This window comes from Equus caballus, chromosome 31 (genome assembly GCF_041296265.1).
Source record: "Equus caballus isolate H_3958 breed thoroughbred chromosome 31, TB-T2T, whole genome shotgun sequence".
Lineage (NCBI taxonomy): Eukaryota > Metazoa > Chordata > Mammalia > Perissodactyla > Equidae > Equus > Equus caballus.
The window spans coordinates 20,517,101-20,585,902 of NC_091714.1; the positions used below are offsets into that span (position 1 = coordinate 20,517,101).

Here is a 68,802-nt window from a genome sequence, read left to right on the forward strand (position 1 = left end):
CTCTCTCCCTGACAATTAGAATTACAATCAATAACCCAGCCTGAATTGCCTGCCCCTCCCTGAACTGATGGCAGTGTACAGAGCAGTGAAGGACCCTTGACTGATCTGGCCTAGGTACACACCACCTTGGACTTGGATAGACAGGGAGTGGGAAATGGGTTGGTTCTCCAGAAGGGAAAAGTACAGAGTGAGAAAAAAATAAATGCAAATGTCCTCTACACAGGCAACCCAAACTGAAAAAAACTTTCTTTATTGACAGCTAAAATATATAAGTATCTTTAGAAAATGATCTTCCTGGGCCAGCCCGTTGGCGCAGTGGTTAAGTTCCCACGTTCTGCTTTTTGGCAACCCGGTGTTCGCAGGTTTGGATCCTAGGTGCGGACATGGCAACGCTTGGCAAACGCCATGCTGTGGTAGGCGTCCCACATATAAAGTAGAGGAAGATGGGCATGGATGTTAGCTCAGGGCCAGTCTTCCTCAGCAAAAAGAGGAGGATTGGCAGTAGTTAGCTCAGGGCTAATCTTCCTCAAAAAAAAAAAGAAAATAATCTTCCATAATACTTGCCATATATTTGAAGAATATGTTATAATGCTGTTAGAAGGAAAAAGATTATTTTTGTCTCCCTTTTACCCACAAAGACTGTTTAAATGACACAAGAGAATTTCCCAGGACACTATAAGTATTAAAACATTTTAAAATTGACTTAGTTAATTTAAATTTAAAATATCAGTTGACATTTTATTTGCAGTGAAAACAAAAACAAAACTTTGCTCAGAATATATCTTAATGGAAGTTAATTGGCTGACATAGCACGCAAAGAAAACAAAGCAAGGAAGAATCAGAATGACATTTGGGGAACCGACTAGTCTCTGTTTCTGAAACTTACACATTGTGCTGTATGACCAAAATCCCCTAGCTTACTGCTGAAAATTCTTAGGATCATTCAGAACTTTCTTTACATAAAATACTTTTAATAAAATATTGACAAATATATCTTTATACCTAACTTAGGAAAGAAAGCTTTTATTCCCTTACTGTTAAAAAATAAATAAGTGCTGGCCCAGTAGCATAATGGTTAAGTTTGAACACTCTGCTTTAGTGGCCCGGGGTTCGCCTGTTCAGATCCCAGATGCGGACCTACACACTGCTCATCAAGCCATGCTGTGGCAGTGTCCCACATACAAAATAGAGGAAGATTGGCATAGATGTTAGTTCAGGGACAATCGTCCTCAAGCAAAAAGAGGAAGATTGGCAACGGATGTTAGCTCAAGGCCAATCTTCCTCACCAAAAAAGAAAAGAAAGAGATGTTAACTTAATCGATTGTTCTTGTAGTCAACTCTGAGAATGGAGGCAGGGGAGAAGCAGGGGTGGTGGGAGGAGGGAGAAAAGACTGCAAAGATGGAGAGCAGTCAGTATTTCATGTTAGACCAGCAAAAGAAAGAAAAAGAAATGGCATTTGTAAAAGCTGGCTCAGTATCAGACTGTAAACGAAATACCTTCCAGAGCTGATTGTATACAAGGCTTTTCATAAGTTAAACATTCTCCCGACCGTCAAGGTTGCGAAAGAGACAGAGACTAAAAAGGAAAGCGGTCTTTCTTCTTTGAGTATCGGATAAGGCAGAGATTCCCATATCTTTGAAGCTGGATCTCAATCTCATCATGAGTTTGATCCTGTGGCATCCTCTCCAACCCCCATTCCTTCAAGCACTGTGATTAAAATTTATTTCTTATGAAATTAAAGGGAATTTTATTCTTAACACATTTTCTTCCATTGTTTGATTAAATTGGGCTACACTGTGGACTCTCCCCAAACAGACAGTGAGTTTCCTCCAGCTGGGAGACGAGAGCAGGCAGGGAGGAGCCCACTCGGGCAAGGTGGCTTTCCCGTCTGCCAGCAGCATCTCCGCTGGGGAGACCTCAGCAAGTTCCAGTGCTGTTTCCCTCCACCTGAGCTTCTCTCGTCAGAAACATGGCCTGTGTGGACCACTCGTCCTCTGGGTGATGTTTGGCACATACAGGCTTTGATGATGACATTTTGTCTTTTATTTGAACAGTTCTGAGCAAAAGGCAGTTGGCTGCTTAGATATAAAAGAACCATAATACCTTCTCAATCACAGAGCAGCTAATGGTATTACCAACAGAAATTTGGCCAACTGTGGAGAAAGCAGGCAAATTAAGAATCTAATAACTGGATGTCTGCATGTGCTGGTTTGCCTTAAATAATTATCAATAGTGCCCCTTTTAACTCTCAAAGGAGTTCCAGTGTGGGTGATAAAATAGATAGTCACCCTATAAAGAGCCTATACTTCTAAAGGCACTGTTGCAGTATGCAGACATGGTTAGATACCATGACATAGCAAAAGCTCCTTGATGATACGAGTAGCGGACTTGCAATGAATCGGGAGTATGAAAACTTAATATGAAATAATTAGACCCATTATCTTGTCCAGTTCTAGATTTTCCACTTAACCTGCATGTTTGCTCCCTGGAGCCCCTACAAGGGACCTCGGGCATGCCAGTTCTGCTTGGGAACCAGGGGGAAAGCTTGCACCAACCAGAGGAACAGGGAGAATATCAGCCCCCGGAAGGAGCTCACATGTTCTGGAACACGGAGGTCATTAGAAAAGTAATAAGTGGGGAGGGGCGGGGAAGGGGTGATAAGAAATCAAAAGTCGCCTTTGCCCGGCTGTGCTCCTGCCCTTTTGTCATGCCCTGTGGTGAGGGGCTTGCATTGCCTCAGCCAGGCTCGGAATAGAAGCTGCCCACCATCACACCAACTGCTTAGGACAAACCTCCCCTCACGTCCCCCAGCTTGCTCCCTCCATTTGTTTACTTCCAAGAGTAGAGGGACCTGGAGTGCAGTGTGTAGGTGAGAATGCTGGGACACAGTCCTGCTAGAATGATGGCTACGTCAGCGCATCTGGTCTGTTGTCTAAATTGCACTTGGACACGAATAGTCACACTCAAACCTGAGAACTTTTAAAACCATAATCATCACTTGAATTGCAGTGCGGAAAGAAAAGCATGCAATTAATAAACACTTGTGAACCTAAAAGAAAGAACAGTGGTCAGTATACATGCAGTTACCGGCTCCGTAGCAGAAATGTGCAATTTTTTGAATAAGTAGATTAAAAATTATTCCTGGCTTTAAATAAACTACTTCCCCTGGTGTTTAATACACTGTAACTCATTGTGAAAGCAGATAAATAAAACAAAGAGGCCCACCTGGCATCACCCCTTGAGGTTGTTCAGATTCCATCGACCAAATAGAATAAAAGGCCACTGTATTACTCAGGCTTCTCCAGGGAAGCAGAACCAACAGGAGATAGATAGATAGATAGATAACTTTTATTATAAATATATGTAATATATAAAGTTTTATGTATATATAAAATCTCTTCTGATATATATATATATATATCTCAGAGAGAGAGAGAGATTTATTTTAAGGAATGGCTCACGTAACTGTGGAGGCTGGCAAGTCCAAAACCTGAACAGTAGGCCAGCAGGCTGGAGACTCAGGAAGGAGCTGAAGTTCAGGTCCAAAGGCTATTTGCTGGCAGAATTCCCTTTTCTTCCAGAGAAGTCAGTCTTTTTCTACCAAGGCCTTCCACTGATTGGGTGAGGCCCACCCACACTAAGGAGAGTTAATCTGCTTTCCTCAAAGTTTACAGATTTAAATGTCAATCTCATCTAAAAAAAATGCCTGCACAGAAACATCTAGAATAATGTTTGGCTGATTCTCTGGGTACCGTGGCCCAGCCCAGTGGACACATGGTATTGTCTCTCACGATCGCTGTCCCTTTGTAATGCTACTTTGGTCTTGTTTGTGCCTTTAAAGCCCAATTAACAACAGTCAGAGGCCGGAAAGCATCTGTACCTGAGAGAGTATATTGTAATGTAAAGAAAAAGAAAACACCCATGGAGCATTATTTGAAATTAGTTACACAGAGCAGAATTCTTTCCTAAAATAGTAAAAAAGATAGAGAAATTAATTCTCTCAAGCTTTTGCCCAGGTGTCCTGACCTACATTTTGGATGATGCCACTTCTAGGAAAATAATCACACCAATTCATTCCTTGGACCAGAGATGTAGATAAATACGGTAGGTAAAGGTTACATTGACTCATTCAGACCTGCTGCTTCTGACCTAAATAAGAGAGTGTGTGGTTGATTTATGGTCAGGAAATCAGAAAATTGTCAGGAAACAGTTTTTGGAACTTGGAAATGTGAAGTATTTTTTGTAAACCTTACTTGAAAGGATATGGCAATATGTTTCACCACTAGAACGTACTTTCTCTTTTTGATCAAGGATAGATCCTTAGTGCTCAGTAGCCACTACTGTGCGCAGCCCAGGGGCAATCTTGCAGCAGAATGGAGCCCAGACACTGACTGTCCCAAGGGGCTCTCTAGGGGCCAGAAAATCTGAACCCCAAACAGAGCCTCCTGGGCTGGCACATGGGCTGACAATGACACAAGACACTTGAAGAAGAAACTTGAAACCTACCATCCCAGAAAACTTTCCTGGCTTTTATTTTTCTTTCAGAGAAAAATAGGTAGAAAAAGGATTTAAAAAAAAAAAAAAAAGAGATATAGCCAGACATTTACAAAGTGAACTTAATTCTTGTGTAAGCTATTTCCCTCTAAATGCAAGACATCCCCCTGAGACTAAGTGCTCTTGACAAACGAAGTAAACCTGCTTCTTGGAAATGAAAACAAAATACCATTTGTGGTGAATAATTTCTATTTACATTTTATTCCTGGTAGTAAATAATTATTTCTATGTTTTTACCTCTTGAATTTTAGATCAATGAAATACGTGAAATAGTCACTCAATGATCTTTTCTTCTTGCTATGCTGAGGATATGCTTAATAACCATTATTGCTCATTCATTTATTCCTTCAACATACTTTGAAAACCATGTACTAGTATGGTGAGATGTGCTGGGGATTGGGAGAGGAGTACGACACAGCTTCTAACCTCAAGGAGCTCTCATTCTAGTAGGGGGAGCAGGCAGGCAAACAGGTGTGGGTGTCATGAAAATGGACGAACAAATACACAAAGGAACGTCAAGCCTTCTTCAGAGAGAAGAGGTTAACGGCGATCTCAGTCAATAAGGAAGGTGTAAGTTTTCTCAATGTCTACTATGTGTCTATCTGCCTTCCTTTGTCTGCTCTTGCCTTCATCAGTGGACACCCTGAATCAAGTTGAAGGATTGACCCCGTGTTTCTTCCTCATGGATGGCAGGTGATGGGTTGCATGGAATACAGGGACTGCAAGACAGGGGCGCCTTTCATGAAGCTTTTCCAGAAGTGAGAACAGAAGCTCCAATGCAGAGTCACGGCCTAAAGGGTGACCTTCAGGGAGCCAGGAGCACAGCGTCCAACAACCGTCAAACGTGAGGACTACTACCCGCGTACTCCTGGCTCGGCCATTCTCCATTTGAGGGTTGCCAAAATAGCATGGGCCTTTACTGCGTTTATTGTTCATACCCTGCTGCCCACTTCCAGAAAGAACTTGAGAATGCTTACTTAAGTCAAAGATACTCGTACAATATGATCCTTGAAATTATAAAATAACAAATGTTAAGTAATTCAGGAGGTAGTGAATAGTTTAACCTAGTTTTATGCAATTGAGCATTAAATTTAGCTCTATTCTCACAAGTTAAGGGGAGAAAAAAGATAAGAAAGAAGGAAGATGAGTGATGGTGAACAAGATGAGTTCACATAGCTTTTATCATTGAATAAAAAAGAAAAGCAGCAATTCAGAAGTGTCTTTATTCTTCCTTTAGGGTAAAATCTTAAGAGGGATATATTATAAGGATATTTCTACAAAGGGAATTATGTAAGTAATAGTTGTACAAAGGATGTAGACACATACTTACAGCTTTGTGTGTGTGTGTGCTTGTGTGTGTTAAGATAGCTGAAGGCAAATTACTAAAGCTCTTTACAGGTCTTTCTTTTTAAAAAGATTTTATTTTTCCTTTTTCTCCCCATAGCTCCCCGGTACATAGTTGTACGTTTTCAGTTGTGGGTCCTTCCAGTTGTGGTATGTGGGATGCCGCCTCAGCATGGCCTGATGAGCGGTGCCATGTCCGCGCCCAGGATCCGAACCAGTGAAATCCCGGGCCACCAAAGCAGAGCGCACGTACTTAACCACTCGGCCATGGAGCCGGCCCCTCTGAAGGTCTTCCTATAGGAGCCAACACGGTGATAACAGCTCCTACTTGTTACGTGTTGACACTGTACACGGGCTTTACGCATCTTTTCTCACAGTGTCACAGGTGTATGCTACTATTCTTCCACAAGTTAGCTAGGAAGGAACCGAGAGAGACTGAGGCACTTGGCCAAGATGGAGAGCTAAGACATAGCTCCAGGTCTGCCTGATCTAAAGTCTGTGTTCTTTCCACTGTACCCACCTATGCATGTAGAATTTTGCTGATTTGATACAGAGATAGGAGAACAATCTGGAAAATGCTAATTATCATGCCCCCATATCTCCAATTACTATTGTATGAGTCCAACTTTTTTTTTTTTCAGGGAAAGATTCACCCTGAGCTAACATCTGTTGCCAATCTTCTTCTTCTTTATCTTTTTTTTCTTCCCCAAAGCCCCAGTACATGGTCGTATATCCTAGTTGTAAGTCCTTCTAATTCTTCGATGTGAGCCATGGCCACAGCATGGCTACTGACAGACAGGTAGTATGGTTCCATGACTGGGAAATGAACCCAGGCCACTGAAGCAGTGACAGTGCCAAACATTAACCACTAGGCCATCAGGGCTCGTATGAGTCCAACTTTTGATGCCATCAGGAGGGCAAATAATCTGAGTTTGAGGTTGTTGACAAAAACCTGCCATACTGGTATTTTGCAAAATAAAATTCAAATGTTTTATGCACCAGATTCATAACAGGTGTAACTGAATGTCTTTTCAATGAAAATTAGAGTCAGATATATACTTTCCAAGATGAGGGGTAAATCGTATCTTTGTGCAAAGGTAGGCTGTGGGACTGACTAGGATTAGGGCCAAAGCTTTTCTTTGTAAGCAGGTTGATGCTCCAGATTTTACACAACAAAGCTGGAAAGCAAAAAACACCAGTAAGCACTCTTGCTTGAAAGTGACAGAAACCCAATTCAAACCAACATGGAAAAAAGGAAAAGAATTAGCTGTCCTACAAAATCTAAAGAAGGAGTGAATAACCAAACTACATGAAAGGCAAAGACTCAGTCGGGGCCCACCAGCCAAGAGAACTGGGAACTTGAATGCTGCCAAGTCTCTCTTCTCTCTCCCTTGCTGTCTCTTTGCTCTGTGCCAACTTTTTCTCACACTAGGCTAGGCTTTCTCGATGTGGCAGGACATATGATCACTCACGGTTTCCAAGTTTTATATGTCAGTTCCATCATAGGATAGGACTCTCTCACATGTACCACACCCCCCTCCCCAATAAACAACCCAAGAAATGAGTAGAAGAGCTTGGTTTGGTGCCCATCCCTGGAACTCTCAACACTTTCTAGGAAGGAGAGTTGGTCAGAGAACCGCATGATTGCAGTGGAAAGAAGAGCAGTTTCCAGAAGAAAGAGCTGTTTTTTCCAGAACAAGGCAGGAGGTGGTTGGTAGAACAAACAGTAAATATGTTCCATAAGATTCTCTGGTCTCAGTGGCTTTGAAAAGCAGAGATCACCAACTATCAATTTCTTCTATATAATCATATTATACTTAATTGAAGGATTAAATTTTTTACTTGTTAATACTCTTATTGCAAAAGAGATTTAAGATCACTTAAAGGGACACATAAAATATACTAATAAACTACCAATAAAATAGACCAATAAATCATAAACTACAAATTATATGAGAGTGAAAAAGAAAAAAACAAATATGGGGGCAAAAATAAAAGTAGAAATGAATTAATTGTAAAATGCAATTATACTGTCATTTTGAGCTACAAATTTTGCTCTCTGATAGGGAATGGGAAAAGGGAAATCTGATTGATAACACAATTCCTGGTATCCATAAAATAACACAAATCAATGTCTCGAGATGAGCAAGACTATTTCTCATACTTGGACCAAAAAGGAAACATTATTGAGGTGCTTCATAAAGGAAAGAGTGTATATTCTAATAACACAAGTTTTATAGTAGGATTAATAAAGAAATTCTCAATACAATCCTAGGGTTTCATATCAAATACAATTCAGAGGCAACAATTCTGTAGGGGATAAAACAATATTCTGGAAATACATCTCTTAGCATTTGAAAGACTTAATCCAGTGATAAATTTCATGCATTCATTCAAGTAACAAATATTGTGGATTACCTACAACTTGCCAGACAGAGATGCTGGGAATACAGTGGGAACAAAATAGGAAGGAATGATCTTTCCTAAATCATCCACGGACATTGTTTCTCTTAGCTGAGCTTTTAATAGATTCTTGAGTAACAAAGAATTCAAGAATGTACTCCTTAACAAGTAGCTAGTGACTCTTCTACGTTGCCAATTAAGGACACAATCATACGGCTCCTGCAGGGAAGAGGTGGGATTAGAACAGATAACTTGTGAAAAATACAGAATTTAGCAACGACATTTTCCTGAAGCCATTCCACTTCGTCTTGGAGGTGAGTGAGGGAGTTTCCACAGGCAGAACCAAGATCATCCCTAGAAAATAAGGAATGTCAAAGGGCCCCAAGTTTTTCTTCCAGGTAATTTGACAATGATTTTAATTGACAAAACATTATAAGGCAGTATATCTGAACGCCAGTCTCAACATAGTAAACGTTCCCTCATAAAATCTCAACATAAAACGCTCAAGAACACCAAGTTTTGAACTACTCTCTGATAGCCTCCAAAAGGGGCTATTTGTCAAATGTACAATCTAGGTCAGTGGACAAGATGTCATGCTACATTGATTCCTAATAATAGTTTAAAGACTGAGAGTTAATAACTAAAAAACAATTTTGAAGTAGTTGTTCTTTTCTTTTGGAGGGAGGCAATAGTTAACAAAATCAATTGTCTGTTAAAGGTCCTACATTAAGATTACAAAATTGTATCAGGTATATCTATCAAAGCACTTTCCAGGAATCCATAGTGCGGCCTGTGGACCAGTTCCTTTCTGAGCAGAGTGTATCCAGATGGGCCTGCCTGGATTAGGAGGCACAAAGGAAGTATCCCAGAGAACTCACCGGGTGGCTAATGTTCATTCATCAGAATGAGGTTATATAGCATTGGGTGTACACCAAAATTACAATTTGGTTTTGGGTATCATTGATATTGATCAGGGGATATTATTATTATTTTTATTTTACTGTCACCAGTCAATAGGTTAAACAATCTATGAAACCACTCCTGTATTTTCTATAAGGATGCATCCCTTATTATTCGCTTTGTCAAGAAAGCATGTATTGGGCCAGCCCCATGGCCAAGTGCTTAAGTTCGCATGCTCCACTTCTGCAGCTCAGGGCTTCGCTGGTTCGGATCCTGGGCGTGGACATGGCACCACTCATCAAGCCATGCTGAGGCGGCGTCCCACATAGCACAACCCTAGGCACTCACAACTAGAATATACAACTATGTACTGGGGGGCTTTGGGGAGAAGAAAAGAAAAAAGATTGGCAACAGATGTTAGCTTAGGTGCCAATCTTTAAAAAAAAAAACAAAGAACATGCATCTAATTAATACAACCATTGTGCCAATTTACTAACTCCATTTAGGAATGAAGTTAACCTATCAGTTCCTATCTACTCTTATTTTTACAGGTAGTTTTGTGATAAATTATATAAATCCACATTGAAAGCCTGTTATTTATATTAAAATTATAAAGTTTGGTTCACGTAGCCTTATTAAATCAAAAGACAATAAATCAGAAATGACGCAAAAATTCTGAACTTGTTTCTAATCTTTTTCTTGGTCAGATATGTGAAAGAGAACACAGGAGTGGCTCAGTCACAGCCCAGTTCTACCTAACGCTTGTCTGTTCCTCTTAAAGGAACAGTCCTAGCGCGGCAAATGGAGGCACTGGGTACAGGAGGCAACAGTGAATGTCCGTTAAATGAACTCCACTGAGCAGGTGACTATAATTTAGGAAGACGGAAAGTTTCCCTCTTGTAAATACATAGACTATTTTTGAGCCCTTGCTGCAGAAATAGAGGTGAATTTGACTTCAAATTGAGAGTGCTCCTGGGGATCTGTGTCAACTTAATTGATTAATCAAATGCTCTAAGAAGTATGGCTGATTCTGTTTAGGGATAATTCTACTATAAATTTCCAAAGAAAACTTGACTATCCAGAAACCTCTGGGAATTAAATATTCTAAAAAGCCAAACAATACAGGTAACTAAGGGTTACTCTTTTTAGCTTGAAAATGATTTGGCTGCACTTTTTGTTTTGTTTTAACTATGTCAAACAGAACTTTTGATAAATACGCATGCTTCTATTTTCTTAAACAGAATTTACTGAACACACCCACTTGTTCTTACATGCTACAGAATGTTATTATAAACATCAGGTACAGCACTGCTCTCAGCACCAATCAAATGTGTAGTCACAGAGCAGATATGTGTTTTCAGTGTTTCTGTCTGAATTTTTCTCCTTTCTCTCCTTTCAGCAGAATCGCAGGCAATTATTTCTTGCTGCTTTTCGTGTATGTGCTTATTCCAATCTTATTACCATACTTCAATTTGTGGCCTCTATTCTGTTGTAGGTTAAGATATGAAAAGCCACATTCAAAAGTACTGTATGGAAAATAAGAGAATTTAGGTTTTAAATGGTTCAAATGGTATCCTCTATGAACAAAATGTGTGCATTTTTGTTCCTGAGCATTTGGACATATTTGCTCTCTGAACATCTATTTTAGTCTTTTTTGGCTTCTGGGATATTGGCTGTTTTCCTGATAGGTGAGTTTTAAAGACAGGTTCAGCAGAAATGTAGTATGGATGTATACATAAGACAAGTCATTAGTTGACTAACAAGTACATATGTTTCATCCATTCTGCTATTTCCTCACTGTTGAAGAGAGGTTACATGTGTGTTGAGGAAGATACTTCCTTCCAATTTCAAAGGACAGGAAATATATTCACTTCGTTGCTAGTCTAAGTTCCATGGGGTATGGTGGCAGCAAGATGGAGAATTAGGCTAAATAATAATTTGAGTAATTTTTTTAAAAACTGTTATAAAACACTTACAAAAAAAATCTGAGAGCATTTAATCACAGGAGGTACTAATTATGTATTTATTGATCTTATTACTTAACGTCCATCTCTCTCACTAGACTGTAAACTCGAAGGCAGCAGAGACAATGTCAGTTTTACTAGCCACTTTATCTTTAGTGTTTGAACAGAATCTGACACTTAATAGGTGCTCAACAGAAATTTTCAAATGACTCAATCAAGGAGTCGTTTTATATACAATTGAGAGGGAGGCCATATTTTCTGATGTGAAGGACATGGGATCCAGATTCAGAAGGCTCCCTCACCTCTCTACTGCACATGATTTTAGACAAATCACCTAACATCTCAGAACTCCAGTTACCTCGTGTGAAAAGTGGAGGTAAGAATAAAGCCTGCCAAATAAGTTGCCAGGAAGGTCAATGAAATGCTATATTGAGAGTGTTTCTTAAACAATAGGGTATTGTGGTAATATTTTTTTGTCAAATTATAGTAACAGATGAATAAAATTCTTGAGAACAAACTTGATATTTTCTTACAGGTTCTGTTGCTTGATAAAAAATATTAACAGCTATAATTCTCAGTGGCAGCTAATATTCCCAAAAGTCAGCTCATCAGACATTGTGATTCTGCTGGCTGCAGTGTACCTGTGAAGTATTCTTGCTAAAAAATTGAACTTGATTCTCATCAAACCAGATCTAATTACCAGTTTACAGGAAATATGGGGGTAGCTGGCAATCAATAAGTTCCAGACTAAGAAAAACCCTCTTGGACAAATGACCTGGTTTCTTTAATGAATAAATTTCAAAGAATAAAACCAAAGTGAGAAAAAAAGATGAAGGAGCCGCCTGGAAATTTAAGGTGATTAAGAGACTCATCAACCAACTGCAATGTGTGGTACACAACCTAGTTTATTCAATAAATAATTTTAGGAATTAAAAAAGTGAAAGTGAAAAGAGAACCCAGAGATTAAGATGAACTTCATCAAAATTTAAAAAATTACTTGCTCAAAAGACATTTTAAGGGAATAAAAAGACAAGCCATAGACTGGAAGTAAATATTTGCAAAACACATCTAAAAAAGGACTTTTATTCAGAATATAAAAAGAATTCTTGGCACTCAATATTAAGAAAACAAACTATTTTAAAATGACAGTTAAAAAATGGGCAAATGAACAGATACTTCATCAAAGAACAGATATGGATGGCCAATAAGCCTATGAAAAGATGCTTAACATCGTTACTCACTAGGGAAATGTGAAATAAAACCGTGATGAGTTGCTGCTATGTATCTACTAGAATGGCTAAAGTTAAAAGGAAAAAACCCTGACCATATCAAATACTGGTGAAGACGCAGAGCAGCTGGAACTCTCATACACTGCTGCTGAGAACGCAGACGATACCTTGGAAGACAGTTCAGCGATTTCTTACAAACTTAAACATGCACTTAACATGTGACTTACCAATCCGACTTTTAGGTATTTACCTAAATGAATTAAAAATTTATGTTCACACCAAAAACCTATATGTGAAGTTTATAGAGGGTTTAGTCATAATTGCCAAAAACTGAAAACAACCCAAAAGATTTTCAACAGGTGGATGGTTAAACAAACTGTGGTACATCCACACAATGGAATGCTGCTCAGCAATAAAAAGGAAGAAATTACTAATACATACAGCAATATGGGTGAATCTCGAATGCATTCTACTAAGTGGAAGGATCCAGACTCAAAAGGCTACACAGTATGATTCTATTTGTGTGTCATTTGGGAAAAGGCAAACCTATAGGGACAGAGAACAGTTGAGTCATTGCCACGGACTGAGGATGGGGGAGGAGTTGACAACAAAAGGGCACAAGGAAAGTTTTTGAGGTAATGGAAATATTTATATCTTGATTGTGATAGTGATTACAAGACTGTATGTGTTTGTTGAAACCCATAGAACTATACATTTAAAAGTGTAAATTGTGCTATAGGAAAATTACAGCACCGTTTCAAAAAGGAGAAATTTAGAGACATATCAACCAATGGCAATGTATGGATTTAATTTTGCCTCTAATTAAAAAAAACTTTAAATATTTTTATAAGACAATATTTTTATAAGACAATTGGGAGTAATTTGAACACTGACCTGATGTTTCATGATAATATTGAGTTATTATTTCGAAGGTGTTGTGATAGTGATATTGTGGATGTATTTAAAGAAATAGTACATATCTTTTAGAGAAACATAAGGAAATGATACGATGCCTGGAGTTGGCTTCTAAATAATCTAGATGCACAGAGCAGGGGTACTGATAATACAAGGTTGTCCACGAAGTTATAGTCATTGAAGCTGGGTGATGGGTATACGAGGGTTTACATTCTAGTCTCTATACTTTTAAATGTGTTTGAGATTTTCCCTAACGTAACATTTATTTTTTTTTAAATTTTAAATCTTGGGTTTTTTTAATACTAATTAACCTAACAGTTTGTAATTCTTACAAACGCAGAAGTATATTATATACTGTTTACGTAAGTAAATACACTAATTTAAAGAAATTTAAGTTGCGTTACTTTTCTTATTAAAGACTTTTACTAAATATTGAGTAACAATGCAATCTACCATTTTTGTAATACTCACTATGATCTTTCTGCCCAGGCTCTGAATACTGCTCTCCACAGTGAGGAGATTTAAAACTTGTGGACTGACTCCTTTGCATAGATGTAACTTGCAAAAACCTTTAAAAAAAAATAAAGATGGTTTTTTAAAATTGCGATAAGAACATTTAACATGAGCTCTACCTTTTAAACAAAATTTTAAGCACACAATACAGTACTGTTAACTATAGGTACAACATTGTACAGCAGATCTCTAGAATTTATTCACCTATATAACTGGAACTTCATATCAATTAAACTGCAGCTCCCGTTTCCCCCTCCCACAGCCCCTGGCAACAACTTTGGGTATATAGCCAAAAGAATTGCAATCAAGATCTTAAAGAGATATCTACATTCCCATGTTCATCACAGTGGTATTCGTAATAGCCAAGATATGGAAACAACCTAAATGTCCATTGATGGATGACTGAATAAAGAAAATGTGAGGGAAATCCTACCATTTGCAACAACATGGATGAACCGGAGGACATTCTGCTCAGTGAAATAAGCCAGTTGCAGGACAAATACTCATGATTCTACTTATGTGAGGTATCTAAAACAGTGAAAGCTTTTTTTTAAATGCACAAAGATTTTTTAAAACTAGAACTCCTTCATCCTATGGAAAAATTTTTTTTAAAAAATCTTTGCCAGAGAAGCCAAGGTCAATATGGAAACTCATAGCATGAGTTGAGTTGCTTTTTAAATTCCCAGAAGGTTTTGATGGCACCTACTGACATCTTAATTGGAAATCCATCCTGTCTGGCATCAGTTCGCATTTCCAGACACTTGCTCCACCACTAAACTAGTTCTAGCTTGATATTAAAGCATGAAGTCCTGAGCTCCCAAGCCGTTATTAACGTGGATTCACCACACAGTCCTACATTAACCTAAAAAATTTAAGGTGTTCAGTACCAACCATGGACTTCTGTAAATTTCTGTCACTTCGACTATTAGAAATGCTCATTGCCTTCTGGTTTTAGATCTCTCTCTTCTATTTAGTATGACTATACTGACTGCATGAATTTCATTTCATGTAATCTTGCTTCAAACTCTTGAAAATGCAAATGTATTCATGGGGAAGAAAATAGACACATACATAGGATCTTATTACACAGTACTTAATGATTTCATGCTACAGGGTACTATTATAAAGGGGTTTCTTTTATTAGTTAACACAAAAAATCCTCCCAGTGTACATAGTCTTCAGGCTTTTAGTATGCCTCTGTTCTTCATTCCCAAGAGAGTTGGGGAGGACAAGAGGCTGAGCAAGAAAGCCAGGGCCCCAGGCCGAGTCACCAGCAAACCAGTGGACCAGGGCCAGCCTGGCTCAGGCCACAGCAGGAGGCAGCTGGCAATAGCCATGCCAGAAAGAGCTGGCATGCGAGTGCTGGCCACGCAGCCAGAGGCCAGGAGGTTGGGGAGGTCAAAGCAGAATGCGGCCTCCCAGAGTTCACGGCACAGAAGGCTCAGCCCAGGCGTTCTTAAAGTGGTTGTATTTCAGGTGCCGACTCCAACTGCACTGCTTTTCCCTCCCGGCCTCCCGCGCTTCTGAATGACAGTAAATTCCTTAGTTTTTGCCCTTTCGGTAACTCATTCTGAGTCTAAAGTTAATATTAATACTAACCAAATGTTTAACTAATATTACTTGGGGTAAATTGCAGAAGCACTATTGGTAAACCATTTGGACTGACTGACTTCTATGAGAGATGTTGGATTTTGTTCTTAAAGCTTAAATGCCTTATTTCCAAATATGATCTCAAAGATTTTTTTTCTTGTATTAAAAAATAGTAAGTAATGCTTCCTTCCTGTGTGATTTATAGTGGAACTCTTTTATGGCATTCTTCATTATTTAAATGGATTTGTGAATGAAATCAGATACATGACGCCACTGTTCTCTAAATCACGAATACAGCAAAATATTATTATAATATAGATGATTTTTTGCAGTGCCATTCAATCTAACATTAGAAACTATATTATCTTTTTACCCACCTTGATCTGAGCACCACTGTAAAAATATGAAGAAGCATTTTGTTTGTTTCCCCTTCTAGAATGTCCTTATCCCCACAATCAACATGGTACCTCTCTCCTTTCACCAAACCTCTTGTCCCTGACCCATGAATCCTTGAGGCCTGCATGGGTTCAGGCTCTAGTTCCAAATCTTTTCATCCCGCAAATCCTCTATAATTCTCTCTCCCCTTTCCTCTTCTCTCCATGCACAAGGAAACTCAAAGTTTTTAACGATTTCCACCCATTGCCATCCTGAGAAGTTATCATTTCACTTCCAGGCAAGGAAACTGGATCTTTTATTAGCCTTACAGCATGTATAGCAACTATGCAGAAGTAGGCCGTACTGGGCCACCTCATTCAGAATTGCTGGCTGGGAGCCGTACAGCTCCAGAAAGAAAGCATCCCAAACGCTCTGAAAGCAGGAGGTATCAGCTCTGCAGGGTATGTTGCTCTTTTTAATGTAAGGTGCTGCATTGAAGTCGTGTGCGTACCAGACAGTAGGCTTGCTGAGTCCTGGCTGTTCTGACCCTGCAATGATTAACACCGGGCCTTGGGCAGGCATTTGGTGTCTGCATTTGTAAAATGATGGGTTAATCATCTCTGTGGTGCAACTTGTTTGCTCATATTCTTCCTGAAAGTGAGCCAAGGCAGAATCAGGAGATCCCAGCTCTAGTTCCCGTTCTTGGTTGTGCGGCCCAGAGTAGGGCTCACTTAAATGCTCTTTGTGGGGCCGGCCCCATGGTCTAGAGGTTAAGTTTGCACACTCTGCTTTGGCGGCCCAGGGTTCACTGGTTCAGATCCTGGGCACTGACGTATGCAGCGCTCATCAAGCCATGCTGTGCTGGCATCCCACATACAAGAACCAGAATGACCAGGATATGCAACTATGTGCTGGGGCTTTAGGGAGAAAACAAAAAAGGAAGATTGGCAACAGATGTTAGCTCAGGGCCAATCTTCTTCTCCAAAAAGCATAACTTAAAAAAAATATATACTAGAAGATTTTTTTTAAAAAGTTCATTAAAAAAAAAATGCTCTTTGTCCCTATTTCCTCAAATGCTAAGTAACTTGAGTAACTCAAAGATCGACAGTGAAGCTACAATAATTGGTTAAAAATGGTTTTAAATAGTTTTAAATGTTTTATGCAAATGTAAGGTACTCTTCACTTAAAAATTAGGCCAGTTCAATTGTACTTATCAAAATGGACTCCTGTGAGTTTTAGGGGAAGGACTTGCCTCTGCTATTGAAAACAAGGCAGCAAACCACAGTGTCCAAGCCAGGACTTCAAGGGTGGAAGACAGAGCACAGGAATGGAAAGTAAGAATATGTTTCCTCACCTGTTGTGTGGGACAGTCCCATCCCTTCCGGCTCAGGGCACATACTCCTACCGAAGCAAAGTCTGGCTGAGGCAGGAAGTTGTGGGTATTCACAGGTTTGCTTATGCCTTGGGGGCCCATAGGGAATAAAAGGATTTTCTTGACCAGCTCCCCTCTCCATCAATTCTTTTATTTATTTATTTTTTTGGTGAGGAAGATTGGCCCCGAGCTAATATCTGCTGCCAATCTTGCCTTTTTTGCTTAAGGAAGATTTTCACTGAGCTAACATCTGTGCCAATCTTCGCCTATTTTTTTTTTTTTTTTTTGTATGGGGATACTGCCAAAGCATGGCTTAATGAGTGGTATGTATGTTTGTGCCTGAGATCCAAACCCACAAACCCCAGGCCACTGAAGTAGAGTGCACGAGCTTAACCACTGTGCTACTGGGCCAGCCCCCTGTCAATTCACTTATTATCCACCCCTTATCCCTGATCCTGAGATCCATATTTTTTCAGACATCTTAGGTCAACTCAAAAGGATGCTTTGGTGTTGCTGTTCATATCACGCCAAGTCAGGGCCTTCCTGACCATGAGCTCCTGCAACAATTAGATCAGGTACATTTACTCTGATGTACTTTTCATTAAGGCCAGCCCTGAAAAGTTCCGTTTGCGTTCTGTCTCTTTCTGAAGCCTGCTTTCCCCTATTTCACAAACATTAAAAGCATCTTACCAAATGTGGGAAGCAACTGAAAGTTATTCCAGGGCTGAGGCATCAGGCAGTTCTATTTCTCCAAGGAACATTATTGTGTGGCCTCACTAAGGAAGGGAAGAAATAGAAACATATGTTGTTCATCGTATTTCTCTGCATAATATACGCTGAGCAGCGGTCATTGCAGAATCAGGGTGTGGTCAGTTCAATCAACTCTGGAATGTTTCAAAGAGACTTGGGGACAGATTAGGCAACTGAAAGAGATGATAAGGTTTTGTGTTGTGGTGACATAGGCCTTAAAGAATGACCAATGTGGACCTGCCTTAGATCTTTCCATTTCAAGCTGGAAATGAAATTAAGCATCTGATAAGTGAACTACAAGTCAATTTAGCATTAATTTAGTTTTTGTATGAGTGTGTTTGTTTTCAATATCTTGTTAATTAAGTCAAAGTGTGCGGGAGTCAGATCCTAGACTTGAGTCCTGGCCCAGAAATTGATTTTACTTGTCCTTCCTACTTAGAAAATATGGGTGATATGAAAAGTCATAATGCCTTGGGGAACATAAAATGTCAGGGAAGCCAGCTCCAGAATTTCTGTGAAAATATCAAGGGCAATTGACTTTTGTTCTTCATTTGTGTCCAAAAACTCAATAAAACTTCTACATGGAGAAAAATTTTCCCGAGAACATCAAGGCAAATTGAGGATGTTGATGTCAGAATTGCATCCTGTGCAGTTCTGACTGTACCACCCCTTAATGCGCAATTCTTATGAGAAAAAGAAACAGACGCCGAGCTAGACCTAGATGGCTGGGTGGGAGATTTAGCTTCTCATCAGAGTCCACAGGTGGAACAGATAGGAGGTGAACTTCCAGAGTTCAATTTGGAGGTCTCTACCTCCACGTGCAATCCTTTTGCCATCCTGAGGCCTTGAGAATCTCCCATTCTCATGCTTCAGATCTTCTTCTGCTACCAACTGTCCATAACCCTTCTAAATAACGTCCTGCCTAGTCCAGGGTGATCTGTCTTTTAATAGGTGATTCTAGAAGACCTCATAATCAGAGGAGGAGCACACTGGTAATTTTGTGTTCCACCCAGAAGACCTGTCTTTCACACAGGTGATTAGAGCTCAGACCTCCCAACCTTGAGGGAAAGGGCAGAAAGACACATATCTTTCCTAGAGTTTTGTTTTCTTCAAGGGAGAGTCAGTCCGGAGAGGAACCAGGGGGCCATTTGCCAGACACTAGCTTCAGCTTTGTAAGCTGATAGGGAATGGAGAGCACTCTCAGCCTGTAATCCTTTGTATCCTGGAGGAGAGAATTAGAAAGGCCCACTCTCGCTTTCTAGGTCTTACCATTCTCTCATCCATGCTCTATAAGACCTAATTCTTCTTTTAATGGGAAAATTCCTCTCAGTCTGCATTTTCACTTTCGAGATTTATGTGATAGAGTCTTTCAGAATGCAACGAATTGACCTACATCGAGTGATCATTAATGTCAACTCATAATTATTGCTTTGCTGACACATATCTCTTTTCTCCAACTCCATCTTCCATGTTCTGAACACAACCTGAATTGTTTGTATAACTAAAGAGAAATGGAAGTAATGCTGGTTAATGTATTTATTCAGGAAATATTCTGTCTTAGCACAACAAATTAACTTAGCTTGTCGCCTCAGATATTTCACTGGAGTGAAAGATAACCCATTACTTTCAGGACCAGTTTGCCCGTGAAATGTGCCAAGGTAGCTGTGGGCAGGTGAGGTTCTAGCGCAATGTCATTAAGCATCCTCTTTCCTTTATTATCAAAGTGTAAGGTCAGGCAAGAGAAAGGTCTGTTGAAGAAAACTGTGCTGCCATCTCAAAGTATGAAGTAATAACTCACAATTCTTGCGGTAACACAAATGTCGTTTAGCAAACATTTAACTATATCCTACTCCCCTGGGTCCTGAGGATACAGGAATAAACAAGATAGACAACAGACCTTGCCTCTGGGCCATTTGGGGTTACCATGTTGATACTACAAGGCTTAATGGAAGAATTCAGCTACAAATCTTAGTGTCAGGACCCACTACCCTTCAGAGCCTCGTCTCACAGGCTGACTCAGCTGTTTCTGGATTTTCCCAGGGAGTTTGTCACATGTGCTCAGGAATAAATCCACTCATGATCTTCTGCTTTGGCGTCTTCCTCATTGCCCAGTGCCTCAAGGGAGAGGCTGAACCTCTGCCCTCTGTGAGGACATTCCTCCTGGCTTCCATATGTACCCCTCAGCTCTGTTAGGCTCTGCAGCAAAGTTGCCCATGGTAGTACAGAAATGGGAACAAATTCCCCTCTGCCCAACACGATGTCACAATTTGTCACTTGGGCCTGAAGCAGCACTGAAACAGGTCTCTCAGCTGCCTACTGCACCTTCCTTGCTAAGATGTGTGACTTCACTTCTGGGATCTGCCTGCGGACAAGACGCCCAACACTACTAAGTGCTCATGTGCCTGGCATTGTTCTGAGCACTTTACACGAGGAACTCATTTAAACCTCACAATAGCCTGTGTTGGGGGGTGAGTGGGCAGTGCTATTATCTTTCCCATTTTAGAGATGAGAAAAGTAAGCTGTGGTATATTAGTTATCTATTGCTATGCAACAAATGACAACAAATTGAGTGGCTTAAAACAACTAACATTTATTATGCCACATTTTCTATGGGTGGGGGCATGGCTTAGTGGGGCCTCGGTTTCAGTCTCTCACATGGCTGCAATCAAGGTGTAGGCTAGGGCTCAGGTCACATCTGGAGGCCCAACTGGGAAAGGATCCACTTCTAATCTCATGTACATGGTTGTTGGCAAGATTCAGTTCTTTTGAGACATTGAATTGAGGATGCCCAGCTGGTGTTGTCCAGTGGACACCCTCAGTTTCATGCTCCATGGGCCTCCCCAACATGATGACTTGTTTCATCAAGGTCAGCAAGGGAAACTGCCATCAAGACAAAAGTCACAATCTTTTGTAACCTAATTGTGGAAGAGATAGCCCAACACATTTGACATATTCTATTTGCTAGAAGCAAGTTACAAGGAGAGGAGAAAACACAAATGTGTGCATACTAGGAGACATGGGTCCTTAGGGGCTATCTTGGAGTGTGTGCGCCACATAGCGAGAGGTTAAGTGACACTGTCTTAGCCCTTTTGGGCTGCTATAATAAAATACCAGAGACCGAGTGGCTTATAAATAACAAACATTTTTTTTTCTTCTCCCCAAAGCCCCTCAGTACATAATTGTATATTTTCAGTTGTGGGTCCTTCTAGTTGTGGCATGTGGGAGGCCACCAGCATGGCTTGGTGAGCAGTGCCAGGTCCACACCCAGGATTTGAATTGGTGAAACCCTGGGCTGCCAAAGCAGAGTGTGTGAACTTAACCACTCGGCCACGGGGATGGCCCCCAATAGCAAACATTTATTTCTCACAGTTCTGGAGGCTGGGAAGTACAAGATCATGGCGCTGGCAGATTCAGCATCTGGTGAGAGCTTGCTTCTCTATAATCTCACATGGGAGAAGAGGCAAGGGATCCCTGTGGGGTCTCCTTTATAAGAACAACTAATCCCATTCACAAGGGCTCTGTCTTCACGACTTAACCATCTCCTAAGGGCCCCATCTCCTAATACCATGACCTTGGGGATTAGGTTTCAACATATGAATTTTGGGATGACACAAACATTCAATCTATAGCATTTAACTGAGGATTAACAACTCATAGACAATTAAGCTGGCATGTGAACACAGGAAATCTAGCTCAAGAGGAAAGTGAGACTCAAATGGTTTGGAAACCAGGCTACCTATAGAAACAAGTATGTCTGTCTGTTTTATTACCTTTTGGATGAGACACTAAAACAAGGGTTGGTGAAGACGTGGGCTTTTTTGTGGTTGTTGATTTTTTTCCCCATACAGGTTTTCAAAAAATTTGAAAACAACGTTATGTGGCTTTAACACAGTTATCTAGATTTCCAGGAGCTTTAAAAAAAACAATCAGAAAGTATGGTAACACTATTCCCTCCATTTTAAGATGGTAATAGCTATTGACTAGAGCTAAGGGACAATTTAGTAACAATGTGCTTGTCTGATTTCAGCAACTCCCTTTGGGCCGACTTCTTGTTACCAGTGTGGCATTCAGCTGTAAGCATTCGACTTTGCTATCACCGCAACTGAACAGAGAGTACGGCAGGCCTGAGAACTGAACAGTCAGCTCATTTATGGGATAAACTAAAAGTGGTTTCTCCCAGGTATCTAATCTATATCAAATTTCTTTGAAAAGTGTAAAATTTATACATAGAAATTAAGTATTACTCCCCAAAAGGGCTGCTAGCTTAACAAAGTTACATACACATTTGTAGGCAATTAAGACTACATCTGTATGGCTCCCACCTGAGGGAAGCTGCCTGCTTATCTGCTCACGCGCACACTAGTTCCACCTAATGGTAGCTATCTGAAATAGAAATACAATGCCTTGGCGGCTCTCAACAGCCTTTTTGGGAATAAAATTATTCATTTGTTCCTTTATTTGGTCAACGGACATATATCTGGTATGCTAAGAACCATATTAATACATCTAATTATAATAACTCAAATTGTGAAACACTGAAATGCACACGATAGATAATTTCAACAATGTCCTAGAGCAAGTCTGTGGTGTACAGGAACAAATCTAGGTCTTCTACTTTTCCCAACATTCCAAGCTGCCTTGGTTCAAATTCCCTTGATTATTTATATAAAATTGCAAGGTTGATTTGGGGTTATGAACATTATCCTTGGCGGGTTGTTTCTAAATTACCATATAATTGTATGTTAATTGTCATATTCTTCATACTTCAAATAAACATATATAGGCAATATAATAACAGCTATTAGATTCTAAACCCAGGCAATTAGGTGATTCAAACTGACGCTTTCTCTCTTGTAATTCCTTAGGAGCCTATTATAAAAGAGGAATGGTATTTCCCACCGCATCCCAGCTGGTAATTCCGATAGCCCCATGATTTCACAGCTGCAAATCAGCCCCCACTCTCTCACACTGGTTTCTGGCCAATGATGCTTTCCTTAATTAGCCCATGACTTAAACTTTAGTCCTAACTTATCTGTTGCCTGGGTCCCTGGGCTACCTGAGTGTAGGCTGATCTAATTGGGAAAGAAAACCTGCTTGTACCCTGATGCTATTTGCCCTGACATTGAACAAAGGAAAGAGCAATTTGTCTGGTTGTAGAATTAGCTTTATTAACTGCATTTGCTTTCTCTGACAATTTCTCTCTCCTACAATCTAGTCCTGTGTCTACGCTTTGTACTTCTGTTTGTGGTAATAGGGCTCTTACACCTTCCCCAAATTGAAAATGGCTTCTAGAAAAAGCCACTAGGAGCTATGTCCTGTCTACGCCTGTGTGAGGCGGCCTGCAAAGTGTCATTGGAGGAGATGCAAGGCCCTCTTTTTTAAGGCAGTAGGTAGGGCAAACAGCCCTTTCTTCCCTTTTTCTTTTAAATTCCCAGGGTCCCTGTCACTCCTCTGGGTGGTTAAGCCACACAGATGATAGCTTTGCTCTAGAAATTTGTGTCCAATACTTGTATACTAGAGAGGACATCATGTTTGAGGAAACATGATTCCTGGCATTCTCTCTGCTTGCCACTGAAGTTTTAGATACATTTCCTTGAAAAGGCACCAAGAGAAGGTTCTCTGAGGAGTTAGAATATAGGACAGAAAATGAAAATGGGGCTGGGATGAAGTGAGAGAATTATTCACCCTATTTTTGAAGTGACAAATATTCACTAAGCATCTACAATATACACAGAGGTGTACTAGGTACCAAGGGGAAGACACAAACGCACTGCAAAGCATGCTCCCGTGGGCTTGGAGGTAATCCGCAAGGTGATGTGGATTTGTGAGACAGGTGACATGTCATAAGGTGACGTCAAAGAGCTGAAAACAGACAGCACGTGCTAGAGGAGCCCCTCACGGTGGACGTGGAGTTAGAGCTGCACAGTTAAGAGGGAGGAGCTTCAGGCATTATCATTTTACGAGCACAGGAGACTTGCAATTGGACCGTGTATAATATTTGGTGGAGAAAAGAAGGAAACTAATCAGGCCAGAGTGAAAGATTTATTTGGAGCAATTGAAGACAGTTGAGACTTGACCTAATGGGTATTAGACAGCCGTCAAAAGATACCTGAAATGGATGTCTTAGGAAGAGCTGTGTTGGTGGTGGGTTTGAGGTGGGAAGCACTCAAGGAGAAAAGACCGATAAGGCAACCGCGGAAATCCAAATTTGCCTAGGATGGTAGCTAGGATGGAAAGAATGTGGAAGACAGGAAGAAAGGCTTTTTTTTTTTTTTTTTTTTGATTGCCAGGGCATGGAAAATTATGGAGATGCAGAGGGCAAAGACAACTGTGAGGTTTACAGCCTGAATGACTCAGCTTGAGGGAGTGGGAGTGACCTAGGGCCAGCTATGTGACTTAGTGAAGAGGAAAGCCCCAGATTTCAATAAGTCCAACTGTGGAATAATGAGATTTTAAAGCTGCAGGGGCTACAGAGAGCATCTCTTCCAGCCCCTTCATTTTTCAGGAGGGCAACTGAGGCAAGGGAAGACCTGTGACAGTCCAGGACAGTGAGCAGAGTAGGACAAGAGTGCAGCAGCAGCCACGTTCCGTCCCACCAGCTCATCCTGCCTGCCTCACTATCCCTTCTAACTAGTTTTCTGGACAGTGGCTTTCAAACTCTGGACTGAGGACCAGGGTCCAGTTGCAGCCAAATTAAACAAAATAAGAAAAACAGAGTGAATTTTTCAAAGCTTAACTTACTCATTTAAAGAACTGACCCTTTGGGGTTGGCCCGGAGGCATGGTGGTTAAGTTCACACGCTCGAATCCTGCACCTCTTCGCTGTGGCGGCATCCCACACAAGGGAGAGGAAGATCGGCACAGATGTTAGCTCAGCGAAAATCTTCCTCAGCTAAAAGAGGAAGATTGGCAACAGCTGTTAGCTCAGGACCACCCTTCCTCACCAAAATAAAGAACTGATCTTTACTCTGTGATTATGTCCTTGCTAATAATTGGTGTTAAACTCTCCTTTGATTTACGAAATGAGGCACTAATATGAGTGATGAAATTTTTACTGCCTTAGCACAATAAAAAACTAGTAATGTAAGTTCCTTCTTCAGCTTTTTTTTTTTCAACTGGTCTTTAAAAATCTAAAGCCTGAGAGTGATTTCTCTGCAGGATGGCAAGCTATATGTGATTTGTCTTTCCCAAGACACGAGTTGAGGGCAAAAATTTAGCCACAAAAAAAGATGACAACAGTGTTTTCCTGTCTCCGCCCTCAAGGCCAGGATTACAGGTATCTTCTCATTATCACAGTTGTCTTGTGAGCTAGGACTGGACAGGAGCCCGCAGGATGGACATTGGGGTGGGGTGAGAGGAGGGCCACCCACCACCCAGCACTTTGAATCTGTCCCTTCTGTCCTCGGCCTTAGACCAAGGCTTGGTGGTAGCATCGGGGTCCCAATTCTTTGAAATTGCCGTGGGACATTTCTTCAATCCTCGTCCTATGTAAAGTATCCTGCAAAAGCGGCTTCAAGCCACCTTTCGGCTAGACTGAGGGGCTGGCGCGGGCTGTGTGAAGGCTCCAGCGCCTCCCAGGAGCGGAGCTCGGGGGCTCCCCGCCGCCCGCATCCCGGGCTGAGCTCGGTCCCCCGAGGCGGACCCACCGGGTGCGGGCGCCAATCGCGGGACTCGGGCGCACGGAGTCAGCGGGGACGGAGGGGCGGCGGCGCCCATCAAAGCCCCAGCGGGAGTCACCGGGCTTCCTCCTAAATAGGACCGAACGGGACGAGCGCTGCGCCTCCTCCAATCCAGGGCGCAGACAAGTCGCTCGACCTGGGCCTGTTTCCTCAGTGCCAAAGCTACGGGTCTCGGATTCCTCTCCGAATACACGCTTCTAAAACCCAACAGGATTCGGCGGCGCCGCCGTGGGACGGCCACCGAGAGCCCAGGGGAAGCCACCTCGCAGGACGCACGGAGCACAGAGCACCGCACGCCGGACTCTCAGCCACGTCACTTCTGGGGCCCGTGAGCGGCGTGCGCGTGCCCGCCGGACTCGGCGTGCGCGTCTCCGTCGGGCTCGGCGTGCGCGTCTCCGTCGGGCTCGGCGTGCGCGCCCCCGCCGTGCTTACCGCCGCCAGCGAGGAGAGGCGAGGCGAGGCGAGGCCAGGCGGGCCGGGTGGGCGGGGCGGCGCCGAGCGGGGCGGGGCGGGGCGGCGCGAGGAGGGCGGCTGCCCGGGGCGGAGGCCGGAGAGCTGGAGGCGGAGGCGGAGGAGAGAAAAGGCGGCGGCGCCGGACAGCGGCCGACTGCGCGGGGTGCGGGGCGCCGGCGGCGGACAGCGCGGGCAGCCGGGCACGGCGGCCACGGCAGCCAGGGCCTGGGCCGCGGTCCGGCCGCGCCGGCCGGTGAGTGTGGGCGCCCGCGGGGCGGCGGCCGGGGCGCAGCGGACCGGGCCCGCGGGCCTGCGGCGCCGGGAGGGCGTCCGCGCCGGGGCTCCGGCCGGGCGGTCAGCAAATGGCGCCCCGGCTGGCGGGTGTGTGCGGGGAGGGCGAGGCAGGAGTTGGACTTGGGGGAGCCTCGAGAGCCCGGCCGCCCTTCCCTTTGCCTTTGGAAGCCGGCGTTGTTGGGCACCACGGGTCGAGTGGGGCTGGAGGCATCCTCAGCCGGCCCCTCGGACGGGCGAGCTGGCGACTTGTCCATTCATGGAAGTCGGGATCTTCGTGGCCGCCTCGGGCCTGTTCAAGGGGTGCGTCGGGATTTTCCGGACCTGGGGGGCATGCCCGGTTCCGAGTTACCGTGTCCTGTCCCGTGGAAGCGCATCGCTCGGAAGGGGCCGCGGCTGGACGTTGAATTCCGGGGAACCTCCTTTGCGTCTGTTTTTAACGTCAGTGTTGGGAGAATAGACAGACGACGGAACGGTGTGCGTTCGCCGTGGCTCTCGTACCCCGTTCCCGGTCCCTCGTCTCCCTGTTTGTCTTGCTGAGCCGTGTCGTCAGTCCCAGATAAAAGATGCCTGGGAAGCACTTGACCTTTTATTCCGTAATTACTTTGTTGAGTCAGATCCAAGATGAAGTTTTTTATGACCATTCTGATATCAGTGTAGATTAACTTAAGACTCTTTAAATGCAAAACCCCAAACTTTCTAAATGTTAATTTCCGTTTGCTACATTTCAGTGCTGCGTTGTGCCCTTTAGAGACCTAGTAAATTTACATTAACAAATTTTGCATTTGCTCATGTTCGTTAAGGTCTTCCGCAGCAGCCCAATTGTGGACGCCGCAAAAGGACAAGAGTAACATGTACGTTTAGGATTTTTCTAAGGGTTCGGCTCTTCACTATGCAGTTTTCGCTGAATCACTGTTCATTACGCTTAGTCACTGTTTCTTACTACCGAGGTTTAATTGGGGATAACGTGGTGTTTTGCTAACTTTAAATGGATTTGTTTTTATCTGGTACTTTGATGCAGTGACATAGCTTTTTTTGTGATTGTGGAAATGTTAGTGGGTGGAGCCTTGTGAGTGTTATCAGAGAACTGGACTTTCCGATATAGGCAAACTTTGATGCATTCCAAGTGTACTAGATGTTTAATTTCAGTCCAGTATTTCTCCATGTCTAGCATTGGAGACTTTTAAGAAAAAAATACAAAATATCCTAATAAAATATACTACTTGGAGATAATGTATATAGTTAGGTTCTTTAAGGTCACCAAAATAGGCATTGGTTAATATGTGTTTACTGTTTGATATAGTGTTACTAAAATGTAACTTTTAATGAGATAAGCCCTATCTATGCTATTCTGTATAGTTTTGGATAAGTCTTTCAACTGAATTCCTGTGACAGCCTGTTTCATTAAAAGGAGTTAGTACATGCTGTGGAATGACATTGTGTTAGTAGAATTCTTTGATGTTAAATTCTTCAATCAAAAGGCTAATAAAAATGTAATTTCAAGTTCAGTTTGATGAAATAAGTGAGATTGGACTTGAACTAGTTTTATATTGTATCTAGATAAATACCTCAATTAAAACCCAGTCTGAAAATCTTTTATAAAAAGTGTGTCTTTTTGGGGGATGGGGGGTAGGTAATATTACCATTAGATAGTTCCTCATATGATTGCTTTTAATAATCTTTATGAGTATAAATAACCTGGTATTAAAATAATTATATGTAAAGCTTTGTGTCTGTAAATGTGGCTGTCATGTAGAGTGAAATACATCTGTTTCCTGAGGAGTACATGTTTGTATCCTATTGGGCACACACGTAATTATAACCAAGCTTTGTAGAGTTCTGGGTTATTTTCACAGCAGAGTAATTGCCTCAAGGTCACAAAGCTGAGATTTCTTGGAAGCCCGTTACCCCATGCCATGCTGTGCATCTTAATAAGCTGAGTTCCGCCATTTGGGTGGATTATTTTTATCTAAGTTATCAATTCAAATAGGTTCTGGTCTGAGTCGTAAATATTTATTAATAGTTATTTCAATTTTGGATGTAAGTCTATAATAATTTCATTTGCTTCTTTAGTGGAGAACACTGCAGGTAATTAGACTTTCACTTTGAAGAAGCTATTCATGACCATATTTAGAAATGGAAGATGTATTCATTGTATCATAACTGGAAGGGGTAAAAACTTGAAAAAATTTTCGGTATAATTAGGTTATCATTCTATAAATAAAAAGAACCAGAATTTAATAAACCCTGTATACAGTGTAACCCATTTGGCCATTTTGGACTCATTAGGAGGGCATGTGCTTTGACTTGAGGGTTTAATGACAGTGGATTTCCACTCCCCATTTCACTTTTTAAACCAGTGAAATAAGATGAACAACTGAGGTGGTCGATTTATTGTGGTCTTTAAAATTGGGTGCACCTGATCAGCACAGTAGCCAGCAGGTGTGTGTATTTATGTACCTCCGACTTTAAAGATTTTAAAGGGCCGGCCCAGTGGTGTAGTGGGTGGTTGTACACTCTGCTTCAAGTGCCTGGGGTTTGCCACTTGGGATCCTGGGCGTGGACCTACACACCACTTATCAAGCCATGCTGTGGCAGGCATCCCACATATAAAGCAGAGGAGGATGGGTACAGATGTTATCTCGGGGCCAGTCTTCCTCAGCAAAAAGAGGAGGATTGGTGGGGGATGTTAGCTCAGGGCTAATCTTCCTCAAAAAAGAAGAAAAAGATTTTAAAGCAGTAGAAGATTGAAATTAATTTTCTTTGATTTGCTTTTTGATAGACTATTTGTCTTACTTCATATATAATACCTAGAACTTAAGACCTAGCTGCTCAGTAAATATTTGAGCATTATTGACTTTTTATAGCTGGTACAGTGAGGTAATTTTGACTCAATCTGATTGTCTGGTACCTGCTAGATCTATAAGGTGGTATCTTTTTGTGAAGTATGTAGTTTTCTATGAAATCAAGAATCTTGCTTTGGGATTCATTGGGTTGCTTCTTGTATTATAAGTCTTTCATTTCTTCATGTTTTTAAAATAAAGGAGGCTCTAATTGAGGCACAGTTTTGAATACAGAGAATAGGAGAATGAATGAAACAAAGATCATCCTGCCTTCTTCATGGAGCTTATAATTTTCCTGTGGAAGTAGATATTAAACAGGATAATTTACTTACACTTGTGACTAGTATTACCAAGGAAAAATGCAGTGTGTAATGAGCACATAATATAACATGGGATCCACACCTTGCCTTTGAGTATGTGGAGAAGTAACACTTAAACTGAGACGTAAAAATTTGAGGCAGCAGTTGGGGAGGGAGAGAGAGGGACACGTGCGCGTGCATGCCTGTATGCATGTGCGTGTGTGTGTGTGTGTGTGTATATATGTATATGTATGTGTCTCAGAGGCTGAGGCAGACGTTAAGAACAGCCAGGGGTAGCAAGCTGTGTTGAGTACTTTGGGCGACTTGACTTAACATATTTTAAAGTTGTGCTAATTTGCAATGCTTTGTTTATTTATCTCCTTATGTATTGCAATGAATTTGGAAAAATAAATGCTTTTCTGAGGGCAGTATCTTTATGTCTAGACATAGCCTAAATGACAACCCTTATTTCATTGTATCAGGAAATGTCATGTCTTAAAATTATTTTTATGGATTGCTAGTCAGCCACAGGGTATGTGTTGGCTGTAAATTTCTGTTAGAGAAAATTGCAACTGTATTTTTATGTGTAAATACTGTAAAGCATTTAATCATTTACAGGTATTTTCTAGTCTAGTGAAACTTTTCCAGGCACTCAACTTGAAGTGTAAATTAATAGAGATGTTATTTGGAATGTTAAGGTTCTTTCTCAAGAGAGTTTTTAAAAAACTTAATATTAAGGAGTTTTAAATTAAGCTCATCTTGAATTTGAAGCCTCAGTTTTAGCGACATGTTTTCTGCTGGGCCTGCTGTGTCACTGTGCAACTGATAAATCGGGGATTGATGTTTTCAACCCGTTTCACAGGATTTATGAGCAATTGTGAAATGCTTTGTGAGGCATATTTGATAGTAGCGATCTTGATTAGAACTTGGAAGTTGTAAATTCTGAAGCTGAGGATTCTCTCCCTAGAATACTCGTTGGGTATTGTCTAGTGCATTCTCTTAACTTATTTCTTAATATATTTAGTTATAAAATGGAATTAAGCTTCCTTGTGTAGCTGTTTTGAGAATTGCTAAATTTATATTGTTCCATACATTTATACTGAGCATTATAGATGTAAATTATTTTTGAAATAATTTAAAACACTTATATTCAAAGCAAAGTAATGTGCTGTTATAACTAGAAAGGACCAAAAAATGTTTCTTGACCACAGGGGTGATTAAGTGTTGGAATAAACTACAAGCAAAGTTGTGTAATCTCCATTCCTCAAATAACATCTTAAAATTGGATCACCGGGCACTGAAGTGCTGCCTTATTTTCTTAAACTTTTATAAGTAAACATGTTTGTTATTGTCCGTGTGCATTGATCAGATACACATTTAAATCCTGGCTCTGCCACTTACTAGGTACCTGACCTTGGGTAAGTCACTTAGCCTCTCTGAACCTAGGTCCTCTGGGTTGTGAGGATTAAGTGGCGTGAAATAGGTAAAGAAGGGTAAAATAGGCCCATGATTAGTGTTCCCTTTTCCTTAGCTCTAGTCGACTTCAATGAGTAATATTGGGGACTCATTGCTGTGGATGCTTTTATTTTTATTTTTTTAAATATTTTTCTTATTCAGAGCAGAATAAAGTGAAAGAAGCTACTTATTTTGAAGCTTGAGAGCCCTCTGCTTCTACCTTTCAAAGTTGTTGCTGTTTTGCATTTAACTCAGTTGTTTGTCACAGTTGCTATTTTAAACGCTTTTGAATTAAGTAATGTTTTTGAGATGTGTTCTGCCTTGTGTGGTCATGTGATGTGCACGTAACATAAAGTCTCCCTACAAGTTCTGAGGGCAGTGGTCACTGCTGTCGGACTGCTTGTATTTTTAGGTTTCTCTCTTAGTAACAGTCAAGCTTATAACCTTCAGTATGTGAGTCTGGTTGTTGCAAAATAAGAAAGCTACAGCTGTTTGTACAATCTAATCACTCAGTGAAATTTGTCTCTATTCTTATTAAAGTTTCTCTTTGAATATCTACTTAATTTACAAATGTTTGTCATCATTAGTCTGCCATTTCTTCTCTTATGACTCGTTTAACATGTTTACTTTTAATTCATATGTTCTGTCCTTACCTATAAAATTTGTGGGATTAAACACTCAAAAGTATTAACTCATAATTTTTTAAACATAATTTAAAAATAGAGTTTTGTTGTTAAATGTGTGAGTTTTCCCCCCCCCCCGTTAAGCACTGTAATACCAACCCAGAACCTCTCTAATCAACGAAAGCTCTGTCAGTAATAGATAGACTTTTGTTATTCTAGTTTGAGAGAAATCAAGCCTGGACTGGAGAAAAAGAAATAGTAATTTGGGGAGTAATTAGGTTACGTTAGCCGCTTGGAACCAAGATAGAATTTATGGAAAAAATATGTCAGCTGGCAATCTTTTATGCACTGAAGTGGAGAAAATAGGCTAAGAATTGGCTTCTTATCCAGACAGTGATTATCTGCTATAATGTTATTTAATTGAGGAAATGTTGAGGTGAGTTGCCTGTGCCATATACAGGTAGAGATATATATGGTAAGTAAGTAGCTGCAGAGATCTGAAATCTGGAAGAGAGATCTGGGCAGGAGGTGTGGATGAGTTTTCAGCCTATGGGTCTCGTTGAAGCTTATGAGAAATTGAGAACACTCAGGGAGAATGTATAGAATGAGCAAGAAATCACGTGGATCCCCGAAGAGCAATATTATAGAAGAAAAGATGAAGGAATAACAGGAGAGTTAGGGGGACACCCGGGGAAATGTGACATCATGAAAAGTAAGGAAAGAGAATAGTTCAAAGAGGAGTCAACATGATGATGTTTCGGCTGTGGAAGATGAGGTCTGGGAAGAGTGCCGTTGGATTTAGCACTGAGGGTCTCGGGAGAGCAGATTTAGTGAGGGATGGTGAAAACAAGCCAGATTAGAGGGCTGGAGAGTAGGCGAGGTTAGAGGGGCTTTTTGTTTTTCTTCTGAAAGCTTGACTGAACAGGAAAAAAGAACAGTACCAAAAAGGGGATATTGTTCTATTCTCTAGGTTTTTAAAGATGAAATAGTCCTGTCAGCTTCCCCTGCTAATAGGAGCAAGCTAGTAGAGCAGTTAAACATTACGGAAAAAAGACACTGAATAGGCTCAAGTGATTCTAATTAAACCAACATGTGGTGATGCTTTCTCTTATTTTTGTATAAAACTTTTCTTGATCAAAGCAGGAAAGACCATTAGATGTCTGTAATCCCCTCATGGAATTTGTATGTAGCTATGTGGATGCTATTTCTCTACTTAAAATCCTCAGTGACTTCCAACTGAAGTCTGAACTCCTTAGAGGGGCAGATAGCACAGTCTTCATGATTTGCCTGATTCCTGTCGGGCCTCATCTCTCACAGCTCCCTTGCATTTCACCCTGTGATCCCGCATTATTAGGAAACTTGAGGTTCCCTGAGCATGTTTTGCCAGTTCTTCCTTCTCTGCATTTGCATTTGCTGTTACTTCAGCATTGAATGCCTCTTTTCCTTTCCAGTCCCTACCTTCCTAGACTTAAGACTTCTCGTGTTTCAAGACTCCTGTGAGTTCTTCTCTAGCCCCTACCCATACTGATCATTATCTTCTCTGTGTTCGCATTTTACTTCTGTCATTGATCACATAATGTGACGTGATTTTTACTGTTGTCTCTGACCTCCTGCTGTAGCTCCTTGAGGGAGGGGCACCATGTCTTACTAATCTTTATGTTGCCACACCAGACGCAGTGCCTCGTATGTAGCAGTTAATAAATAGGTATTTAGTGAGTGGAAACTGTGGCCCCCAACATAAGTGATTTGCCCACAGCCACAGAAATGGAGCTAGAACTTATATTTTTAGGGTGAATTCCCTATATGTTTTAATTAAGGCTTACTCTGTTGATTTTTTTGTAGAATTTATTAAGGAATATGTAGAAGGAGAGATCAATAGACAAAATTGTTAATGAATTCATATATTTAGAGGGAATAAAAAGAAAACTAATGAAGTTTTAGTTTAGTATATTCATGAAATTCAGAATATTCTCTTAGGAATATGATGAGATCTCTGCAATGTAGGGTACATCAAAATCAGTTTAGTTGAGCCCCAGCCTGGTGGCACAGCGATTAAGTTTGCATGTTCTGCTTCGGTGGCCTGGTGTTCGCTGGTTGGGATCCTGGGTGTGGACATGGCACTGCTTGGCAAACCATGCTGTGGTAGGTGTCCCACATATAAAGTAGAGGAAGATGGGCATGGATGTGAGCTCAGGGCCAGTCTTCCTCAGCAAAAAAGGAGGGTTGGCGGCAGGTGTTAGCTTAGGGCTAATCTTCCTCCAAAAAAAAAAAAATCAGTTTAGTTGAAATTAAAAAGGTAAAAGCTAAAGCATTCTCTGAAATCTAAAAGTTAAATATGCATTGACTTGTTTAGGCATTAATTTGTATACTACACAACGTACTAGAATTTAAGTATCATATTTTGAAGCATTTGGCCTTTTAGGTGTTTTGCTATATGGTATGTAAAAATGAACTTTTGAATTGTTACTTGAATTAAAGTGCTTAAGTTGTTTCAAGATGGATTGATTATATGTAAAATAAACTTGTGAAATGTGTTGTGAAACAGTTTTTAAAAATCGACCACTTTTTGCCTAACTTCTTATCTTTTTTCCATCTCAACAACTAGAGCCAGACTCGTCATTATGGAGGAGGAGCTGCAGCATTCGCACTGTGTGAATTGTGTCAGTAGACGGTGTATGACCCGACCAGAGCCTGGGGTTTCCTGTGACTTGATTGGTTGTCCACTGGTTTGTGGAGCAGTTTTCCATTCTTGTAAAGCTGATGAACATCGACTTTTATGTCCTTTTGAACGAGTGCCTTGCTTAAATAGTGACTTTGGATGTCCATTTACAATGGCTCGAAATAAAGTTGCTGAACATCTGGAAACGTGTCCTGCAAGTGTGGTGTGCTGTACTATGGAGTGGAACCGGTGGCCAGTTAGTTATGCAGACCGGAAGTCGTATGAAAATCTAAGCAGAGATGTCGATGAAGTGGCGCAATTAGATATGGCCTTGGCCCTTCAAGACCAAAGGATGCTTTTAGAATCTCTCAAAGTAGCCACCATGATGTCAAAAGCGACTGATAAAGTATCAGAACCTAGAGAACAAATCTCAGTTAAATCAAGTATCCCAGAAATACCACATGCTAATGGTTTGGTGTCTGTTGATGAAGAATCTTATGGTGCACTTTATCAAGCTACTGTAGAAACAACCAGAAGTTTGGCTGCTGCTTTAGATATCCTGAATACCGCCACAAGAGACATTGGCATGTTAAGTTCGAGTCTTTGTGCTTCCCCAAATGACATGAATGAAGAACAAAATGCCAGAGAAAGCTTACAGAATAGAAACTTGAAAGACCAGGACCACCTTTATGAGGATGAGATAGGAGCAGTAGGTGGAATTGACCATAACGACATCAGTCAGAATGCCCAGTCTGAACAAAATGGTTCAAGTGATTTATTATGTGACTTGAATACTAGTTCTTATGGCACTTCTGCTCTTTGTAATGGCTTTCCTCTGGAAAATATATGTACACAGGTCTTAGACCAGAACCAGAATTTACATGGTGATTCAGAACAAAGTAACTTAACAAATGGAGAATGTGTAGCATCAGATGGCACTTCAAAACCTTCCAGTTCACTTTCAGTAGCAGCACAATTTAGGGAAGTAATACCGTCTAATGCTTTGCCTAATGGCACAGTCCAGCACAGCCTCGTGCCAGATGATGAGCATGAAGGAGAGCTGTGTGGGAGAAAAGCAGACTTGGGGGACTTGAGGAATGCGGATGTCTTATCTTTCAGTCATCCTCCTTCATTCAAATTTCTTTCTAATTCAAGTTGGGCTAAACCAAAGGAAGATAAAGCAGTAGATACATCAGATTTGGAAGTTGCAGAAGATCCAATGGGCCTCCAAGGAATAGACCTGATCACAGCAGCGTTGCTGTTTTGTCTGGGAGATTCTCCAGGGGGGAGGGGTATATCTGATAGTCGCATGGTTGATGTTTATCACATTGACTTTGGGACTCAGACTTTTTCACTTCCATCTGCAATATTAGCTACAAATACAATGGTTGGGGAAATTGCTTCAGCTTCAGCTTGTGATCATGCCAACCCACAGCTTTCAAATCCAAGTCCTTTTCAGACACTTGGGCTGGATTTAGTATTGGAATGTGTCGCTAGGTACCAACCCAAACAGCGTTCGATGTTTACATTTGTTTGTGGACAATTGTTTAGAAGGAAAGAATTTTCTTCACATTTTAAGAACGTGCATGGTGACATTCATGCTGGACTCAATGGCTGGATGGAACAGAGGTGCCCTTTAGCATACTATGGTTGTACCTACTCTCAGCGTAGATTTTGTCCATCAACACAAGGAGCAAAGATTATACATGACCACCATTTGAGGTCATTTGGAGTTCAGCCATGTGTGTCTACAGTGTTAGTAGAGCCTGCTAGAAACTGTGTGTTGGGATTACATAGTGACCATCTAAGTAGTCTTCCTTTTGAGGTCCTACAACATATTGCAAGCTTTCTCGATGGCTTCAGTTTATGCCAGCTCTCGTGTGTATCCAGGTTAATGAGGGATGTGTGTGGCAGTCTGCTTCAGTCTCGTGGAATGGTCATACTGCAGTGGGGGAAAAGGAAGTATCCAGAAGGAAATTCATCATGGCAGATTAAAGAAAAGGTTAGTTGAATCTTAACTGTATCAACCCCTTATTTGACATATAATAGGCGCTTAATAATGTTGCTGAGTTAATGAAATTAATATGTTGAAAAATCGACCATCCTTAAAACTTGATATGACCCATTTTTTAAAATAATGATAATTAATGAAAAACTAAGATAGTTAGAATTGTTTGTCATAATTTCATATTTACTGCAGACATCCTAGAACTGGATTCTAATTTAATATGGCAGAGGCCACTGCTATTTCTTCAGTTGAGTAGTCCTGTATGCATTCAGTTCTTCTGTAACAACTCCTTTGTCCAAGTCCATGTTAACCACTGAATTTGGGCTCCGTCTGAAACATTTCCACCATAGGGCAATGGAGGAAGCCAGGAGAAGGTTTTTTACTGCTTACAATTGGCAGTTTCTCTCCATTTTTAGCACTTTCTTTCTTAGAACTTGGTTGTTTCAGGTAGAACTTAAGTAGGGAGAGATGAGAAAAAGTTGTGACTACTACTACCAGTAAGTGACCAGTGGAGTGTTTGGGAGATAGAGAACATAAATGGTGGATGTAGAAATGCATCGGGCTGAAGTGAAACATAGGAGGGCAGTAGGATTTAATGTTGTCGGGGGGACTCTGGCATTGGTACAGTACAAGGGGGCACTGCATACTGGAAGCTGAGCTGGAGATTTAGGCAGATCTGGGAACAAATCCTGGCTCCACCATTTCTCCTGTGATACCCACTTTTGCCCACCTTCTAGTTGAGGCATCGTCCAGTAGAAACTAGAGGGCATTACAGATATCTTTGATTGAAGATGTTTTTCACCTTAGAACATTTATAATATGAAACTTTGCATTTTATAAAGTGTAAAAAAATGTGATACACTTTACATTGGTTGTACAGGGTTCAAGTTTCTGGCTACTTTGTTCTTACCACCATTAGATTTTCCCTTTCTTTTACTCATTGTTTTTCAGAATTCTACATCTACTTCTGTGTTCTCTGAGGCTTTGACCAATAAATGAACACACTAAAATTATTTATGATTTTTTTTTCCAAAAGGGAATTCCAGTGGCAGAAGCTTTGCTTCTTGCTGCATATATGTGTGTATTTTTGTTTTCTGGATGATTTGGTGTCTTTCTCCCATTTGGGATGGGACACTGAGTGTGGCCTCTTTTGTCCTTGACCACTCATATTGAGCAATGAGGTGAAATATTTTCTGGGGATTCTCTTTCCTGCAGGAAATTTCATCTACTCTTGGAATTTAAGTTGCCATCATTCGTGCAAATTACTCATACATCTGTATCCTGGCCATTTTCTCCTCTGAACTCCAAACCATTATATACAAGCATCTACTGGACGTCTCTACTTGATTATTTCACAGCGTCATTAAACTTGACGTGTCCAACCTACTCTATTTCTCTACCTCTCTTAATCTCTGAAAGTGGCATTATCATCTGTCAGATTGCCTAAACTGGGAATTTGGGAGTTAGAGTTGTCCCGTTTCCCCCTTTATTTCCGTATCTAGACAATTACAGAGTCCTTTGGAGTCTCCCTCCTTCCCACCTCTCAGGTTTGCTTTGCTGTGTCCTCTGCCCTGTCCCTAGCTTGTCCCACGTTGCATTCTCTCCTGGATCACCACCATAGCCTCCTCCTTACTGGGTTTCTGTTTCCAGTTGGGTCCCTCTCCACATGTTCTCTGCAGAAGAGCTAGAGTGGTAAATATTTTCTTAAATAGAGTTCTTACACTGCAGTGGTTAAAAACTTTAAATGTTTATCCATTGCCATGGGATACAGACAGACTTCTTAAGGAACATTGGAGACTTTTTATAATTTTGTCCTACTCACCCTTCAATTTCCTCTTGTCACTTTATATTCCAGCCATGCTAATTTACTTAGTTGCCTGATGTTTTTTTCTTACCTTACGGCCTTTAGTGTGCTGTCTCTAATACCTACATTTGAGCACTTGTAACATGCTAGACAGCGTGCTAATAAGCATTTTACTTTTGTTAACTTATCTAATGTACTGTCACTATTTTATGGATGAAGAAACTGAAGTTGGAGAGGTTAAGTAACTTGTCCAACTAGTTGATGGCTCAGACCTAGGGAACCATCTCTGGAGCTTGTGATCTTCACCTCTTTGCTAGATCCTGCTTACTCTTCAGACTTACTTCCTCAGGAAAGCTTTCTGGAGCCCCACCCTGAAGCCTTCAGGGAGGCGCACTACTCAGTGTTGGTGTGGTGCCCCATTATATACCCCTTCTCTAGACTCCGGCTAAAGCGCTCACCATGCTGTTGTGAAATTCACTGATGAATTGTCAGTTTCTTTCATTAGACTGTACTAAGTCCTTGAGAAGTGAGACTCTCTGGGAACCAAAATGTGTACTGCCTAGCCCAGCACCTGCCATATGGCAGACACTAATTACGTACTTGATGGATCCTTTGATTGAAAAATTGGCCCATTACTAAGAAATGGTTACTATCAGGAGGTAGGAGCCATCCATTTAGGTTGTTCCACTAGACTCGTAATTGTGTAGGGATTAAGAAGGGAAGTAGGATGGGACCGGCCCCATGGCTGAGTGGTTAAGTTTGGGTGCTCCACTTTGGCAGCCCAGGGTTTCGCCAGTTCGGATCCTGGGCGTGGACATGGTACCACTCATCAAGCCATGCTGAGGTGGCATCGCACATAGCATAACCAGAAGGACCCACAACTAGAATATACAACTATGTACTGGGGGGCTTTGGGGAGAAGAAGGGAAAAAAAGAAGATTGGCAACAGATGTTAGCTCAGGTGCCAGTCTTTAAAAAAAGAAGGGAAGTAGGGAAGCTGTCTGCCACCATTGAATCTTTCAGCTAATTCGTTCTACTGAAGCTTAACAAAAACTCCCAATTCTTCTTGTAGTTTCGTGAATATGGAGAACTGTAAGGGAGGCTAGTGACATCTCTGATGTCTGTTGGTAGCCTCTCTCTAGGCCTTCACTGACTTTTGGGGTTGACTCCGTGCAGGGAAATTGACAGAACAGCAAGTAAATACTGTTCATGCTGAACAGTGGTGACTTCTATTGTCAGCTGAGAAATCATGCTTCCACAGAATTTGAAGGCATCCGGCCCCCCTGGAAGGCATTCCCCTCCTTGCCTCAGAAGCTCTGATGAGTACTGCACTCAGATCCACTTCCACTTTCTAGAGCATCTGCTGTTTACCATGTGTTCAGTCTTCTCTAACCGTTAGTCTTCTCAAGACCTCTGCCTGTTGATGAGCTTCAGTAGGGTGCCTAGACCTGTCCTGCTCCATTCATGCTTGTTACCTGTGTCCAGGTAGCTTTATACTTTGAGTTGTAAAGATGAGAGGGGGCCACAACAGTTGTTGCTTGACTAATAAGATGACAGTGCTTCAGGACTGGGAGCTGCTGTATGGGCAAAAGGGGAAGTAGCCCATATTTTTACCAGCAGACACATGAACAGGGATGGCAAGTGAATATTTTGCCTAGAAATGCATGTACGATGTTATGGAGTAAAGTAAGATTCATTTTATAAAAGCTCTTTTTATATAAATATTCAGAAACATTTTGAACAAATTGATGCAGTTGTATTCCTGAATATTACTAGGTATCTTTAGTACTTAAAATTGTGGAAAGATAAGGTACCTTGGCACAGTACTATAGTGTATTTTTTACTATGCTTCATAGTGTACCATACTATATTAATACACTAATACGCTATATTATCTAGTGTAACAGGAACGAGAGAAAGACTTGGAGAAAAAATTACACTTGCACTGTCAGTATCTCCAGACTATGGATAGTTCCTTCTGGCCAGTTGGATGGGATGAAGGAAGAGTGTGCAATATGTATTATTTCAGGAAGTAGCTCTGAATTCATGAGGTTATGAGTTTCAAAAAATTGCTTAAGCCAGGTTGGATGTGATTTTTTAATGCTGCATATTTTCTTTTTGATTATTACATTTCTTGAAGTCATAATGTCATAGAAATGAATTGTCCTGTAAATATTTGATAAGCAGATTTGTATCCAAATGGAGCTACTACTTTTCAGTTTTGTAGCTAACTGCTTGGAACTCTATACATGTTGGATGTTTCTCTGACACTCAGAATGTGTGCAGTTAGAGCGAGAAGTGTGTTTTGATTCTTGTAAATTGACTTGTTTAAATCTGAAGTAGAATTTTCTTTTAGGTATGGCGATTCAGTACTGCATTTTGTTCTGTTAATGAATGGAAATTTGCTGACATCCTAAGCATGGCTGACCACTTGAAGAAATGCAGTTACAATATTGTAGAGAAACGAGAGGAAGCCATCCCATTGCCGTGTATGTGTGTGACACGAGAGCTCACTAAAGAAGGACGTTCACTTCGCTCAGTTTTAAAACCTGTCCTTTAAAAACTGTAACTCCACTTGCACATACATGCAAGCACCTAGTATAATTTCTTTGTAATGTGTGACACTTTATTAATGTAGTAAAGTTACAACTAGCTAAATTTATTGTCACTATGTATATAATGTTTTGAAGTGACATATATTTTTATAAAGTACTGTTTAGTTGGAAAAAAGTTGCCTTAATGTTTGAAATGTGTGAAATTTTTGGAACTTGCTGGACAGGGTGATTTAATTTTTAGCTACATAATTTTCAGAAGTAGTATTTTTAATGGTGTGCATATTTTGGTTCTTAAATTTTTTGCTTCTTAAACTAACAAGATCCTGACCAAACAATTTATTCCTCATGTTTTCTGTGGGTTGCAACCCATGCATTCAAAAAGCAAAACTTTGATTCAAACTTTTGCGGCATAGGTTTTTCAGATAAAAACATTCACTTACTTAAATACTTCCATAAGATCATTATACGGTTTTTATTTTCCACTGCTCCCCTTATACAGTTGATACATGGATGATCTCTAATATAGTCGGCCCTCCGTATCCATGGGTTCCACATAAGCAGATTCAACCAACTGTGGATGGAAAGGCCTATGATGGTTGTGTCTGTAGTGAACACAGTACAGTACTGAAAAAAGTACGGACTTTTTTTCTTGTCATTATTCCTTAAATAATACAGTATAAAACTACTGACATTGCGTTTACATTGTATTAGGTATTATAAGTAATCTGGAGGTGATTTAAAATATACAGGAAGATGTGCATAGGTTATATACAAGTATAAGGGACTTGAACATCTGTGGATATTGGTATCTGAGGGGGCCTGGAACCAAGCCCCCATGGATACCGAGGGACCTCTGTATGTACTTCCACGATATTTAAAATCATGACTAATGTTTGGTAATGCCATTTATCATGTTTTAAAAATAATCCACAAAAATCTTTTCACCTTAGATATTTCCAACTCTACAGGCAGTGACCATGTGCAGCCTTCTTTATTGTTAGATGCCGCATCCAAAGACCCACAGCTGTGCGTTCTGTGACAGGTTGAAGCAAAAAATGAACAAAAAGCCTGTGACTTGACTTTAATTTGAAACTTCATTGGTATTTGGAGAGAAGAAAATATACCTCATTTTAAGTTTGAATTGGACGTATTGTATGAATAAATTTCAGATAGAATACAAAGGGCTTAACTTTTTTCATATGCATTTTAAATTTTTGCCTTTTGATGTTTATAAAAATCACAATTATGTTGTTTTAAGACATTTAAAAATGTGAAATTTGGTATCTTTGTAAGATGACAATCATGAAATGTGGAAACCTGTCTTGGTTGACAATCTCTTTAAAACATTTCCAGGTTAATTTCTCATAGACTTCTCTACCAAAAAAGTAAGAATTGCATCTTTGCGTAAAGATCAAGGTATAACAGCAAAATATTCAAAGACCTAGTCTTGAAATATTTATTGTAGTTTTCAAATCGGTTTATATTATTATTAATCTGATGTGGGCAGTAAAAAAAACTGAATATACTGTATTTAGAAACCAATTGCAGAGATGGGGACATGCATTTAAATTTGTTTAAGTAACTTCTGGCATTTGGTAGTCTGAAATGGTGACAAGTTACCTTGTTATAAAATATCAAAGCCCGGTTGTGTCTTCTCTTCCTACATTTGTCCCTGACAGTGCTCTGTTGTTACTAGCTTCTTGATTCCCATATATGGCAGTCAGGCTGGGCAGAGGCGTTCCTTGGGCATTAAAAGAGAATTCTGAATTGCTTAAGACTTGTTTTGTTTGGATCAAGTCCTTATTACAATTGAAAAATGTAGCACTAAAGACTAATCAGTTGTTTTGCCTCACCTGTCATTTTAGTGGTAGAATACTTTAACTGGTAGAATATTTATTTCTCAGTACTTAAAGTTTCTTTTTCAGCTGTGAGATTGAGTTCCATAAACAGTTCTCCATTTCTGAAAATGTCAGAAATAAGATATCAAATACTGTAAAATGTAACTTTGCCTTTTAAAGTTTTGCTGAAGAATGTGTCTGGTTAGGATAGCACAAACATTAACTTTCTGTTTTATGGTTGTGCTTTTTAAAATCCTTGGTGTTTAAGTTTAGACTTGTTTCCACACTGGATCATGCAATATTTAACATTTTTCCACATTCTATTTCTTTTACACATCTTTGGCTATTTTCTTTTTTGTTTGTTATGCCACCATACTATTTTGTTAAAATGTTTTCTTTGTGCAACATTTGTTCAAATTCTAATAAAATTAATATTTTCCATTTATATGGCTCAGTAACTTAAAAAGAAAAGCTTTCACGTAAATAAAATTTTAATACTTGTTTGACAAATTCCAGACCATCATATTGTTTCTATAGTGTGGATTTTCTGCATGTTCTAGGAGTTTCTTGTTGATTATCACTGCTCACCTGTCTTTTACTGGTGAGCGTTAAATTTTTTTTTTATTGTGGAAAACTCATGAGGTAGTTTTTTGAGCCCTTTCAGTATCTTCTTGAAAGTAGTCCCACCTAAGGGTATTGAAAGGCTGAAGGGTTTCAGGCAATATTATTTTTCTAAAACTTGTAATGGGAACAATCTAGCCTTTTAAGCATGAAAAGGTTTCTATGTAAGCCAAGTAAATTATTTGAGAAGTCTTTGTTAATTCCTTAGTCTTTGCTAACCAGCAAGATAAAGGGCAAGTATCAGGATGGAGGGAAATATCTGATTCGCTTTTATCTTCTTCCTCCTTCCCTCCTCTGCCTCCTTCCCTAGAACTGCCTGTTGGCTTAATCTCCCCGCCCCCCCATTGGCTTTTGAGACTCACAGATCCCTTACAGTAGTGGTTCCCAAAGTGTGGTCCCTGGACCAGTAGCATCAGCATCATCTGGGAATTTGTTAGAAATGCAAATTCTTAGGTCTCTCTTGTAGACTTAATGAATTAGAAACTCTGGGGTGGGAACCATCTATCTGTTTTAACAAAGGTCTCCAGGTGGTTCTGGTGCACAGTAAAGTATGAGAATTTAGAGGAAAGCTTGAGATATGCTAGCTCTTCTCGTGAATGATGTCTTCTTGGAGCAGGTATATGTGTGTATTTACGTACATGGTAGAATCCAAAATTAAGAGTAATGGTAATTTATTAATATTAGTTAATAGTTAAATGATGTGTGTTGTCTCAATCTTGCAGACATATGACAAAATACATTGGGTGCCATGGTTGGTGGACATTTTTTTAAAAAATAGTATTTACTGGTATTTTAAATGTACTGTTATTACTAGTATTTCACTAGTGTTTCTTCTGTTCAAGGTAAATTGCAGTGCAACTTCTAGTTCATTAAGCACTAACATTTAGCCTAGTCTTTATTCATTCTCTTGTTTAGTAGTTGCCGAGTCATGTGAACGTTTTAGATTTCTAGGATAAGTGAAGACAGTAGAAGTAGACAAATACTGGATTAAATCCTACAAAAATATTTGTAGAAATCCTGTCAACCCTATCAGTAAGAGATATTAAAGATTGGGTTTCTGTTTTACCAGTAGTATAGAACCTTTTTTGGTCTTTGACCCTGTGCTACATATCCCATCAATGTTGTTATTATTAACTGTCCCTTAACATTAGATATTGGGATCTTAGTAACATTGAAGATAATGGGCTTTTCAACACAACTTCCATATCCCCAGAAGATATGGTGTATGGTGTATCGACAACAGATTTTTACTTCTGGCTATTTGAAAGCAGTTTTTGGCATTTAGAAGCAAAACAGTTTTCTTCGTGTTTTGCATCCCAACCTGGAAAGACATGGGGTTTATTCATTTTGAAAAATGTTCTAAGGAATAGCTGTGCACACATTGAAAAATGTATTTGTTTCGTGCATGGCTCACCACATTGGAAGGGGATGTGATTGGAACCTGCAGAGATGGTGTTGGAATTTCAGTAGAAAGAGGGCAGTTGGCCTTCATTCTCTCAAAAGGCCAGAAAAAGCCTTGTGATGGAAAAAATATGTCTGATAGGTGTTTGGCTGGTTGTCTAAGTAAGTAGTCTTCTTAACATGCTCTTGAGGCATGGGATGCAGGAGAATATTATTTATGCCTTTAAAGACAATCGCCTTATCAGTGACTTGTCCATTGTGTTTGAAATAATTCAGTGATGGGTTTTGTTAGGATTTGATCTAAATTTGATTTCCAAATGAAAAAGTTTGAGATGTATAAATAAAGGCCGACTCTAGTAAACTCCTTTCTAAATAAACTAAGGGAAGACGGGGGATTTTTTAGTCGCCTTTTCCACAATTATTTGTTTTTATTTAAAAGATCAAAGTAAGTTCAAAAGATAAGACCTTTCAAGTTTCCATTTTATGGGTGAAGAAACAAATACTCAAAGTTGAGGTACTGATGAGTGTCTTGGGGTATCTGAGAGGAGTGTGTCCTGACGCGCTCACTCTTCTACTTTATAAATGCAGAAAGAGAACGGACGTTTAGATCTAAGGAAATTACTTTGGAAAATATTGTTGCCTAGAGTGTTTGATTCCTAATAAGTGTTTTGGAAAGAATTATTGGGTAATACCAAAAGGAAACAAAGTAGAAATTAACTAAGTATGGTATGTCGCTCTCAAAGTCCTGTGCAAAAACTAGGGTCTTGCTGGATTTTTACAAGTGTTTTGTTGCATCTGTGATTGGTAAAATTCTATAAATTCATTGTTTATACATAGATTTGCATGTATAATCTCCATGAATTGGCCAAGTAGATGTTGATACACTTGAGATGTATTAATGGAGATGCATCTTGAGGTGCCTTTTTCCCTTAGAATTTTTTGAAATTGATATTTTGTATTCAGAATGTTTGACGTTCCAGTGTATTATGTGGAGAGTAACTTTTCGTTAATCTAATAAACCACAAAGAAATGGGTTATAAGGATGATTCATAAACACGCTCTATGGAAATACAGTAAAAACTCATTGATATAAATCTATTTTATAATTTTTTATCTTTTTGACATGCTGGACTGAAGTTTCTATTCTTTACTATGAAGAAAAGCATTTCTGAAGCAAACTGACGACATAAACAAGGGAAATCAGTTTCTTTCTCACTAACACCAATAACATTTTTAGCATCCCCCATATCTTTTTATTAACCTATTTGCATGCCAGTATTATGATAGAAAATGATTCTTCAACACATAGCTGGTTCTAGTGGTAGTAATAGTGTATGTGTTTGAAAGTAATAAAACTGCATTTCTGTTGAACTCGTAAAGACCGATCAACGGATCAGGTCAAGTTGTCCTTTCCTATTAAAAGCAAATTCATCAGGTTTAATTTTCACTTTTTTCTAATATAAATTGCTAGGACTTTTTTCTCAGACAAGATTCTTAAACAGATGAATACATTGATATATGTGTTGATTCGTTCTTTGGCAGAGGAACTGGCTAGTTAGCTTTCTATACCCCTTCCTGTCAAAGAGTAGCATTAATTATGCTATTGTTCAGGGGTCTAATAATATAAGAACAGTAACAATAATTTGTTATTGCTCACAACATTGAAGGTGAAAAAAAGAGATCCTGCCGTTTGCTGTCCTCCTCGTTGTTTTTCATGGAAGTCCTCCTTTCCATATTAATTGTTATTTCTTGTTTAATCCCATGGCTTCCTTTTTCTGACTAGGCAATCAAAAAACCTAGATAATAGAACATAGAGTTTTAAAACACTGATTCTGCCAATTAGCCTATGTTTAGTAGTTTTGGTCAGTAAGTTTAGATTTGATTAAGTAACTTATTCAGCTTCTTTTAAAGTCTCTCAGGTACAAATAATTTGTAGTATTGAAAAATTGAAGTATCAGTATTCAGTTTTAACCACATTATATGATTAAAAGAAATCAAACCATAGAAATGGAAATACTAACAGGGTACTACATCGTTCAAGAGGAAAATTATGCAGCGAATATTTAATTGCGTCAACTGGATGTCTTTTATATCAATTGATAACTTTAAAAAGCGTTACCTGTATTAGAGATTTGAAATAAAGTAGAGAATGGTATTGATCCCCTACAGTATTCCAATAGCTTTATGATAAAAACTCTGACATATGAAATAAATTGTGTTGAATGGTTAATAATTGGGTGGACATGAATTCTGAAGATTTTTATGCTGCCTTGAAAGTGTTAAAGTTGTATTGTTCATTTGATTGGTGTTTAAGCACCAGTCAGTCCTGAACACTTGAATTGCACTCTGGAAGTGATTGCACACACTTGTTCACTTACCTCAGATGTCATTTAGTTTCCAGTGTAGCTTCCTTTTCTCACAATTTACATTAATAGTTGGCTTTTCCTTAAATGCAAAAGCATATGGTATTTCTTGAAAAACATACTAAGTGAAAGAAACTAGACACAACAGGCCATGTCTTGTATGATTCCATTTATATGAAATATCCAGAATAGACAGATTCAGAGACAAATCGGATTAATGCTTGCTAGGTGCTGGGGGGAGGGGAGAGTGGGAAGTGGCTGTTCAATGGGTACTGGTTTCCTTTTGGAGTGATGAAAACGTTCTAGAAGAAGATAGTGGTGATGATTGCACAACATTGTGAATGTACTAAATGCCACTGAATTATACACTTTAAAATGGTTATCATGATAAATTTTGTTATGTGTATTTTACCACAAAAAAAGGGGGTATTTGCAGTCATTATCAAAGCCAAAAAGTACAGTGTTCTCAAGGTTTGTGAAATAAGCTATGATTTAGAAGTAATTTATAGCATTAGTAATGTGACAGATTTATTCAGTTTAAAGGTCTAATGAAATTTATGAACCCCGTCCCATAAGTACTGCTGACAGCAGCAGAAATAAAGTTGTTACTCATCACGATTTCCCTATACTTAATACAACTGTGACAGTGAGTAATTGGCTTCCTTGTCAATGTTTATTTTTCACCTTTTACATTTTATTATGATTCCTTGTGGCACATCTGAATCATACTTTTTAAAGGTCCTATTTAAAATCATGCTTTGAAAAAAAATTTGTATAATTTTCAGGATTATTTTTTATAGTTTTATACTTTGTGTTCCTTTTAAAGAGCAAATACAATGCTGTATTAGGTAAAACTAAATTAATAAATTGAAGTGATGTATACATTTTGTATTTTGTATTGTCTCATGGGCAAAATATTTGAATCTTGGGATTGGTGGGTCCTTTAATGATCGTTTAGTTTCTCATTTTGTGTTTGGGGAAATCAAAGCCGAGTTTTGTCAGTGTGTGTTCATTCCACAAGCATTTATTAAGCACTTATGCCAGACACTGTCTAGGCTTGATTCTGGAAGCTTGTGACATGCCGACAATTACACACAGAATTACTGCTGCTACTACTCCCTTTTCTTCCTCTTTCCCTCCCCCCTCCCCCATCTCCTCCTCCTTCTATATTTCTGGTAACTCTACCAGATCCCTGGACTAATGGACAAGTTCAAGAGAAAGAAAGGCTTTAGGCAGAGATTCACTTTAAATGGTTCTTGCTATAACTCTTCTCCAAACACTTTAAAGAGATGTTCTTTAGTAAAGTAAAACACCCATTATCAGAAATAGTCTATTACTCAAGGAATGCATTTATTAACAATTAAGTTTACCTTCATGACTTTGGAGAAGAGGTGTTTTCAAATTACTTTAAACCAGTTTGTTTCCTCTGTATTCTAAGGAGCTGACTTTACAAAATTGTTGATTTAAATCAGTGTAAAAAAAAAGTTAAATTGCTCTATGAATAACTATGCCTCTCATAATTGGGTATATATCTGCCAATTAAGGTATGTGTGTATACTTCAACTTGAACAACAATAGGTAAAATTAAATAAGCTTAACAGAATGAGGTTGATAACTTTAGTTAGTGTGGACTAAGCTATCAGGACATTAGGTAGACAAGAAGAGACTTGCACTATGATAGCTTTACTCACACAGTGCAACAGGGTCCAAAGTAAAGAGAATGGGGGGAAGGAAAACAATTATAGTAATTCATACTCTAACAAGCCTGTTGTAATTTTTTCATTTTAGTGATTTCTTATTTAGTTAATTTTGTGATATTTCTTTAATAGTTGAGACTTCTTACCGCATAGGTTAGTTGACCCGGATCTCTTTAATCATCTCTTCTTATTCCATCCCCTTGCAGGCTACATTTCTGCACCATTTCCCAAACCCTTTGTATTCTCTGATGTCTCTGAGCCTTGAACTCTGTGTTTCCTTTGCCTAGAATCCCCTCCTCCAACTTCTTTGCCTTGTAAATTTCAGTTTATTGGTGAGGATCCAGTTCTGCTGCCACCTATTTTTTTCCTAGACCACCCCAAGCCAATGAGTCACCCTTGTCTATGTCCCTATTTTTTTTTTTTTTGATAATTCCTTTTTTCACTATTCAGCACCCTGCACTGCCATTATGTATTTGCTGCTCTACATTGTGGACCCCTCTAGGTAGAAACCGTGTCTTACTCGGCTTTGGATCCCTGTGCCTAGCAGAAAGCCTTACACACAGAGGCATTCAGCAGATGTCTGTGGAACTAATCATGAGAAATGATTGAATAATTTTTAATGCTGTTTCAGTTAGCTTTTGCTACATAGCATGCCACCCCAGAACTTTGTAGCTTGAAACGAATTTAATTCGCTCATGATTAGTTGGCTGGGCTGTTCTGGTCTGGTCTGGTTTGGCTGATCCCTGTCTGGTTGGCTCACACAACCATGGTCAGCTGACGGGTCAGCTGGAGGTTAGGTGATCTAAGACAGCCCTCCTGACATGTCTAGCAGTTGGCAGCTGTTGGCTGGGGTGATGGGGATGCTTAGGCCGCATGTCTCTCATCATCCATCAGGCTAGCCCAGGCTTATTTACACAGCAGGAGCAAGAACATTGAGAGGAAGCCCCAGTGTGCAAGCCCTTTGCAAGCCGCTGCTTATCACATTTCTTAATGTCCCATTTTCCAAAGCAGGTACGTGGCTGAGCCTAATTCAAGGGGTGGAGAAATAGATGCTATCTCTTGATGGGAGGAGCAGCAAAGTCATGTTGCAAATGAAATGAGAGTGTATATAGGAATGGGGAGAATCGTTCCATTTAAATCTGCCACAAATGCCTAGAACATTTCCAAGTTGGGTAGTCCCTCCTCCTCTTTTTAGATCTTTCTAAAAGACACCCCTGAATGTTAAAAACTAGGGACAATTCAAAATCAGAATTATCTTCTTTTTTCTTTCTTTTTTTCAAACTGGAAATAGAGTAAGAAAGTAATGAATTTTGTTTTCCAAAAGATTCTCATAAGAATTTCTGGAGAGAAATGGAGTCAGAATAAAAGAATTACACTTGAAAGACCTCTAAGTTTAACTCCTTTAGGCTCAAGGGAGGACCAGGAAGTTCTCAGATCCTGTACTCTTCCTGTAGTTGTATGGTATGATGCAGAAATGGTGGTGAGGTTTTCTCTCAAGCCTGCTTGATTGAGTAGAACAGTGTACAAATCTAGGGCATGGAGAGAAGATATCAGAGCTGGACAGTGGAGAAAAGTTTGGGGTCCAGGATATCTGAAAGGTAGGAGAACTGGAGAGGAGAGAAAAGGTTGTTTTGAGAAATGTTGAGGTAGCTTATGATGTGGAATCCTTTGGCGTTCTTTGGGAGAGACAAGTCAAGCTTAGAATTGTTCTAAAACTGCTTTGGCTCATGAACCATGCTTCCTTGAATGCAACTCAGTGTAGTCGCTGAGTCACATAGAATTCCAATTACATTCAGTTTACAAAATTAGAATAGTAGCTCTGAAGATATAACATTGATAAATTAGAAGACTTTGGAGGTATGTAATGAGGTGGATAATTTTATAACCAAAATTCACGTGTGGGGCTACTTCTCAGTAGCAGAGGAGTGGAGGGGAGAGGACTTCTTCCCTGGGGGCTGCTTCGGCAGCCGCACGTGGTGGGGAACATGATGCATTGTAAGGACCGCGGGGAGGAGCTGTGTAGGGCAGAGAGGCAGCAGCAGAGGGGAGCACTGGGGTAGAAGACTGTATGAGGGAGACAGCTAAGGATCTTGTCTGGTTGGAAGTTGGAGAAGATTTGACGGGAGTAGAAATAGGGAGGTGAGAGTTTGGAAGGCAGCAGATGGCATGGGAGAGGGGTTGAGAGAAGAGGGATGTTCAAAGTGTATCTTTAAGGATTTGTACACAAACTGTAGTCTCCAGTTTGCCATTTTCTCAAGAGATTAAGTAAAGTTTTGGATTTCTGTCAAACTCCTATTTCATTGAACATGAAACTAGAAATTGTACTGGACACAAGGCTTTCCCCACATTATACATATTACATATGCCTGAAGAAATCACTTTATAATTTGCTTAAAAGCCACCTTATATTTTATTTAAATGTGTTTTTAGATGTTACTGTATTGTGTAGAATACTCTTCTGGTTGCAGATCCTTCATCAGAAAGGCTCTATTATAGAAAGCAAGAATCCACTACGTGATGCAAAGAAGCCAAAGAACAAATACTGAGAGGTAAGCATGCAGAGAAAACGTTTCCCGCGACTGGAAGAAGACAGTACGAGGATGCTCCTCTGTGATATCTGGGGCACGTCAGGGGCCGCTTCAAGGAACAAGGAGATGGGGGGCTGCTGAGGAGGAGCTCCAGGCAGGTGCTTCTCCAAACTCACCGTTCACCAGATCTGCCTTTGTAGATTGAGCTTCAGCATAAAATTTTGTTTGAATAGGTGTGTGCCAAGTTTTAGTGTCTAATGTTCGGTATAAAAATAGGCAGAACTTTCCTTTTATTTTTCATTCTGCTTCTGTGAGTTTGAAGTGAAAGTTACAGGAGATATGGGTGATCAGAAAACTGATCTAGACTGGAAGAAATGGTTCCTTCTGGAGCCCAGCAGGAAGGTGACATAGGGAAGACAGAATAATTTTTTCTTTCTGTAATTACAGTGGCATAGAAGTCCTGCAAAAGTGAAATAGGCCACTGCAGCCCACAGAGAGGAAAGTTCCAAGGTGAAGAAGTCCAAAATATTGAGATTTGGTGAAAAACAAGGTTGATCAAGTAGTTTTGAGACTAAAGAGTAATGAGAATATGTGGGGAAATCATTAAAAAAAATAGTATATTCCAAGTAATCATTAATAGAGGTGATCCCTCAAAATCAAGATTATGGGGAAAGTAGTTTATCATTTATTTTGAGAGTTTAAAAAATTTGTACAATGAGCAGGTACTTTTCTCAACAAGTATTAAATACAATTTTAATCAAGGTTAATTTAGTAAAAGATAGAGGGGGAACACAAAGTAACATTTAATAAGTACATCATTTGTCCCATTGTCCAGGCCAGGCTTTCTCACGGTATTCCCAATTACACCTACACAGCTTTCAGAGGTAGATTATTGATTCCATTTTACATATAAGAAAATGAAGCTCTGAAAACTAGGGCTCTAGATGCCAAATTTTAAGTTCTGTCCAGCTCTACACCAAAGCTCCTTTCCTTCTTGTGGTTGAATATTGAATTAAAACTTATTTTGAAGAAAATTCTGAAAAGTGGCAGTTAATTTTCTTATTTCTATTTTTGAACAAAAAAGGATGTTAGTCATCATGTATAGGAGAGCTAGGGATAAAAGAATCTGTGGTGGTGAATTTTATGTGTCACTTGATTGGTCATGAATTGCCCAGATCACACACATTTCTGGGTTGTCTGCGAGGGTTTCTGGATGACATGAGCGTTTGAATTGGTGGCCTCAGCAAAGTAGATTGCCCTCCTCAGTGTGAGCGGGTCTCACCCAGTTGATGAGGGCCCGAACAGAACAAAAGGCAGAGGAAGGAGCAATCTGCCCTTCCTGCTTCCCGCCTGCTGGCTTAGCTGGGACATCAGTCTTCTGCCCTTAGACTGGGGTTGACACCATCAACTGTGCTGATGCTCAGGCTCTTAGGCTCAAACTGGATTACACCACTGGCTTCACTATGCCTCCGGCTTCCAGACGGCAGACTGTGGGACTGCACAGCCTCCATAATTGTGTGAACGAATTCCTCGTAATAAATCCCTTTATATATATGTTTTATATCCATATATGGATAAAAATTCTATTACACCTATACATTCTATAATATATAGGATATATACTATCTTGTATAATGTGTATAATCTGTATAACATGTGCATTAAGCAATGAAGAGTAGTAGAAATGGTAAACATCCAGATAAATATTAAATTTTTTTCTTATCTCTTTAAAGATAATACTCTGTTTAAAATAAAGATAATAATAATGTATTGCAGGATACGTATACAACAAAATTATATATGTAGAAGTAGAATGTATGACAAGAGCACAAAGGCTGCAGAGAGGAAATCTAAGTATAACTTTTGCGTAATTCTTACAGTACACATGAAGTGATATAATATTACTTAAATGTAAATTGTGATAAATTCCATGCTAGGCGGAATTCTGACGTGGCTTTGGTAAAATTTCTGGTTCCTGCTACACACAATTCTTCTACCAGTTATTCAGTGAATCATTAATCTAGGTTCCGTTGTGAAGCGAATTTATAAATGTAATTAAAGTCCCAAACCAAGTGACCTTAAGATAGAGAGTTTCTTTAGGTGCAACTGACCTAATCATGTGAGCCTTGAAAAGCAAAGATTTCTCTGGCTGGTTACAAAAGAGAAAGTCAGAGAGATGTACTCTGACTGGGCAGAAAGGAGAGTAAACATCCGTGGGACCATGTGGGAAAGGATTGCTAGTGGCCTCTAGTTGCTGAGAGTGGTCCCTGACTGACAGCTGCAGGGAGACTGGGATCTCCATCCTACAACTGGCTGTTGTGAATCCTGCCAACAACCAGTGAGCTTGGAAAAGGCCCAGAGCCCCAGGTGAGTACTGCAGCCTGGCTGACATCTCGCGCTCAGTCTGATAAAACCTCCGGCAGAGAGTTCAGCCACACAGTGCCTGGATTTTTAACTAAAGAAACTGTGAGATCATAAATTTGTTTTTGTTTTTAAGCCACTGAGTTTATGGTCATTTGTTATGGAGCAATAGAAAACCAATACAAGTTTGAAACTTCCTCAACCACTAGAGAAAAAAAACAAAGAAAAGAGAACAAATAGATGTCGCCAACAAAGCAGATAAAGTAAAGTCTTAAATGATGCTCAGTCCATAAGAAGACGTAAAAGGAAAGAGGGAAGAAAGAAGAGCTGGGGGCAAATACCAAATAAGACGATGGGAGATTTAGATGTGAACAACCATTCAACAGTTACAGGAATTCACTGCCCAAAACACCCCAATTCAAAAGCAGAGATTTTCAGATTAGATAAAAAAGGAAGAGCTAACTATGTATTGCCAGAAAGAAACCAACTTTAAACATTCAGACATAAATAGATGAAAAGTGAAAGAATGCTAAAGTTATACTATGTTAAGACTGATAAAAACAAAGCTGAAGTACCTTTATAAATATAAAACAAATTAGATTTCAGGGCAAAGAATACAACCAGCAATAAGGAGTGGTAACAGGATCAATTTACCAAAATTTATGAGGCTAATGATAGAGTTTCAAAATATGTGAAACAAAACAGAACTGAGGGGAGAAATGTAGAAATCCACAATTATTACAAGAGATTCAGCACCCCTCTCTCAATGATTGATAAAACAGTGAGACAGGAAATCTGTAAGGACAGAGGGCTTGAACAACACTGTCAACTAACTGGATCTAATTGTTATTTACACCCAACAGAATAATACACATTTTTTAAGTGCACAGAAAACGTTAACCAAGATAGACTATATTCTGTGCCATAAAAACAAGTCTTAATGAATTTAAAAGTATTCATATCATACAAAATATATTCTCTCCAGAATAAGAAATTAATAACAGAAAGAACTCTGGAAAACACAAAAATGTTGGAAACTTAATAACATACTTATAAATAATCCATGGTCAAAGAAGAAATCAAAAGAAAAATTTGAAAGTGTTTTGAAATGAATAAAATTGAAAACACGTGTCAAAATATATGGGATAAAGATAAAACTGCTTATAGGTAAATTTATAGCATTAAATTTCTATAGTAGAAAAAAAATAAAGGTTTGAAATCAATGGCCTAAGCTTCTACTTTAAGAAATGAGTAAAAGAGAAAAATAAACACAAACTAAGCAGAAGAATGAAGTGATAAAGATCAGAAAACAATGAAATTTTAAAAAGAAAATCAGTGAGACAAAAATCTGGTTCTTTGAGAAGGTCAATAAAATTGGCAAACATTTAGTCAGACTGATCAGGAAAGAGAGAGCACAAATTACCAGTATCAGAAATGAGAGAGGGAACCTGTCTACAGATCCTAGATGTTAAAAAGAAAATAAGGGAATAATATAAACAACTTTAGGTTAACAAAATTGAGAGTTTAGATTAAATCATAAAAGCATTTGAAACACAAACTACCAAAGCTCACTCAGAAAGAAACAGATACACTGAAAATCCCTATATCTTTGAAAGAAATTGAATTTGTGGTAAACAAACAAACAAAAAATTGGCTCACCACATAGAAAACTTTAGGCTTAGATGACTTCACTGGGAAAATCTACCAAACTTTTAAGGAAGAAATGATGCCAATTCTACATAAAGTCTTCCCAAAAAGTTGGAAAATTAGGAAACAATTCCCAACTCACTGTATGAGGCAACATTACTCTGAGACCAAATCAAGAAAGGGAGAGCTACAAGACCAATACAAGAGGAGAGAACTACAGACCAATAGCCATCGTGAAACAGATGCAACGTTCTTAGCACAATTTTAGCAAATCGAATCCAACGATATATTAAAAGTGGATTACATCATGACTAAGAGGATGTTTTGTATATATTTTTAAAATTTTCTATGTATTATGATGTTTTGACATCTTCAAACAACCTTTCTGTCAGAGAAGAGATTGTTCCTCCAGGGGCTAGCCAATTCTTAGAGATAGCAGAGGGCCCCCCTGGGAACATGTCTCTGATATGCAAGCTAACCCGTCCAGAGTCGCACCTCCTCATTCTGGCCCGTACACCCCAGGAGGCGATATTCTTCTGCCTTAATCATTCCAGGGCCAGGGACTAGGCAGCTGGGGACCAACTGCATAGCTTAGAGCCTGCTGGGGTTATTCAAACTGCCAGTCCTAAACTGTTTACCCTGCTCTGCCTTGCCTTTCTCGAAGAAACCCCAGTAGAGGCCATGGCTTAAGCTCTCCCCTTGCTTCTGTCTTCTGCCTGCTGACCATCCTAGTGTGTTCCCGTATGACCCTGCATCACGTATGTTGACCCCCTTTCTGGGACCTGTGAGTATATAAACTTTTTCTGTCCAAGTCTCAATCTTGATACTTCTGTGGCCACACTGATTTTACAATAGCATATCCAACACATACTGTTTTAAAACAGTGGGATTATCCCAGGAATGCAAGGTTAGTTTAACCTTTGGAAATCTGTAAATGTAATTCACCATATCAAGATATGATAATTTCATCAGGATGAAAGACAGTAATTTATAAGAATGGTGAAAATATCACTAATTGTGCAGATAAAGCCCCATTCCCCTTGATCTGTGAAACTTTGGTTATGCTCTTTTCCTAATTTACCTGACTTCCATGACTCCATATTTTCCTGGAATTCCTATTCTGATTTCCTTTTCCTGACCCCCTCCCATTTATGAACGTCCGTCAATATCCAAGCTTATTACTTTGTACTGTTTTCCAGTATTGATCCTATTCAGTAGGAAGACATATCAGTCTGTAGCTCTAGAAACAATCTGTAACTTGGTATTTTTCTCAAACTGCTGACTGGATATTTACACATAAATGTTATTACGTCAGTCAAATTCTAATGAATGTCTACGATTTTCATAATCTTCCTCTCAAAATAATTGTATACGTACCATATAACCCAGAAATTCTAATCCTAGGTATTTGCCCAGGAGAAATGAAAACTTGTCCATAAAAAGACTATACAAATGTTCATAGCAGCTTTATTCTTAATAAAACTGAAAAAAACCTCAAATGTCTATTAATAAGCAAATGGATGAACAAACTGTGATATAGTCAGACAGTGAAATGCTGCTTGGCAATAAAATGGAGCAAACACAAAACAATGTCTCTGAAACAGCCTGAGCGAAAGAGCCAGGCACAAAATGCTACACGCTGCATTGTTTCATTTTTATGAAATCTTAGAATAGCAAAAGAGCTATAGTGACAGTAAGCGGTCAGTGGTTTTCCAGGACTAAGGGCGAGTGGCTGTGGGTTGACTGTGAAATCTTGGGAGTGACCGGAATGTTCTGTATCTCTGCTGTGATGGCAGTTACATGAGGAATACACATTTTTCAAAGTTCATTGAAACGTGTATTTAAGATAGGTGCATGCTATTTTTTGAAGTTTTAACCTGAATAAAATTGGTTTAAAAAATACAACAGAGGAGCCAGCCAGGTGATATAGTGGTTAAGTTTGTGCGCTCCATTTCAGTAGCCCAGGGCTCACTGGTTCGGATCCCAGGTGTGGACCTACACACTGCTCATCAAGCCATGGTATGGCAGTGTCCCACATACAAAATAGGGAAAGATGAGCACAGATGTTAGCTCAGGGCCAGTCTTCCTCACCAAAAAATAAATAAATAAATAAATAGAAAACAGAAAGATTGAAAATAAAGGGATGGGAGAAGATACATTGTACAAATGCTAATTAGAAGGAAATTGATTTAACAATACTAATATTGGACAAAATAGATTTTAAAACAAAAATTATTGCAGATCCAATTTACATGGAAGTTATAACAATTCCACAATTTTACAATTGAATTCACCTAATAATATAGCTTTGACATATACAAAACAAGCATTGACAGAATTACAAGTGGGAATTTGCAAATCTACCATCATAGTGAGAGGTTTTTTAAGATACTGCTTGTGGCAGTTTTGTAATGTGTCGACTTGGCTAGTCTGAACTATATTTCCCGGAATTCTTTTCCCTGAATGTTTCCGGTTAGGACGGGCCACAAGAGGTACTTTTACAAGCAATCTGGAGGACAGAAGTTAAGCAACAGCCATTTTTCTTTTTCCACTAACACCTGAAGGTACAAAATATCACCCTGGCCCACCATTCAGTGTGGGAGCTAAAGGAGATGAGGAGGTGATGAATAAATGAAGATTTGTCTCAGGTCCATCTCACAGGGGGCCCAGTGGGTCCTTGACAGAACTTACCCTCTGGTTGTTCCCCTGGTTCTGGAATGCATAATCGGAATAGACGTATTTCAACAATTGGCAGAATTTCTACTTCCATTACTTGACCGATGGTATGAGGGCTGTTATGGTAGGTAAGGCCAAATGGAAGCCTAGAGCTGCCTCTATCTAGGAAAGTATTAAATCAAAAGAATACCATATTCCTGGAGGGATTGCAGCAATTACTGCCACCATCAAGGACTTCAAAGGGATGGTGATTCCTTCTATATTCCCATTCACTTCACTTAATTTGGCCTGTGTTGAAGACAGAGGGATCCTGAGGAATGTCAGTGGGTTATTTTAAACTAAATCAGGGGGTGAATTCGATTGGAGATGCTGTTTCAAGTGTGTTTTCACTGCTGGACTAAATCAACCTAAACACTAGTACTTCGTGTGTAGCTGAAAAATGCTTTTTCCTCTACACCTACAATTCTGACCAGAAGCAGCATAAATTTGTTTGCATTTGGAAATGACAGAAATACACTTTCACTGCCCTTCCTTGGGGCTATATCAACTCTCTACATTTATGTTTTACTCCAGTCTGCAGAGGCCTTGATTGGCTTTCCACTCCACAAATCACCAGACTTGTCCATTACGTTTATGATATTATTGCTATGTATTAGTTTGCTATAACTGCGTGACAAAGGACCACAAACTGGGTGGCTTAAGCAGCAGAAATTTATTGTCTGACAATCCTAGAGGCTACAAGTCTGTGCTGAAGGTGTTGGCAGGGTTAGTTCCTTCTGACGGTTGGGAGGAAGAATCTGTTCCATGCCTTTCTCCTAGTTTCTGGTGGTTTACTGGCAATCTTTGGCACTCCTTGGCTTCTGCTGCATCACCCTGACCTCTGCCTTCATCTTCACATGATGTTATAAGGACACCAGTCATATTGGATTGAGTCCACCCTACTCTAGTATGACCTCATCTTAACTAATTATATCAGCAAGAACTCTGTTTCCAAATAAGGTCATATTGTGAGGCACTGGAAGTTAGAACTTCAATATATGAATTTTGGGAGAACATACTTTGATCCATTACATGCTGATTGGAACTGGTGAGCAAGAATGAGAGACTTAGCTAGACACACTGGTGAGACACTTGCTTGCCAATGTGTAGAAAGGAAAGTCCACAAAAATTGGGGGTCTGTAACTTTGATAAAATTCCTAGGAGTCCAGTGATGTGGGACATGTCGGGATATTGCATCCAAGGTGAGGGACAAATAGCTGTATCTAGGCCCTCTGAATACTGAGAAAGATGTATAATGCATGGTGGGTCTTTTTGGATTTAGCAAAATAAATCTCGTTTGGGCATGCTATTCCAATGTATTTACTGTGTGACCTAAACAATACCAGTTTTAGTTGAGAGCAGGAGAAGGCCTACAATCGTCCAAGCTGCCGTGTAAGATGCCGCACCCGTTGGGCCATACGAACCAGCAGATCTGAGGGTGCTTGAAGGGTCGTGGTGGACAGGGATGTCGCGTGGAGCCTTTGGGTGATGGGTGAGTCACAGCGCTCAGCTTCACAGTTTTATTACCTTCTTCCCAAACTTTATGTCTGTCTTTTCCTGGCCTTTTTGTATTGAATAAGTCCTCTAGTCCAATATGGAGTAAAAACACCTTCTTCCTGATCTTAAGGGGAAAGTATTCTACATTTCATCACTAAATTTGGTGTTAGCAGTAGGTTTTACATACTCTTGATCAAATTGAGGAAGTTCACTCCTATTCCTAATTTACTGAGAGATTTTGTTTTTATCATAAGTGGCTGTTAAATTTTTTCAAATGCTTTTTCTGTGTCTGGTAAGATGATTGTGTGATTTTTCTACTTTTCTGTTATTGCAGTGAATTACACTGATTGATTTCCTAAAGTAGCCTTGCATTTCTGAGGTAAACCACACTTCATCATTCTGCACTAACATTTTTGTATATTACATGATTCAATTGACTAATAACTGTGGAGGACTTTTGCAAAGTTTATGAAAGATAATGGTCTATAATTTTCCTTTCTTACTGTGTTTTTGTCAGGTTTTGGTACTAGGGTTATGCTGACCTCATAAAAAGAAATGGGAAGTGTTTTTTTCTCACATATTTTCTAAAAGTTTTTGTGAATTGGTATTATTTAATTTTAATGTGTTTGATATAATTTACCAGAGAAACCACTTGGGCCTAGAGTTTTCTCTATGAGAAGGTTTTGATTAGGAAATCAATTTCTTTAGTAGATAGATTAAGGTGTTTAGATATCCTTTGTTTTGAATCAGTTTTGGTATTTTGTATATTTCAATAAATTTATCCATTTCATCCAAGATTTCAAATTTATTGATTTTATATTTATTTTTATATTGCTAACAATATTCCCTTATTATACTTTTTTTGTGTCTGTGAGGAAGATTGGCCCTGAGCTAACATCTGGTACCAATCTTCCTCGTTTTGCTTGAGGAAGATTGTTCCTGAGCTAACATCTGTTGCCGATCTTTCTCTTTTTGCTTGAGGAAGATTGTCCCTAATCTAATATCTGTGCCAATCTTCCTCTATGTTTTATATGTGGGACATCACCACAGCATGGCCTGATGAGCAATGTGTGGGTCTGCTCCCAGGATCCAAACCCATGAACCCCGGGCCACTGAAGAGGAGCATACAAACTTAACCACCACACCACCGGCCCGGCCCCCCTTATTATGCTTTTGATGTTTACAGGATCTGTAGTTATGACCCATCTTTCATTGCTAATATTAGTAATTCATATATTCTTTTTTGTTTTACTTTACTATGTTTGATAAGGGTTTATGAATTTATTAATTTTTTCAAAGAACCAACTTGTGACACTGTTAATTTTCTCCCTGTTAATTTTTATCTCCTCTCTTTATTATTTCTTTTGTTTCTACCTTGTGTTTAATTTGCTCTTTGCTTACCAGAATCTTATTGTAGAAACTTACATCATTGACTTTAAGCCTGTCTTCTTTTATAATATTGGTATTTAAAGACATAAATTTCCCTCTAATCATTGCATCAGTTGCATCCCACAAATTTTGATATATTTTGTTATCATTCAGTTCAAAAAATTTTCTGATTCCTCCTCTGATTCCCTATTTTATTTATTAGAAGTATGTTATCAAATTTCCAAATTGGAGGAATTTTATAGATAGTAATCATTACTGATTTCTAATTCCATGGTGTCCAGATAATATACTCTGTATGATTTCAAACTTTTGAAATTTATCCTGCCTTGTATTTTATGGCCCAGCATGTAGCCAAACTTGATGAAAAATCCACATGCACCTGCACAGAATGAGTATCCTGCAGTTGCGGCTATAGCATTTACTGAATGCCATTTAGATGCTATGTATCCTTACTGATTTCTTTTGCCCTTGCTTTATCAATGGTTGGGAGGGGAGTGTTTGAATCTCCGGCTGTGATTGTGGATTTATTTCTGTTTTCGCTTCAGTGAGTTTTTCTTCAGGTATTTTGAAGCTTGTATTATGTGTATACCCTTTATTAGTATGTCTTTCTGGTGAGTTGACCCTGTATCTTTATGAAATGTTCTTCTTTATCTCTGGTAAAAGATATAACTATGGAAATGAAATGCTATGGGAAATAAAGAAAAACTAGCAGAAAAGAGAATCAGGAAGGAGGGGATGAGAGGCAGCTTGCAATTTTTAAAAGTCATCAGAATAAGCCTCCTTAAGAAGATAACATTTGAGCAAAGACTTGAAGAAGTTAGTAAAGTGGCCAGTGTAGGGGAAGAGGTCTCCCGACGGGGTAGCAGCAAGTACAGATGCCCCAGATGACAGTGTGCTGAATATTTTTAAGGAATAGCAAGAAAGCCAGTGTGGCTGGAGAAAAGTGAGTAATGGGGAAAATAGGAGAGACGACGAGAGAGGTAATGGGAGCCAGATCATGTGGGGCCTTGAAGGCTTTTGTAAGACTTTGCCTTTTCCTTTTAATGAAACGGGGAGTCATTACATGGCTTTGAGTATGACTTGCTCCGTGCTGTGACTTGCATGCTAAAGGCATTGTCTGGCTACCGTGTTGAGTATGACAGATAGTGGAACGAGGGCTAGAAGCAAGGAGACCTCTTTGCAGCCCATTGCAGTAATCCAGGCAGAAGAAGAGAATGGTTAGGGCCAGGGTGTTGGCAGCGAAGATGAAGTATAATCAAAAAAGAGGAGTCAAGGATGTCTTCAGGGTTTTTTTTGGAATGAATAAGTAGAACTTTTATCCTCATTTTTTAAATAGGAAGCTAAGAGCTAGTTCAGTTCATTAGCAGCTCCCCAGATAATGGGCAACAGGCAAGTTAAGATTTAGTGAGGCCTCTGTTGAGAATGGCTGTTTCTAGGGCTGTGTCTGTGGCTTTCAGCCAGGAAAGGACACTATGTGAGTCCTTGGTCAAATGGGATAGAAGCACGGGAGGCACGCCTTAAACAAAGCATTTTATGAGGTGGGCGAAGGATGCCAGAATTGCTTACAAATTAAGTGAATGCTTTAGTTAGTAACTAAGATGTCTGATATTATTAGAAATATTGTTTTAAAATTCATATAGATTATACTACCAAAAAGGATAATGGAATTTATAAGAGTCGGTCTCGCTGACGTGCTGTAGAGAAGATCCACCATGCGTAACCTGGATGTCCTTGTGGGAAGGTTTGGAAGTGAACATCATCTAAGATGTATTGTTAAGCGGGAACATGAGATAAGAATGCTGTTCTAAGAAGCAGGAGCTTGAAAATGTTTTAAAAAGACAGTACATGTTAAATATAGGAAAGTTGAAAGTAGAGATAAAATGAAAAATATTAGCATCAAATTTCTATCACCCAATGGTAATCCCGCTTAATACTTTAGTTTTTATATTTCTAGATTTTTTTCTAAACATATGTAGTTTACCAAAATGATACCATACTATAAGTATTGTTTTATGAGTTACTTTTTCAGTCAATGATTTCTATTTTCCATTTCAGTAAATTTTTATCCCACCTATTGCCCAGGCCATATTCAACTTTTTCCAATTATTCTGCAAAATGTTCTTTACAGATGGTTTGTCCAGTCCAGTATCTAATCCTTTCTTATGACACTGACTTATATTGAAAAGTCTAGGCCAGATTTCCGTTAGAACCATTTCCTGAATTAGCTTTTTCTTGTACCCTCGTATTACCTGTAACCTAAAAGTTAAATCGAGTTAACCATTTTTGACTAGATTACATCTTAGCAGATATTGTACTTACCATACCTTTAATACTTTTTAAAAACATATTATGACAGAAGATAAAAATAACATGAAAAATTATACTTCCAGATAATTCAAAGCTCTCAGTTAGTCATCAGACGTAGCTCATTCTTCATGAACTTTTTACCACAGCAACTCAGGAAAAGTGAAAGGTCAATTTGAGTTTTATATCATTTGCTTTTCTTTTTCCTCTCTCTAGCAGAGGAGCACATGAGCAATGAAATGGGAAAATTGAAGAGCATCAATAAGAGAGAAGAAAAGCAAGGGACCTTGTCATCCACAAATTAGCTACAGCCCCCAAGTAATATGTACTATTAGAGTAATAAGCACAAATACACTTGTTTCATTATTTAAAATTTCAAGAATATGGGGTTGACATTATTGAGAATGTCAGAGTAAGGACTTCAAATATCCTCTCCTCCATAAAAGCAATAAGAACACTGGCAAAAACCATCAAGATCCACTTTTTCAGAACTAAGGAAATTAATCAAAGACTTGCAACAATCCAGGGAACGTCTATTCAAGAAAAATTTTTGCGTCTTAGTAAAAACAACTATCTTTGTGGCATCTTAATTTACCCCAAACAAACTCATCTCCCTCTTCCAAGCTCCAGGGAAATCTTAAAAACCAACAACCTGCAATCATGGGGAGAAATCTCAAAGGAAGTCCTTCAGACTGGAATGAGAGAACCTAGTCAGTAAATCAAATCAACATGAGGAAATAAAGATCACCAGTAAAGGTAATTATATAGGTAAGTATAAAAGACAGTATAAATGTAATTCTTGTTTGGAGCTCTTTTCCTCCTAAGTGACAACTGTATAAAGCAATAATTATAAATCTGTGTCCATGGGCATACAATGCATACAGATGTAATTTATATAATAATAACAGCACGATGGAGGCAGAAGGAAAGGAGCTATATAGGAGCAGTTTTTGGATACCCTTGATAGTAAGTTGCTATTAATTTGAACTAGATTGTTATCAATAAGACGTGTACTAGTTTCCTAGGGCTTTCATATCAAATTACCACAAGCTGAATTGGCTTAAAAATTTATTCTTTCACAGTTCTGCCATCAAGACGTCTGGAATCAACGTGTCAGGAGGACCATGCTCCCTCTAAAGGCTCTAGGGAAGAATCTTTACTTGCTTCTCCATAATTTCTGGTGGCTTCCAAGATTCCTTGGAATTCCTTGACTGGTAGCTGCATCACTTTAATCTCTACCTCTGTCATCACATACATGGTCTTCTTCCTAGTATCTATGTCTGTGTGTCCTTTCCTCTTCTTATAAAGATACCAATCATGGAATTTGAGGCCACCTTAATCTACTATGACATAATCTTATCTGATTATATCTGCAAAGATCTCATTTCCAAATAAGGTGACATTCTGAGTTTCTGGGTAGACATGAATTTGGAGGGGACACTATTCAACCCAATGTTAACTGTAATCCGGAGAGTAACCATTAAAGAAGTCACTAAAAAAATAATAAAAGAGACAAAAATGGAATAAAAACAATATAGTAGAGAGTATTTAACATAAATGAAGGCAGTAATGGAGGAATAGAGGAACATAAAAGACATTTAGAAAAAAATGGATAAATAGCAGACATAAAGACTTCAATCAAAAAGAAGAAATTGACAAAAGAAAACATTGATACAATGATATGCTCTTTACAAGAGACACCTTTATATTCAAAGACACACATAGATTAAAAGCAAAAAGATGTGAGGCTGGCCGCATTGTGTAGTGGTTAAGTTCATCATGTTCTGCTTTGGCAGCCCAGGTTCATGGGTTCGAATCCCAGGTGTGGACCTACACCACTTGTAGTCATGCTGTGGAGGAAGTGGAGGAAGATTAGCACAGATGCTAGCTCAGGGCTAATCTTCCTCAAGCAAAGAAAAAAAGAGGAAGATTGGTAACAGATGTTAGTTCAGGGCTAATCTTCCTCAAAAAAAAAGGTAAAAAGATGCAAAAAAATACCATGCAAACAGTACCCAAAAGAGAGCTGTGTGGCTATACTATCAGACAAAAGGGACTTTAATCAAAAATTGTTACTAGATACAAAGAAGAATACTTTTAATGATAAAAATGGTAATCCATCAAGAAAATATAACAGTTATAAACATATATGCATCTAACAGGAGAAACACAAAATACATGCAGCAAAAACTGTCAGAACTAAAAGGAGAAATAGACAATTCAACAATAATCATTAAAAGCTTCTATAATCCACTTTCAATAATGGATAGAACAAGTATCCAGAAAATCATCAAGGATATAGAAGATTTGATTAACACTAGTAATCAACTAGACCTAAGACACCTATAGAACGTTCCATCTAACAATAGCAGAATACCTATTCTTCTTGAGTGCACATAGAGCATTCTCCAACATAGATCATGTTTTACACATAAAGCAATACATTTCAAAGGATTGAAATCATACACAATATGTTCTTTGACAATGGGGAATGAAATCAGAAATCAATAATAGAAGGAAATTTGAGGAAATCACAAATATGTGGAAATCGAGCATCACACTAGTAAATAATCAATGGATCAAAGAAGAAATCACAAGAGAAATTAGAAACGCTTCGAGATGAATGAAAATGAAAACACAAAACATAGGATACAGCTAAAGCAGTGCTACAAGGAGATTTATAGCTGTAAATGCCTACATTAAAAAAGAACAAAATCTCAAATCAATAACCTAATCTTCTATGTTACACAACTTGAAAAAAAGAGAAAACTAAACTCAAAGCAAACAGAAAGGAGGAACTAATAGAGACTAGAGGGAAATATATGAAATGGAGGAAAAAGAAAATATCAACCAAACCAAAAATTAGTTCTTTGAAAAGATCAACAAAACCGACAAATCTTTAGCTAGAATGAGCAAGCAAATAAGAGAGAATACTCAAATTACCAAAACAAGGAATGAAAGAGAGGAAATTGCTACCTATCTTGCAGAAATAAAAGCAATTATATTGGGAACACTGTGAACAATTTTATGCCAATGAATTAGATAACCCAAATGAAATGGACAAATTCCTAAAAATACAAAACTTAACAAAACTGACTCAAGAAGAAGTAAGATAATGAAGTACACCAATAGTGAGTAAAGAGATTGAATTAGTTATTTTAAAACTTCCCACAAAGAAAAGCTCAGTCCTAGATGGCTTTATGGTAAATTCTTCTAAATGTATGGAGAAGAATTGACACTAATCTTTCACAAACTCTTGCAAAAAATAGAAGGGAGAACACTATGAATACCACATTACCCTAACACAAAAAACAGATGAAGACATCATAAGAAAAGAAAACTACAGACCAATATGCCTTGTGAATATAGAGGCAAAAATCCTTATGAAAGTATTAGCTAAGCAATTCCAGCAACATCTAAAAAAATTATACACCATAACCATATGAATTTTATCTCAAGAATGCAAGGTTGGTTTAGCATAAGAAAATCATTTTTTGTAATACAGTATATTAATAGAATAAGGACAGAAATCACATTAACTCAATAGTCACAGAGAAAGCATTTGACAAAATCCAACACTCTTGCGTGATAAAACCACTCATCAAGCTAAGAATAGAAGGGAAATTTCTCAACCTGATAGAGAGTGTATACAAAAAATCCACATCTACCATCAAACAATAGTAAAGACTGAAAGCTTTCCCCCTAGGTTCAGGAACAAGACAAGGATGATCTTTCTCACCATTTTTATTCAACGTTGTACTAGAGGTTCTAACTAGGGCAATTAGGCAAAAAGAAATTTTTAAAAAGCATCCCAATTTGAAAGGAAGAAGTAAAACTCTCTCTATCTGCTGATGACATGGTATCATATAAGGCCTCTACTGCAGAACTGTTAGAACTAATGAATGAGTTCATCAACTTTGCAGGATACAAGATCAAGATAAAAAAATCAATTGCATTTCTATATGCCATCAATGAACAATCTGAAAATAAAATTAAGAAATCAACTTCATTTACAGTAGCATCAAAGTAATAAAATACGTAGGAATAAATTTAACTGAAGAAGTTCAAGACTTGCATGCTGAAAGCTGCAAAACATTGTTAAAAGAAATTGAAGATCTAAATAAATAAGAAAGACATCCTATGAAGACTTACTATTATTAAGATGGCAATACTCCCCAAATTGATCTACAGATTCAATGTAAGTCCTATCAAATCTCCAAAATGTCTTTTTTGCAGAAATGGACAAGCTAATCCTAAAATTCATATGGGAATGCAAGAGGCCCAGAATAGCCAAATTGATCTTGAAAGAGAAGAACAAAGTTAGAGGACTCATTCTTCCCAATTTTGAAAACTTAGTACAAAGCTACCGTAATCATGACAATATGGTACTGGCATAAGGTTAGACATATAGACCAATGGAATAGAATTGAGAGTCCAGAAACCAATCCTTACATTTATGGATTTTCAACAAGGGAGACGAGATAATTCAATAGAGAGTAAGGGTCGGGGTAGGATATTCTTTTCGACAAATGGTGTTGGGACAATTGGATATCCACAGAGAAAGGATGGGAGTTAGATCCCTTCCTCACATTATATACAAAAATTCACTCAAAATAGATGTAAGAGCTAAATGTAAGAGCTAAACTATAAAACTTTTAGAAGAAAAAATAACATAGGCATAAATATTTGTGATCTTGGATTAGACAATGCTTTCTTACATATGACAAAAGCACAAACAAAAGTATTAAAAACAGATAAATTGGACCCTATTAAAATTAAAAGCTTTGCATGTCTAAGTATACTAGCAAGAGAGGAAAAAGACAACCTACAGAATGGGAGAAAATATTTGCAAGTGATATATCTGATATGTGCAGTGGAAAGAATATGTAAAGAACTCAAAACTCAACAATAAAAAGACAAATAACCCAAAGAAAATTTGAGCAAATAATTGGAATAGACGTTTCTCCAAAGATGGCATGCAAATGGCCAATTATCACATGAAAAGATGTTCAACGTCATTAGTCATTAGAGGAATGCAAATCAAAACCACAAAGAGATAGCACTTCACACCCACTAGGACAGCTATGATTAAAAAGTAGAAAAATCAGTGTTAGCAAGGATGTGGTGAAATTGCAACCCTCATACCTTGTTGATGAGAATGTAAAATGCTGCAGCCACTTCAGAAATAGTTTGGAAATTTGTTTTAATTTTTCAAAGTTTTTAATTTTAAACAGTTAAAAATAGAATTACTGTATGATGCAGCAATGTCACTCCTAAACGTATACCTGAGAGAATTGCAAACACATGGTTACGCAAAAACTTGTACATAAATGTTCATAGGAGCTTAAATTCACATTTGCCAAAAACTGGAAACAGCACAAATGTCTGTCAATGACGAAAGGATAAACAAATGTGGTATAGCCATACGATGGAATCTTATTTGGCAATAAGAAGGAAAGAAGTACTGATACATGCTGTGACTTGGATGAACCTTGAAAACATTGTGCTGTGTGAAAGAAGCCACACACAAAAGGCCCCGTGGTGTATTATTCCATTTGTATGAAGTGTCCAGAATAAGCAAATCTATAGAGAAAGAAGACGATGAGTGGTTGCTAACAGCTGAGGTAGAGGGCTATGAGAGTTACTACTTATATGTATGGGGGTTCCTTTTTGGGATGATGAAAATGTTTTGCAAATATACTAAAAACCAGTGAGTTTTATACTTTAAAAGGGTGAGTTTTATGGCAAAATTTATATATCAATTTAAAATATCCAATATGTAAACTTTACAGTTTTCAATATCATTAGCCTAAATAGGGTTTCAAAATTTTCACCTGTGCTTTCTTTTGTCTGCTTCTCAATTCGA

At 39.0% G+C, this 68,802-nt stretch overlaps 1 protein-coding gene and 1 long non-coding RNA gene across 6 annotated transcripts; one reads left to right on the forward strand and one right to left on the reverse strand.

Annotated features, from left to right (window-relative positions):
• Positions 1-5,956: 5,956 nt before the first annotated feature.
• LOC102151064 (uncharacterized) lies at positions 5,957-25,982 on the reverse strand. Of its 4 annotated transcripts, none has more exons than XR_289999.4 (5): positions 25,556-25,982; positions 24,652-24,801; positions 17,851-17,936; positions 13,782-13,879; positions 5,957-7,077 (listed from the first exon to the last, which is right to left on the reverse strand). It is a non-coding gene; the product is annotated as an uncharacterized lncRNA (long non-coding RNA). The 4 variants fall into 4 exon arrangements; XR_001380348.3 differs by having other exon boundaries at positions 5,957-8,656; XR_011434360.1 differs by having other exon boundaries at positions 24,669-24,801; positions 25,556-25,933.
• A 149-nt stretch (positions 25,983-26,131) lies between these two features.
• Positions 26,132-54,358, forward strand: FBXO30 (F-box protein 30). 2 transcript variants are annotated; one of them, XM_023633118.2, is made up of 3 exons: positions 26,132-26,294; positions 34,158-36,213; positions 50,967-54,358. In XM_023633118.2, exons 2-3 carry the CDS (start codon positions 34,174-34,176, stop codon positions 51,042-51,044), a joined length of 2,118 nt encoding a protein of 705 aa, XP_023488886.1. In that variant the 5' UTR covers positions 26,132-26,294; positions 34,158-34,173; the 3' UTR covers positions 51,045-54,358. The 2 variants fall into 2 exon arrangements, with proteins under 2 accessions (XP_023488886.1, XP_023488885.1); XM_023633117.2 differs by lacking the exon at positions 50,967-54,358 and adding an exon at positions 40,380-47,683.
• The last annotated feature ends 14,444 nt before the right edge of the window (positions 54,359-68,802 follow it).

Excerpts from the sequence above, each read along its gene's own strand:
- FBXO30 (XM_023633117.2), top strand. The coding sequence starts at position 34,174 with ATGGAGGAGGAGCTGCAGCATTCGCACTGTGTGAATTGTGTCAGTAGA. Across the intron at positions 36,214-40,379 it reads CATGGCAGATTAAAGAAAAG|GTATGGCGATTCAGTACTGC; the intron begins GTTAGTTGAATC and ends ATTTTCTTTTAG.